At 53.3% G+C, this 60,948-nt stretch overlaps 3 protein-coding genes across 3 annotated transcripts; 2 read left to right on the forward strand and 1 right to left on the reverse strand.

Annotated features, from left to right (window-relative positions):
* Positions 1-44,435: 44,435 nt before the first annotated feature.
* Positions 44,436-45,169, reverse strand: MIND_01113800 (uncharacterized protein; the record flags this gene model as incomplete). The annotated part of the gene is made up of 3 exons (XM_037367701.1): positions 44,436-44,683; positions 44,729-44,817; positions 45,138-45,169. 3 exons carry the CDS (start codon positions 45,167-45,169, stop codon positions 44,436-44,438), a joined length of 369 nt encoding a protein of 122 aa, XP_037215533.1.
* Positions 45,170-45,618: 449 nt separating this feature from the next.
* MIND_01113900 (uncharacterized protein) lies at positions 45,619-46,563 on the forward strand (the record flags this gene model as incomplete). Its single annotated transcript, XM_037367702.1, has 1 exon — positions 45,619-46,563. The coding sequence occupies one exon, from the start codon at positions 45,619-45,621 to the stop codon at positions 46,561-46,563; it is 945 nt and encodes a 314-aa protein (XP_037215534.1).
* An 8,314-nt stretch (positions 46,564-54,877) lies between these two features.
* Positions 54,878-55,936, forward strand: MIND_01114000 (uncharacterized protein; the record flags this gene model as incomplete). Its single annotated transcript, XM_037367703.1, has 5 exons — positions 54,878-55,001; positions 55,046-55,230; positions 55,280-55,551; positions 55,601-55,663; positions 55,711-55,936. The coding sequence occupies 5 exons, from the start codon at positions 54,878-54,880 to the stop codon at positions 55,934-55,936; spliced, it is 870 nt and encodes a 289-aa protein (XP_037215535.1).
* Positions 55,937-60,948: the final 5,012 nt, after the last annotated feature.

A 60,948-nucleotide genomic window follows, 5' to 3' on the forward strand; every position in this document is an offset into this window, starting at 1 on the left:
CTTATCAAGGTCTCCTTACGATCTCTACCTGCTGGACCTCTTGGGTGTCCCCAACCTATGTCAGCGTTCGGGCTTACGTTCGGATGGCTGAGCCTCGCCATGGCTCCGCTCTCCACTCCGCCACCACGGCCCCCGTCATCGGGTCTTCCCCTGGGTGAGGCCTACTGCCGTTAAGGCTCGTGCCTACTGCAGCGCCCCAGGCTGCACACCCTCACACCTCCACCTCTCTGGAGACGTCGGGGGACGTCTCCGAGTGACCCCCTGTTGCTACCCTCCAGTGGTCATGGCTGGCCGCCATTCCCATTGGTCCTCTTCGACACTCCCCGGCCCTTGGGCTAGACCAGACTCCTTCCCTTTCCGCTCCACACCTTCCCTCTCCGTTTCCGGCCGTCACGTCACGGTCACACACCCGGAGTCGATTCCGATTCCGACTCCGATTCCGGTTGTCACGGTCACGGTCACAAGCGGAGACACCCAGAGGCAGCCTGGACCTCCCGAAGCCCTTCTTAGGCCTTCTAAGGATGCCTGGGCTCCTCCCTTGGCATCACGGTCCCAAACCTGCCTCTCCGGAGCTTTGAGGGCTACTCGACACTCACCTAGGGTCCATTAGCGACACCTGACTCCTCCCATGTGTGTCGTCCGTCGCTATGCAGTCACTCTATCATTACTCCGGTCACTAGTATATAGTAGTGCACCTGAGCAGAGGGCTCCTTGGCTTGTTCTCTAAGGATTCCCCCTCTGCTCAGGTGAGTCTGTAGCATCCCTTCCTGTTGTAGTAGTTTCACTAAGGATTCCCCCTCTGCTCAGGACTCTGATTTCGAGCCTCGCGAGGTTGCCCTTACAATCGCTAAAACTACCACACCACCAACGAGCAAGTCGGGTCCACTATGAGGAGGAGAGCGCCGTTGCTTACGACCTTGCCATTTCCAGTGTTGATTTCGTGGTTTTCGAGGGCAGCGGCGGACATGAGAAGCGTTTCGGGACGCCTCGGAAGAGCTTTTCCGACTGCTGCAGGGGAGGTAATTAGCGTCCTCACACACTGCAACTTGATTTGGGGGGCTTGGCGTTGAGTCAGCGGCCGCGGCTGATTAGCGTGTCCACTATGAGGAGGGGAGCGCCGTTGCTTACGACCTTGCCATTTCCAGTGTTGATTTCGTGGTTTTCGAGGGCAGCGGCGACATGAGAAGTGTTTCGGGACGCCTCGGAAGAGCTTTTCCGACTGCTGCAGGGAGGTAATTAGTGTCCTCACACACTGCAACTTGATTTGGGGGGCTTGGCGTTGAGTCAGCGGCCGCGGCTGATTAGCGTGCCGTTCGCGGCAATGCTGTCGCGGTGTCCAGATGCGGGACACGGCCATGTCGTCCGCGCTGTGCTGCGAGTGGGCTTGTCGGTGAAGCGAGCGGGCGGGGATGGCGAAGAGGAGTAAAGCTACGTGTGTGTATGAGACATGGTATCTGCTAGCTAGCATGTAATTATGTAGTGGTACATATATCACCGTTTTATGGAATCCCAATCAGAATCCCAATCAATGATAGTCTGAGAATCTTATTAGAATATTCCAGCCTGGAACATGAGATATATTCCAGGCCGGAATATGGAAAGAAAACATGAGGCATATTGAGAATGTTCCACAGATCTGCCCAACATTTTCCGGGCTGTCATATACATGACAGATGGTGAGAAAATTTAGAATATTCCACAAATATTCTTGTCATATTCCAGCCTAGAAAATGGAATAAATACAGCCTGTAATATTCATAATATTCTCACCATATTCCAGGGCGGAATATGCTCCATTGCCCGCAGTGTGAGCGGAGTCAATGAGAAACCAACCGGGCCGACTTCCATCCGGGGCGACAACGATGCAGCCAGAAAAATTGCACTCGATCAACGCTTCCACAGCCGCGCGAAAGCTATCGACATACGCTACAAATTCATCAACGACATAGTCGAGAAGGGCAAGATCTCCCTCCCCCGCGTATCATCGTACAGCAACGTTGCCGACACTCTGACAAAGTCGCTGGCCAAGCCCGACTTTGACCGCCACCGTACCTCGCTGGGAGTGATGTGTCAGGGGAACCTCCCTTTCGGCCCGGAGACGCGCCCGATTCTGGTCCGACTCCGGTTCCGACTCCGGTCCGGCCCTCCATCTCGCCCGCACAATCACTGATCCGTCAACGCCCTCCCGACGGTCGCCCTGGGACCTCGCCTGCGACGCCGCCCAAGCCTTCTGTGCCCGACAGCGGACAAGCAGTATATAGTCAGCTACCTAGCAGGCGGACCCTTAGAGTTTCTTCTCTTTGGATCCTCCCCTGCTAGGTCAGCTTCATTTGTATTCGCTTACCAATGTTCACGCTTTGGATCCTCCCCTGCTAGGACCTTGATCTCAGGCCTCCGGGGTCGCCCTTACATGATGGAACAACTGGTTGGGGGTGCAAGCATGGGGGGTGGTGTTGGGAAAGCTGCTCATCCTTCGGGGGGGTGTGTCGATCCTGCGATCCGCGGCGATGTCAATCACAGCATAAATAATTATTTGATCCGTTGCACTGTGTCACTTTTCTCGAACCGTGGACGGTACGTGCAACACGACTACGCCTGTACTGTAGATACTGACTGCACTGCAGGATAGCGAGAGCTAACTGCGTGCAGATTCAATACGCTGTCCCTGTCCCTGGCTGTAGAGAAGACGATCGCATGTCCCATGCGGTCCAGATGCTACTGCTAACCTCCTAGCCTTCCATCCCCTGCTCCTGGTGCACAAGTTGGGCTTGGAGATGGCCCAACACATCGTTCTCAGACCGTTCCTTATCATCAGGGGCTGCGTGTTGCGGGCCCATAATGGCCCAACGCCAGCCGCGGAGAGGACGGGCTGATCCTGACCATGACAACATCAGCACTACAAAGACATCATCAGCAGTGCTGGACATTGCTAATTTGCACATATATCAGTAAAAATAGTTATGAACACCCTTCCATATGTTCATGAGGAATAATAGAGGTGCTCAAAGTGGGTAAGCACACACATATGAACAACCTCCCAAACTAACTTTACCTAAAAATTTGCACAATTATCTTGTCTACATATATTTTAATCTAACTCTACTCTCTCTCAAATTTGACAAGGCTTCCCAGAAAAGTTCCACAAAATCTTGCCTAACCCAGATTTGTGGAAGGTTATGATTGAAGTGCCAGAGCTAGTGTATGATTAGTAGATTTCACCTCCATATTGAACCTAGAAACAACTATTTCTTCTTCTTCTTCTCTGCAACTATACTCTTCCAAAAAAGGCAATCACCAATGAATGCCCCAAAAATCTAAGAATATAAATTTTTTTAAGCTAGAAGCATTCTATACTGGTAGCAGGGATAATAATGTATTGTTCTGGTTCATTGCAGCAAAATCCGTCAAGAAATGCAGTCTCAATATCAGTCTATAAATGATATTGTAGAGATGAATTTTATAGCATGTCTTTTACTTGGAATAAATCATCAATGTATGTAACAGTGTTACACTGTTTTGAAACACTGATTATATAATCAATACAAATTCCGGTGCTGGAAACAGCTGTAGTATAGCCATAGATAGTTCAGACATTGGGTTTCTGCAAGGATTGTGTTCTGCGCTTAGCAGAATTGTTGAGAGGGATGAGTAAATGTGCTGTGGGCGCACATTTGGGCGGGAGATGGAGGGCGGAAGAGCAGTTGGTAAGCAACACGTGCCCGCGGGCCGGTCGTTTTTGCTTCCTTTTTCCCTCGCTCCACAGCCTTCTCTCACCCGTTGTTATTAACGCTGCCGCCACACTGCACGCCTACGCGCCGGTGGGGCCTCATCTAGCAGAGCCTGGTGAGTCGCCGCTGCTCACGCTTTGGCTTGCGGCCTCTGGAGATGTGTTGTCGCGGTGGAGGACAAAGGTGAGTCGGCATCTTGATCCTCTCGTTGTCTTGCTAACCAGTTGTGTTGGCCAATTTTGCCGCGGTCAAAGGACGCGGAAGTTGGCCATGGGTTACTGCCCCACGCGAACAACGACGGCGCAACATTCCACGATTCTGTGCCCGCCCACCTCATTACTTCTGCCGAATCGACCGCAAGTCCGCTAAAGCGATTCCGAGGGACGGTCCGGAAGATCGGCGCGGTACAGAATGTCGTGAAGAGGCTGCGGCAGATATGGCAGCGGCAGAAAGCAGGCAACAAGGGGTTGCGCCAGGCATTCAACTGCATCGCCAAATGGGCCGGGACCCGGGGCCTGCAGCCACTCAAATTCGCTCGAGCATCTTGGCACCAACACCTGCCATACTGGAATGTGTCTATTCACGGGCGGGACAGCAAGCTACATGGATGGCAACAGCAACAAGACAGCGCCCCGGCAACGAATGCACGGCTAGCGACAGATATACCCGCGGGTGGTCAGTCGCAACCTTGTTGCTTTCCAGCAAGCAAACTGTTACAAAAGCACTGATCCTGGTTGACAGGCCGGTCACGATAGTGCCCTCCAATATTGACCCCTCGCTTTCGTGGAAACGTGAAGCTTTCGATGGGCTCATCCCGAGGATCATACCCAGCGAAAGAGAGCGTTTACTTGAGCTGGCAAACTGCCATAGTGTTGAGCTCTGGCCTGTCGTCGAGGGCATTGCGCTGACAGATGCATTTGGTGTGGAACTAGGGGTCACGGAGCAGGAGTATGGTGGAATCTTCCCCCATGTTAGCTGTGCAAATCATTGGTAAGTTTCTCTCTGGTCCGATGGTTGACTGAAGATTAAACCCAGTTGCGGACTGAATACTGCTATAAAATGGGACCCTGCGACATTCTCAGTGTCGATGTACTCTCTCTCCGTGATGTCCAAGCCGGAGAGGAAATCCACAACCAGTATATTGATATTTTCGCCCCTCGCGCTAAACGACGGGCCCAGCTCGCCCAATACGACTTTGTTTGTCTTTGCCAACACTGCGATTTGCCCGATGATGAAGCCGTCGCAAAAAGCGATGCCGCCAGGGCCGAGCTGCGTGACTGGCGCAACACATACACAAGATTCGAGCCTTGGGCGGAGGATATGTGTCGTTCGGATGATGTCGTTATCGAGTCGAGTCCGCAGGTGCTGGAGCTCCTCAGACAAGAGGGCTTATGGGGAATGCAGGTTCCGTGTATGGAGGACCTCGCATTGAGTATACGCAGTCCTTGGTGACGAAGAGCGGTTCCGAGTGTGGGCGGAGAAGGTTGTAGAGCTATGCCGTGGTCAGGATCCGAAACGAGCAAACAAGTTTGCACAGTGGCTCGCGGACCCCGCGTTGTATAGGAGATGGGGATGGCAGACGAAACAGAGGAAACGTAGGTCGTCTAATTCATCTCATTCATCCAGAAACTCATTTATGCAGTACTTGACAAACAGAAAAGTTTACCCCCAGACATCGACATTTCAATCCCTTGGTAGCTAACAATGAACCAACTTTTTTTTTACCACGGAAGCCCTGGTGAAATACGGCAAGATGGAGTGAGTGAATTGAGAATAAACGGCAGAGAGAGACTACTTGTCAGCTTGTCAGTGTCTGACGCCCCTTCTCTCGCGCTTCCAAAACCCCACCAACGACGTGTTTCAAGTCAAATGTCCCTCAAGCCTTTGTCGTTGCTGCGAGGATGCCAAATTCAGCCTTTAAATTCTGAAATATCCTAAGTGAGCGCAAGTGTTGGTGATAAAGCGAAAACTGACCTTATAACCTTCAACGTTGTAGCAAATTTGAGATGTCGGACGATGCTTCACGCGCGGAACAGCGCATTCTCCACGTTCGCGAACACCAACAGCCGTGTAAGTAATGGTGTCCTCGCTTCTTCTCATGGTTGTCGTGGTGGTGGAAGAGATGGCCAGCACTAGGTGGTGGAGAGTCCAAAGGCTGTGTATAAAAGCACTAGTATGAGCCTTGTATGCCATGTATTATGCTAGTTGTGGGTCAATGTGGAGTTGATTAAGTATACCAACTGATTGCCTTGATAGCTACTTATACCGGAAAAAATCTTATCGGCCGGATCACAGATCCGAGTACCACATTTTCTGAAAATTTTCTGTGGCAGAAAATTAGAAATCTTCTGACTCGGAAAATTTCCAGAAGATTCTCAGAAGATTGATGGAAGATTCCAAATTTTCCGTGACAGAAAATCCTCGGAAAATCTTCAGAAGATTTTCAGAAAATTTCAAATTTTCTGTGCATTTTCTGGGGCGGAAAATACATCAATGTCCGTAGTGTGAGTTTGAATACCAAGTGTAAACTGGGCAGTAAGGTCTATGAATTGTCTCTACAATCCCAACTTATCTCCCAAGTCAGCCCTAAAGTCAAAGTCAACTCATATCCCAAGGCAGCCCTAAAGTTGGCAGTAGCAGTACAAGTAAACTGGCAGCAGTCAGTCAGACTCAGCAGTAGCGCTCAATGCAGCCAGTAAGGTCCAGTCAGCCTAGTCAACTTATCTACCAAGACAGCCCTAAAGTCAGACTCAGTCAGTCTCAACTCATCTACCAAGTCAGCCCTAAAGTCATCTGGCAGTAAGAGTCAGTAGCGCTCAGTCTCACTCAATATAATTCAAGAATATAATAACAAGAATATAATAACAAGAATATAATAACAAGAATATAATAACAAGAATATAAGAAAAAAAGAGTGGAAGCCCAGGCTGGCCCTAAAGTGGAGTAGGTCCAAAACCCAATCATTCAGCAGGCCCTAAAGTAACCTTTCACACAGAGAAAAAAAATACTATTGTTCTTCTTTCATACCTTTCACTCTATGAATCCATGTCATTCATACAGTCAAAGATGTGAAAGAAGAAAGAAGAAGGTAGGTAGTAAAGGGGGGTTAAAAATGCCAGCAGTTAATTTACCCAAGGGGGGTTCAAGATTCGAAACATGGATATAGGGTCGGAAAGTTTTTTTCCGACCCTCTGGGGACCCCCCCCCCCCTACCCCATGTGCCTGATAAGGATCTTGAACCCCCCTTGAATTTACCGCGGAGTGCCGCAGTGTGGAGAACCGCAGATGATCCCTTGGGTTACTTTGTTACACAGAGGTGTTACACTGTGGATTAACTGCCCGCAGTGCAGACAACCGCAGATGGAAATTAATTTATTAAATTGCCTAGCGCAAGATTTGAACTCGACTCCAGTCACGCATGTGACTCTCTCTCTTCCAAACCACCATCTCTGGCAACAACCGCCTCTCCGCGGCCTCTCCGCTCCCTTAGACGGCCCCCGCGGCTCTGGTCTGCAAACTAGGCAATACTGACTCACTCCTGGGGACTTCTGGGCTGCAATTTGGCGACAACTGCTCACTTCTGGGGACTTCTGGGGCGGAAACACGCTACCGCGCGCGATCGCGACCGCGGATCGACGCGGAAACGCACTCGAGAAGGGCTGCCCACGTCCTGCACTCTGGCGGCGATCCACCGGCTGGATGCGCGCCGAGTCTGCCCGGAAACCGCCCGTTTCGCCCCGAAAACGCCCTCGGCCGCGTCCGGCCACGTCGCCCAGCGTGTTCGGCGCGTCCCAGGCGTCTGCGGCGCGCTTCACCTGCCAGACTCGGCAGTGGCCGCGTCTCGGGGAAGACTCGCGCGCGCAGAGCCCGAGTTTGGCCAATTTGGGCAAAAACACGCCGTTTGGGCCCGGCTTGGCATCGGCCTGCACCGGCCACGTAGGGACATCCTCAGAGGATGTATCCCAACCCTTCAGCTGCGTCTCGGCGCCCTACGTTGCGCTGCATGTGCCGAGCTCGCTGTTGGCGGCGTTCTGGACAAGATCGGTGAGCGCCGCCCCGATTCCTTGGCCGCTCGGGCTGAAGTTTATTCCAGAGGGACCGATGGAGTGGTCCTGTATACGCTGAAGATTTGGAGGGAAACGGGCCAGCGGTTCGCTCTGCGCGCAATGGGCGCTGTTGTGCCACGTGTCAACGAGGACCGGGGCCGCCCGGCGCAATTCTGGCGCGTTCCGCCTGATATTTTCAGGGTCACGAGGGCCAATGAGCCTCTCCGCTTCCTCAAAATCTCAGGCGGAGCGACCCAGCGGTTGGCCCTGCGCGGCCATGCCTCTGATTTCCGGAGTGTGCACGCGAGTCTCGAGAGGCGCTTGACAGCTACAGCTGAGCGGGGTCATCGCCGACCAGAAGCGTGAAGCCACATTGAGCGTGAGAGCTGCCGCCACTCGCAGGTGTAAGTATCTTCGTTGTCCCGCTGCTCACGCCTCTTTGAATCGTCAGATGGGTCCGAGTCTAGCGAGGGCGGGTCCCCAGCTGCTGTCGAGCGTTGCCACGGATTCTGCGCTGGAGGCGAATAAGGGGCCACGCGACGGCCCCTCGGGCACTTGTCGACGTACCGTGCAAGATGCCAGGGTGGTGTTTCTAGACGAGATGCATGACACGCAATACAAATCATTGATCCGATTATGCCGCCTTTTTAAATGTGACCTCTCTTGTAACACTGTCATAAATTTTCTCCTTCTTCCCCTCATGGCGCTCTGCTCCCCCCTCCCGCTCTCTCACTTCTCAGCCCTTCTGTATCCTTCTCCTCTTGGGCTCCTGCCCCTGCCTGCTCGGTGGAGTCCATTACTTCATTTGTGTGACATGGTGCGTGCTCCACCAGAGCGCCGATTCTCTAATGAACTTCCTCTACTTAGACATCTACTGGGTGAGCACTCATAGGTCTAAGGTTTCCTGCTCTCACGGTATGTCATTGTCACTTTCTTTTTGTACAATGGTTAAACTGTTGAACAGGTTTTTCTTAAACTGGATGTTTTCTCGGTGAGTTGTGCCATTTAAAATCATTTTTGCCGTTGAATACTTGAACAGGAGTAAGTAGTTTAATAGATAGATAGTAGTATATCTTCTGTAGTGGTATTTACCATGATCATGCTCCTGGGTTTATTAGACCTAGTAGGGTTACTGAGGATATCAGATTCATAACTGCCTTCATCCGGCAACAAGATTATTCTGATGGTGCATTGGAAGACATCGTTTCAGGCACCGGCGGGAGTCTCTATAACGTCGCCCAACTCATAGTTCTGCACTTGCAAGTCTACACGACACAGAGCTTAAACGCAGACCGCTCGGAGCAGCGTCGAACTTTGCCGACGAACTCCTGACTTGTTTAGGCTCCACTGTTTCCTCCATCGACAATCTTGTTCAACGTTGCAGCGCCACTGGTCGCCGCCACAGTGGACAATTTCTTCAAATCTTCATATCATCTCTTAACCCAATGATGCTCATGCAAATTATTCTCTGCTTACTGTCGACCGACACATCTGGTTATCCGACCGAGCATATCGGGCTCTGGCACCGGGGGGTCTGCGGTGTTTTCCAGCTTCTCAGATTGCTTACCCTCACGCGTCGTTCTGCTCTCAAAATCTCCTTGCGACACGGTCTCATATCGGCCTTGGCACGGGCTAGCACTCGCTTTATTGTTCGGCGGACTGCCAACGCTTGGATTGGAAGCAGGGGAATCATCGCAATACGTGCTCCGCATTCTTATCTGGCAGACAAGGTTTGCATTCTGTTCATTGACATCCACACGCCGCTCATGTCATTTCAGCCACGGTCCGCAACCTTTCGCGCCGTGAGCTGTGGGACCTTCATGCGGCAGTCACTTATCATCGCGAAAAGCACACTTCGGATTACTACTATGCTGTCGCATCGCTCGACGACAAGACGCCGGGACAACCCTACTTTGTTATCGTGGACTTTGCGCCTCATGATCAGACGAACCAGCGTATTGGAGTGAGCCCGCGGGTCGTTGCTCTGGCAGGAGACTCTGCGTCAGAGGTGTTTTCGGGCATTCACGATCGCGAGCCCCTGTCATCAAGAGTACTGGACGCCTGGCTTTCCCGTGCGCAGGAATGCAGCAAGAAGATGGAGCTGCATATGTTGCGGATTATACGGAGCGAAAAAGTGCACTTCGTAGTGATGCCGCTGTGTTTCGATGGCGATCATAAGTTCTTGCTAGACGCTGCGAAGGACATAGTGCACCAGGAGAGAGAGATGGGCCGGGACGTGACACCCGAGTCGTTCAAAAACTGTTGGGAGCACGTGGAGGTGCCAGAGGGCTTTCGGTGGTTCTATCAGATGAGCCTTTAGGTGTATTTCTTGTTAAACACGTCAGCTACTCACGATGAATGTATCTTGACCCATGCCTGACCGGTACCGCGGCTCTGCGCGGTGTTGACCTGCAGTGTTGCGGATGCAAAGTCTCTATAGATCGCCTGCCCGTCTGACACCTGCTGCGAAAACAGTGCGACTCTGCATGAATGAAGTACTGATTTCGTTGGTGAGATATTGAACTTGCCACATGGGCTTGGTGCACCTACTGGTGGCGCTAGAGACGCTAGGCCACGATAGACGCCCGAGCTCCCGAGTAGGGCCAGCGCACCGGCCCGCTCGCCTGCCGGTGGAGTTGCTGACTGGAAAAGGCACGCCATGGGGGGGCCGGCGACGCATTCGAATCGTCCGAGGAGGGGCGAATGTATTTGCTAAGCAATAGTCCGGACAAAGTACCTACTTGGTATGCTATGCTGGTCAGTAGCAGATCGGCGCTGGACTCTAGCCAACCAGTGCGAAGCTTAAGGGGAGTCGTCCGGACGATTAGAAGATGTACATGCAGAGGGGATCATGGAGGTAGGGAACAATTGTTGTCGTCTGAGCTGAGCGGTTAGACGTGGCTTCCGTCGAGAGGTTTGTCTAGCCATAGACACCTAGCAGAGCCGGTCCTTGCGGTCCTCGATGCGCCGCGGAGACAGTGAGCTGCGGTATTGATCACGGTGGACAGGTTTGACGTTCACGGAGGGGAGTCGGCGATTGTCGAGGAAGAAATCGGTATTGCTGTGAAGAGGTGGTGTCCAACTCGCATGGACTGAGCTGAGCGCTTGGACACAGATCCTATCGACTTGTGGCATTCCGAGGCGTGCTTGCTGTCATAGTGCTGCACCGACAGTGGGTTGCGGGTAGAAGTCGACAACGCCCAAGCTGGTGTTGGAGACGTGGGGGACATATCGCGGCTAGAGCAAGGCGTTCTCAAGAACGCCGGCCTTTCGGCAGACCCAGTAGAAATATGGTGAGCGAGGTGGAAAGGTGACAAAGGTTGCGCACCAGAGTTCCCCACTAACCAACAGGCTAACGTTTTTGCTACCCGCTCTTACGAGTTAGCAAGGACATCGTTACTACACCCTTGAAAACGACGGGTGAGGCTGAGGAGGGTGAGCGAGAGCGGTACCTGCCCTGTATGAGCAACGCGCGTGGGCGAGTAGCGGGCGGTGTAGCGGGACAAGGGAGACGGGCGGGGAGGAAAGGCGGGAAAAGGAAGGAAGGAAGTGGGCATTTGCGCATGATTGACGTGGCGCGCGCACGGACCATGCCGTGCCGCACGTGCCACGTCAAGCGCTTCTTTCTTCTTGACCACCACCATCGGCCCGACGTACCTTCCTCTGCTGCACTGCGCGTTCGCGGGCGGAGATTCCTGTGGCGGCTGGTCGCCTTTGCTCATGTTAGCTGTCCGTGGCCACGGCGCTGTCTTCGGACCACAGGCCGACACGCGCTTGTTTTCGCTCCCAGCGGTCGGCCAACGTCTCGATTCACTCTCGACGGACGAGGAGCACGCGGAGTAGCGTTGGAATAGAGCTGATGAAGGGATTGGATGACAAGGTGCGCCTACTCTGTTGTCTTGCTGCGACGTACCATCTAACAGCGTGCTATAGTGAATCATCCTTGTTGGCAGGGCGGCGTTGGGCTTTCGGGGAACGGACGAGGACAAGGAGGATGGATATACAAACGTGGAGTGGCGCGTTTCCTCCACTCTGGCGCTAACGACAATGGGAAGCGGACAAGGACACGCACGATGCGCCGGCAACGCCGCAAAACTGCGCGATGTTCTCCTCCAATTTATAGGTGGGGAAGGTCGACAGTGCCCAGCTCGTCGTCGTGGTCGTCGTGGCGGAAAGGAAAGCAGGGAGAGTCGGCTGTCGGGAGTGACAGTCATCCGCATGACATGACGCCACTTTTTTTCTTCTTGATTCTAGACCACCACCACACCGTCCTTGGCGCATGCTAGCTTCGGGAGGCTTTCAAACCTGTTGGAGCACGAACAGTGACTTCCTCGCAGATGGAACGCGGCAGCACTCCTTACTATCCCTCTGCCAAGATGGTGCTTCTTTCGTGTTCCTGCGGGAAGCGGCTTCCGCCCTTGCACTCACTCGACCAGTGGCGTCACGGTGCCCATGGCACTGTTCTCGTTATCTCCGTCATTTACGCCTCCTCACCTCGGTAGCCTAGCTGTCGTTGGCCCAAGCAGCGCATTCTTCCTGACACTGCCTTATCCTTGAAGATCTCTGGCCAGTTGTCTTGCCGAACCTCAGGTGAGCCCCAAGCTGCCTACACAGCTTCGCTTACTCCACCCCTTTCAGTGTACCTTTCCCGTCTCGCCCCTGCGCGACAAAGCAACACGACAGAAACGCGTGCACTCTCCGCTCATCCATCCAAATTCATACCGCTATCGTCTTTTTCGACAACGATCAGCTTCATTCCTCACGCGTTTTGTCCCGAGACGCTGCTGGTTAGGCCCGTTTTCTGCATTGGGAACGCTCTTTCGTTCTATTGTCAGTACTTCCGATTTAACCTACTTGACATATACTGACGACGATTTACTGATTTTCTAGCCACGCGAATTAGGGTGGCGGCCCCGCGTCCTCTGCTTGTTTCTAAGTTGATCCAGCATGCGGCAGGTCCCGCTGTACTGCGTGGCGCTTTACCAATTTTCATGCTCCAGGTTATAACTACCGTTTGAGTATTGCTCTCCGACGGTTACCTGCACATGAAACAATCGTCTCAGCGCCACCTCCCGGCCTACAACTCCGATATTTCTCGCTCTTCTTCTGCCGGCGCTAGGACGTGCCTCATGGTATCACCGTTGGGCGCTTCAAGACGGAAACATTATTGGGTCAGCGGCCGCGTTCACGGTTGGCTGCTCTGCAACTCGCAATCGCGACGACAATGTCTAGGCCTCGTGCCCGGCTTTGGTAGCTTGTGCCCGGCGTCTTTCGATCTCTACGCTTGAACCAGCCCGCTTCCGCCCTTTATGTTGCATCTAGCTCTCCCATCGGGGCTCAGCTGCATCCGCCCCTCGTATCGACCATCGTCAAACGGCGTTACATATCATATCATCAACTTCGCAACGCGGAGTACTGCCACTCTCTTCGCGCCAACCAATCCTCAGCGACCAATACCGCCTCGCTGGTTTTCCGATCCCCGTGCATCCCCTCTGGTAACCTGTTGCCTTGCCTCACGCTGGCTTGTCTACAATCACACTCATCTCCGCGCCTCGCCGGCCGCGCAATCGCCCCTGCAGCCGCCAATCGCCGCCGCTTCCACGCACCGCCCCGGAAACTCTGCTCCGACTGAACAGCACGCCCAGCGCGGCAATAGCGGTTCATCTCGCCGCATCCGTACACGGCACGCGACCGATATGGGGGATATCGATATGGCTCTCCGCAGCACGCGCGCGCTCCCTTATCGCGCACGATTAGTATGGAAACACGATCGCGGTGGGGCGTGGGCCGTTCTGCTCTGTGCGCGTCAGCGGTGCCGAGCTCCGAGTATAGAGTCGCGTGCGCGGCGGCCGAGCGATTTTCACTCGTTCGCAGGCATCCGGCGGGGACTTCCGCGGAGACGACCTCCAGGAACGTCTACAGCGTGGGCGTCGATTGCCGCCTCGATCGCTCCCCAACGGGCGTCGCGGGCAGGATTGTTGGGCACGGTCCAGAGCGGTCCATGGCCTGCGGTGCGGGGCGCGGGTACTGTGCCTGCGATGGAAGTCAGAGTTGGCGATGGGCCAGCGCGTGCAGTCGGATGGGCGAGTAAGTGTCAATCACGGGGGGACAACTCGACAACACGGCAGATCGCGGGCGGGGTTGACAGAATCCATCGACCGGGGACGGAGTTGCCCGGTGGCGAACGTGCGTGGCGCCGCGCGGTGCTGGCCCGGGTGGCACGTCTACACATCAAATCTGTGGTGTGGCTGATGGAGAGTGGGGTCGCACGCTGATAGCGATGACGGCGATGTGGATGCGCACGCTGATGACGGGCTGCCCACCTCATCCACATCGCATCGCTGATGCATATGCACACGTCACCGGCGTCTTCTAGCGTCTCCCCGGCGGCTTCCAGCCCCGGCCGGTCTGGACGCCGGGGGTAGGACGCCCTTCGCGGCGCCCCTGGGCAGCGACTACCTGCTTCTGTTTCGGCGGCTCGCTTAGATTGAGCTGCGCTGGAGCGGCTGGCAGGTGCTGTCAGATAGCGTTGCGCTTAGCGCGTCCGCCTGCTTCCTCGCCCGATCGCACCTCGCGCCTGCCTTTTCCACCTTGGAAGCGGTTTCTTTTTCTCGATCGAGGAGAGGAGATGCGATGCACGAGGCTTCATGGTGCCTGATGACGTCGCCACAGACGGAAGCTCCCTTGCCTTGCGCTTGCCGTGCTCGGGAGGGCTGGGCTGTGCAGCGGACATGGCGGCGGATCCGGGCACCGGTGGTCCGGAGCGGCCGGCGTTGGCGACGCGCCGGCAGGATATCCCAGGGGATGTGCGCATGGGAGGCCCGTCGTGAGGGAGAAAATGGAGATCGGCCGTAGCCTGTGTACGCGGGCGCGGAACGGCTAGTATTTGCTCCCGCGGCTGGGGTTCTGCGATGCATGGCGACGAGGGTGATGGAGAGAAGTCGGAATGCGGCTCAGGCTGTCGCACGCACACGCACAGGCCGGCGGTTGCCGCGTACGAGAGGGAGTCATATAGAATGGTGAGTATAACAAGAGTATAATTAACTAGGAGGTAAAACCGCCGGCGATCGATCGTGTTTCGTGCGTGTGTGTAAGTTAGCCTCGCAGCCCTGGGTTCTTATTGACTCATTCATTACACACAGATGTTAATGTTACCTTAGAGTTGGTGATTAGGGCAGACGACCTAACTCTGGAGCCTACAGGCCCAGGAGGCCGGCGCGAGGCTGAGTGTCTGGGGGGCAAGAGATGAGATGTGAGATTGGCGATGAGGATACAGGGTACAGCAGCGGGCAGGTATCGATGGAGGGGGGATATGATATCGATGGTGAAGGGCGAATGTACACACGGTGAGAGCTACACTGCATCAGCGCCCCCTCCCCTTCGCAAGAATGGACGACGCACTAAGAATACAAGAATCAAAAAGCAGTCCACTGGCGGCATGGCTACCGCACGACGACGCGGCGCGTATGCTTCCCCGCGCGCCGCCGTTCGTTGTACGGCATCGGCCGGCGCCACGCGTCGTCCCCCTCGCGGTCGTCCCCCGAGGCTCGTTCTCGCGGTCGCGGTCGCGGTCGCGGTCGCGGTCGCGGTCGGGCTCGTCGGTCGGCGTGGGCGGCGTCGTCGTCGCGCTTGACGCCGAGCGGGCCCTCTGCTGCTGTTGCTGCGTCGGGGGCGTCAGCGGGGCTTTCGTGGGTATGTACAGCGGCGCGGGCACGGGTGTGGGCTGTCCGTTCGCAATCCACGGCTTCGGCAGGCTGTTCACCCCGCCATTCCCCGCGCCAGCCCGCCGGCTCTTGTGCTGCGGCATATCAATGTCGAGCCTCACGCGGACGAGCTCGCGGCTAGCGCCGACGCCGGGCTGGGCGAAGAACGCGCGCTCCTGGCGCGCGAAGTAGCCGCTCGTCGGCCCGGCGCGGAGCTCGGGCGCGCCGGCGGGCGGGGGCGCGGGGAAGAGCGCCATGAGCTCGTGGCCGGTGGGCGGGGCGGGGTAGCCGCGTGGCGCGGGCAAGGCGGCGCGTGATGGGGAGGGCGGGTCGACGTCGCGGAGGGAGGAGGGCGAGAGCGGGCGGCGGGGCGAGGTTTGTGCTGGTGTAGAGGTGGAGGCGGATGCGGAGGGGTGGACTGGGAAGGGCGGGGTCGCGGGCACGGGCAGGGACATGGGCACGGACATCATCGACACAGGTGTGACACGCTGAAATTTATGTTATAATTTCTTGCAACCTAGAATTCAGGTGGTTCTTTATTTCCAAAATGACCAATCAACCTAAATAGGTTCATTTCCCACCTATTTAGGTTGAAGAAAATATATATCTAATAAACCTTATTTGTGATAGTCAGACATTATATTATTAGCCTACTAGTTTCTCTTTGTGACTACTGCTAGTCAAGATTTCAAACCTATTTAACTAGGTGTTACTGTAGCATTTTATTCAATTTGGCGGTCACGCGTCACACCGGCCTTAAAATGCCGAAATTTTTTCGGCGGTCACACTCGACAGCCCAGATGCCGAATTCCCTCGGCTGATTTACTATTTTTGGGTGGCGCGGCCCTGCGGGCCGCGCCGTAATCTGCCCAAAATTTTCGGCGGTCACACTTGAAGCCGCCGGACGCCGAAAATTTCATTTCGGCGCCGATGTCACACCAATTTCGAGCGCCGAATTGAATAAAATGCTACAGTATTTCCACCTATACTTGACAGCATGTTGAAATATTTAATAGTACCAGCAGTAGCTCATATACTCTTAACTGTAAGTCTTACTCTAATGCATGGAATATAAATTATGACTTTGTCAGGGGAACCCCGCTGCAGCCTCCTGTAAGGGCAACCCTGGAGACTCCGACGAAAGCCTAGCAGGGGAGGATCCAAAGCGTGAATAAGAGCTACGGGAAATACACGGAGGGACCGACCTAGCAGGGGAAGGGTCCGCCTGCTAGGGCGCCAACTATATACTGGTCGTCCGTAACTGCCGACGTAGAGCGCAGAAGGCCTGTGCGGCGTCGCAGGCCATGTCCCAAGGTGATCATTGGGAGGGTCTTGACGGATCGGTGATTGTGCGGGCGAAGGAGGCCGTGGGACGATGGTCGGGGCAGGTCGGAGCGTCCGAAGGGGCGCCGGTCGGATGCGCCTCGGATGCGTTCAGAGGGTCCGAAGGAGGCCGAAGAGGGGGTTCCCCTGACACCTCCTATAAATTGTACGAGCATTATGCAACTTCAGCAAGTGCAACTTCTCTGACTATTGACAACTTATAATAAGCAGACAACTTTTCCAGCAACAAGAAAAGTTGTTTCCAGAAAAGTTGTGATTCTGAAAGTTGTACATGCTTCCAAGAAAGTTGCATCCCCTAAAGTTGTACATGTTCTTAAAAAAAGTTGTCTCATGTTGGAAAGTTGTACTCAGACAAGTTGTACATGTTATTGCTAAAGTTGTATTTGACAAACATGTAGTTGTAGTCGATATGAAGTTATACCATATTTTTTTGTTGTATTTTACCCAAGTTGTCTCCAATCTTTTTTTTACAGTATGTCTCCCATAACTGTAACATTAATCAACAACATCTTCAGGAAAATGACATGCATAATTTTGAGACAACTTCGATTATTGACAACTTTTTTTTGATACAAGTGGCAGTTATATCAAGACAACTTTATACCATATCAGGACAACTTTCATATGGCACAACTTAGGTTGAGAACAACTTGGCAAAGGTATTAGACAACTTAGAAAGCAACTGATTTAAGGCAAGGGCAACTTTTCTGGCAGGTAGGTACAACTTTCCCTTGACCCAAGACAACTATTTCTAGTTCTAGGACAACAACTCATTTCTCCCAGTCAAGTTGACTCTTGAACCAAAAGACAAGTTAGTAATTGCTTACTGAATAAGTATCAGGCAAAACTAATTTTTTGATAATATATAATGGGGGAGAGATTGCTTATATTTTTGTATTCATACCAAAATAAATTTGAGATGTGTTGTAATTACTTGTTTAACAAAATTCTGAAATTGTCTTAAAATTACCCATGTTTTTCTTTCAAACTTATTGTTTATTAATGTTACAGTATATTGCCCATAGTATGTCTCCCATATATATCGTTTTCACTTTACTCAACTTGAAGTACTACAGCCTGAGCTCATAGCTTCATTTTCTTTACTGATTTAAAAGTCAAGGAGGTCTATGTATATGGCTACCAAAACCTAGCACTTAATTATCAGTCCACCATCCTATATCTCTCATTGACAAGAATGTGATATAAAACTATCACTATCTGAATTTTATAATGATAATAAAGTTGGACTGCTAGTATAAGCATAAGCAGCCTTCAAGATATCAACAAATAGTCACAGTAACACTCAAGTATCTTGTATATAACTTGAAGAGACAGATGGATGTGGTTATGGTAAAGCGAATTAATGGTATTGAACTTAGGCAATGCCTGCTTTGCTAAAGCCTAAAGCTAAACACCAGCCTGTTCCTGATGGTCATATTCTAATGGCATTTGGTGTCATATATTCCGGCCTCAAATCATGTGACATCCCGTCCTCCCGGCGTGACAGGAGGCTTCGGGGTCCTAGATCAAATTCATGTAACACCGGCCGCTCGCTAGAAGCCGCCAGTCAAAAAATGATGATTGGTCTGACCTTGTTGCAGTACAGGAGAACAGGGCAGGGCAGGGAAGCAAGCGCGGTATATATACGTGCCCACCAGCCTTCGCTTCTTCGCGGTGGCACTGGCAGGCGGAGCGAATCGCGCTGCCGGCAGGGCACGTACACGCCCGATCGAGATCCCCGCGATCGCGCTCACACGCGCTGACAGAAAGCGTGCCCGTCGGAGCAGCGGGATCTATCCCCATCGTGCGCTCCCACGCTGTTCAAGTGTCCGGGTTGTCGCCGGGCTATGTCCGCTGCCTCGCCCAACACGACGCCCGACAGGGACAGGCTGCAGTTGTTCGCCCTCGCCGTTGGCGGGCGGGCATACAGTGTGCAGCGTGCGCCCAGGCTTATCGCGCCCCACCTCGGATCTCCAGTCGCCCGGCAGCCAGCCGCTTCGCTGTCGACCCTGCGCTTCCGGATCCGTGCACCCTGTCCACTCTGTTTTTCGCGTCCCCCAATGGCGTCATGCGTATGTGCGACGCAGACTCCAGGCCCGCGGTCCGCCACCGAGGGCTTCCCTTCCCTTCCACGCAGCCCGTCCGAGCGAGGCGCTATTATTGGCCTGCCACCCTACCTCGGGAGTCGGGTGGAGAGGTATTCTGGGAGTGGGGCGAAGGCAGGGTCACCTCCGCTTCGGGCCTTGATCCGCTCATCGCCAGTCCGACGATCGCCTTCACCTGACCAGCCGACTCCGAACCTGACTGCCCGCGCTTTCCTCGCCGCCCGCGCCGGGTCCGGCTCCACCTCGACGCGCTTTCGCGGGGCAGTGTCCGCCAGACGGCTTCTTCTCGACAGGCGGACAGCGTACCTGGTATCGATCGCGCTGATTTCATTATAGCTTCCAAGTTCACGCGGGCCGTGCCCGGCGCCGACGACCGCGCCAGTGTCGGGGCTAACGAGGACGACGAGAGGGCCATCTCCGTCGACGCCGCACGAGGGTGCCTGGCGCAGATGCTGCCGTGGTTGGTGGCGTTGCTGATCGGCGATCAGATAGCCGCGTCGACGCGTTCGCCTAAGACAACGACCCGCGCGATACCGACCAGATTAGGCCCGCACGCCTAATCCGGAAATACGGCACATTCTCAAAGAATACTGCACACAGTAGGAAATACTGCACTTGTCCTGGTAAAATACTGCACTATAACACAAAATATTCACAAGTTCCTGGTTACCAAAGGATAAGAAATCATGCATAGTTAATATCTATCTTCGCACAAATACTACAATAATGTGTTTATGGCTTGAGATGTCTCGCGCACATGCCCTACGGAAACGGGCAAGAAGTCTGGTGAGACAGACACCGACCACGCAGTTGACGCGAAATACAGCAGCACCGGATCCAGCCCGCGGTTGCCCGGTCCCACAGTCCCCCATTGCTAACGTTGGCTGCCTGGACCTCCTCCGCCCCCATTCGGTGCAGCTACGCCTGCAACGCGGGCAACCCGCGGCCCGTTGGCGAAACCGCGGATACACACACGCAACACGCACGCCATCGACGGGAACGGCTGCGGGCCACCCTGGATTTACCCCCAGGGTGGCCCGTGGACGCACACTATCGCTGTATCAGCTTTTTATTCATGTTTGTGAAACCACTCACTGGGTAACCAACTCAGCGCTCTTCGAATTCACTCGTTTCACCTTTTTCCTCCGTCCCACCCTGCATGTCGTCGACCGTGACTGTCCACCAAGTTGCAGATGGCGGGAGATGGCGCTCAAAACTTTGAGGTGCCAGTGAGTGCCTTCGGTGCTGCGGGCGGCGCAATGGGGAGACATGGCGAGAAGCGAGAGGGCAGCGGCGCCGGGCGAAGGTGGTCCCGGTGGTGCGCTCTTGCCTACGCGTCACGTCAACAACACGCTGTTGCTTCTGGCACTAACGTATCGCCTTGGTATCGCCGCTGGCTATCCGCGAGCCAGCCATCTCCGCTGCCAATGGGGCCGAAGTCGATACAAGGATGGGGGCTCGTGTTTTGAGGGAACGGCGCCGCGACAGAGATTGTTCGAGCTGGTTCCGTGAGATGAATCAGACGATATCAGTGGAGAAGGCCACTGAGGACGCACCTGATCATCAGCCCCTCGTCTCGACACTCTCCCCAATGCTTTCCCTCTCAGGCGTTGGCGGCGATGCAGTCGCGGATGGCGAGAATCGAGGGGTTTCGGTGTCTGAAGTGGCTTGAGCAGTGCGGAGGGGAAATGCAGAGGGAGGAGGGCAACGTCAGGATACTTGTGGTGGTGGTTGGCGGAAGAGGAGTGTTGTCACGCTCCCGTGCGGACCGTCACGTCAACAACGCGCGAGATTACACATGATGCGCAATTGCTAAATTTGGGAGTGCCGGATTCTGTTTCAAGAGTGGCCATTTTTGCTGAAAGTGCAGTATTTCGACCACATGTGCAGTATTTCCCGATTAGGCGTGCGGGCCTAATCTGGTATAGACTCCGCGCGATAGTACGAATTGTATGATTCAATCCGAACGCTGTGCGTACAAGCTCCGGCCTATCGCTTCGTGAATCTGGTTCGAGACGGCCATGTTGAAGCCCGGCCTAACGCTGACGACCCTAGAAGAGAAGATCGAGAGAGGGCCTTGACGGAAGCCGTCAGCCAGCGGTATCGATCGTGCTCCGCGGTTCGTGCGTCGGGAGCGCCGCCTCGAGGAGGGCAAGGTCGCCGTCGCAGTCGTGCCGGCATGCGAGGGGCCGGTCTCCGGTCTCGTTAAAACGTGGGCGCTCTGGTATCCTAAGTGCGATGCGGACGAGTAGGAGGGCTAGCTGTACTTGGGCAGGCCCGGGTGGATGCGTGCGTGGCGGGGTAGCGGATTACGAGGACAGGTCGGGGTAGCTTGCGTGGGATATAAGGCCTCCGCGGATGGGGAATAGATGCCGACAGGAAGTCGCGATTGTCGATAGACGCCCGCGTCGAGTCAGCGCCTGCACAGGACGTTGGCTCTGCGTGAGTCAGACGCCGATCCAGACCGTGGCATTAGCAGGCACGCGTCCCGGAAAAGCGCCAACCAGGAAAGGCCCTGGGGGAAACCCAGACGAGAGGGGAATGCGCCGATCGAGGATGGGGCGGGAGAAGCAGGGACTAATAGAGGAATTGCGTCCGGTGTTGTCCGAGGTAGCCCCGCCTCAGCGGCCTTGCCTTGGTCGATCACTGCTTGCGAGACGCATCCGTTCTTAAGTCCCTCTCATAGGATGCGGCAATAACCCCTTCGTTCCTGGTCATCTTCTCGCATGTGTCGAGTCGTGCCTGAGTGCTTCTTCATCAGTAAAAGGTGCATAAAGTCTTTTGAATCTTGAGTCTTTTTGGAGGATCTTTGGTCTTGGGGACCAAGTCTTTTGAGTCTTTAGTCTTTGAGGTGTGATCTTTGGTCTTGGAAAGCTGTCTTAGGTCTTATTCTAATATGATCTTTGGACTAGCAAAATAAAATCCCTTCAGATGTAAGAAAATGATATTGAATACCATCCAGTGAACCAACATTCATATCCGACAATTCATAGTAAAAGGTTTATTTCATTGTTTCTGAGTTCTGAGTTCACAAATATCATGATATGTCAGTGATCAAATACGGCCCTAAAGTTCTCTGATGTGTGTCACATCGATGACACGTCAATGACAGATGGCTGATGAGCGACGGCGATCGGTCGCCGCTTTTCTTTCTTCCTTTCCCCCCATCTCCCGCCACCTCCAAAGTCCATTCCCGCCCATTATCGACTCAATTCCGACAGCAAGCGTCCCAAAGTGCAAGTTCTTCAACTCTCAATGCCTTTTGGCTTCAAAATGAAAGCTTTTCCATCTCAAATGCGCGTCAAAGACCCTCAAGCCGTCAAGCCTCAAGCTGCACTGCAAGCCTAGCCGAAGTCCCTCCGCTCGGCGTCTCGCACCCCTTCTCTGCCCCTGCCATTAACCCCAACACCCGTAGGGAAGCAGGATGCTGACTCAGTGCCGGCGCTTGGTGAGTGTCGTGTTTGCGTTTGATTTTTTCACTGAACCCACCCTTTGCCGATGTCCGCGTGCTCGGCGGGCTCCCGGTGCTGCCAAATGCGGTCTTCGCGGAACCAATGGTGGCCGCCCACAATGCCTCCTGCCTCCCGCCGCCACCGTCCCTTCCCAATTCAACCCGCAGCATCGAAAACATCTCCACTCCCGCGCCGCTCACGTTCACTACATTCTGCACCCAGCGGCCAAGCCAACGTCCTCGCTCGGTGGGATCCAGACGGCGCCCGAGTCGTCAGAGGAGATTCCGGCCAGGCTGGCCAGAGGGCTCGTGTTAGGCGGTCAAAACCTCCTGCCGGCCCGCAGCTGTCTGCTATGGAATGTAGGATAAGCATAGTTGAATAACCAAATTGTATTAGCTATATTGAATTTACTGCTGCTATTTACTCTTTACATTGCATCTTTAGGAGTCTTTGGAGGTCTTAAAGCAGGTCTTTATTGTGGTCTTTCATAATCTTTGAGAAAGACCTTAGGTCTTTTCCAAGACTGGGACGCTGCTGGAATAAGACCCAGTGTCTTTTGGGTCTTTCAGGTCTTTCAGATCTTTTTGGTCTTGCCCAAAGACCAGAAAGACCTGAAAGACTTTTGTGCACTTTTACTGATGTTGGAGGAGAGTAGGCGCTGCGCCGTGATAGACGCCTCTGGTCGAGTGAGCGAAAGAGAGGGCGGACCATGGCCAGACTCGCCTGGAATAAAACTGTTGAAAGAACAGGAGAGAAGTTCAATGTTATTCTGTAAAGTAGTACAGTATTTATACTACTAATGAATATTCTAGTAAGTTCTACTAAAGTCTGACTGGGATCAGTCAGCGTCGGGCTGAGTGATCCGCCCGGAGTTCGCTAGAGTAAGCGATATTACAACAAAAACCGTCGGGTGTGAAGCGCGCGCTGACGACTTGGTGGGTGAAACGACGCCTAGAGACGATCGGAGATGGCGGGGCAGCAAGGGGGTATCAGAAAAAAAATAACGGAACATACGTTGGACTTTTTGTTTAAGCCCTTCCAGGGGACCCACCGACCGTGACTGTGACGTGACATTACCATATTAGGAAGGTAATTCACACAGTCATGTGATCTGATAGCATCAAACTCAGTCAGTCCTCTGAATTTCCAAGAACATTAATAGAAACATAGACTTCTAGCTATATATATATCTTGCAGACAAAGTCCTGATATAGTCATTGGCTTACAAATCTCACTCCAGAGTACAGATATCCATCCCCATATGGTCTGATTTGTCACAATGTTCCATCTGATGATGAGATACTGAAAAATAACCACTTGTGAGATTGTTGATACTTAATTATGGATGTATAGTGCACCAAACAGTACTTGTAACCCATCCTAAGACAATTTTGACTTACCATTTCAGCCAAAAAGTTTCTACCAAAAAATTTTTTTAAGGGTCCGGAGGGGGGACCGACCGACCATCCCGGTTGTCACTTTTTGACACGTGACACCCCCTTGCGGGGCAGTGTAAATGAATGGGCGATCGGCCCATTCATCCAACTGAACGCGAGATTCAGTAGCAGGACTGAACTGGGGAGTGAATGGACATTCAGCCCATTCAGAGATTGACTGAATGCGAATACCAAATGCCAGTGAATGGGAAGTGACTACAAGAGGAGGAGTAAGCAGAAATGGAAACATATATAAGAGGCTCACCTGTGTAGTACAAGAACAAGAAATCCCTGTGCGATTGTCTTCACCGCTTGCGTCCCAAAGGGGAGGAGCTTTGTTTTGTGTATTGTCGAACGGAACGGCCTTCGGGGCACCACGGAACTGTCAAACGTCAACGTCAACGTCAGCTGTCAACGTCAACTCGGTCCGGGACTATATTGACTGACCCTCGTTGTTCACACGCGCCTCTCGAACCGCTGCTCGTCGTCTGGTACTTCGAGTCTGCTATCTACACATCCTAACTATATACTATCGAATATTACTGGGTTGCCACAGACATATACGTTGCCTGGAACCCCCGAACACGCGCGCAGGTCGTCAAACAGCTTGTATTTGGAGGGTACTATACATTGAGTGGGATTTTGGTTGGTTAGAGTGTTGAGTTGAGCTGAGTAGTCTTGAGTGTTCATTCCCCATCCCCTCTTTGTCCCATTCCCCATCTCCCCACCCCTCGTTTGCACCGCGTTTCAGGTGCATAGCACTGTCCCCGTTCATCTTCGTGCCAGTGTCCAGCCAATTCGCGACCGTGACTCGCACTGGCTCGGAGGCGCTTCCCGGAAGCCCACCGAAGGCCGGGCCCAGTACTAGTAGATGCCCGCTCGAGTCCAGCAAGAGAGACGCTAGCGCTGCGGAGATAGATTAGCCGCCGACTCGCCGGGCAGTGGAGTTTCTGACGGGGAAAGGCACACCACGGGCCTGGCCCTGGGCGGGAGAAGTCGGCGACGCTAGTGGCCGTATTCGAATACGGCGTCTATCGTCTGAGGATGAAGGCCGGGGCGCCGCCGGCCGACGCCGACAAGAGGTAACGAGGATGGCGAGGTAGAGAAGTCGGTGTCGATCGAGCTGCTTGTCAGGCTTGACCGGAAGGCGGGCAGCGGCGTATTGATGCGGCGGCCCTAAATACCTCCATGCCGCGCGTCGCGTCGCGTCGCTGCCAGTGTCCGGGGCGTCCGGGGCCCACGATTGTCCATCGTCGTGTCGTGTCGCGGAGTCCAGTCCGACGTTAGCGTCAGGACGCTATCACCGTGGGGCCCCGGCGGACGTGTCCTGTCATTCGAGACGCCAATGCCAACTGCAGCCGCGGCGTGGGTGGGTGAGTCAGGGGCAGAGACGTAGACGTGTCGGCGGTGGGCGGTGGGGGTGGGAAGGCAAAGCGCGAGAGGGAGAACGAGAATGAGAAGCGGGGAGGCTGGGAAGGGCCGTGTGGGGTGGAAGACTGAGCGAGAACAGAGAATACAGCCCGTCTTGCTGGACAGAGAAAGCTGACGTGGCAGCCAGACCTACGCGTCCCCGGTCAGCCAGTCAGTCCCTCTCGTCCAAGCGTATGAGCCACATCACGCACCAGTCGCAGCCTGACGCCGGCGCGGGGCCTTTTCGCGGACTTTCCCCCCGACGACATGACGACCAGAAGCAAGGGACGCGCGTGGGAGCGGTCGCCGGTCACATCAGCGCGTCACGACCTGCGACAGGCGATCACGGGCCTTGCCGTGGAGTTGCTCACCGCCATATGCTGTGGCGCAGAGACGCGCTGCGCCTCGGGCAGAAGGACCGGCGCGGCGCCATCGCGGGTGTGCATTGCAATGCGTGATCGCCACCAGAAGATGCTGCGATGACGCGCTGCTGCTGGGCCCACTGACGACCGGCGAGTTGGCGGCGACGCCGGGGTGCTGCGCCGCGAAGGGCGGCGTGCCTGAGATCTGTTGACTTGAGCAGGCAGAGGAAGGCAAGCTCAGCCGCCGCAGCACACGCATCTTCATCGCATGCCCTTATCGATGGCCGTCCCCAGCCGGGCATCACCCACGTCACACCGCCACGTGGCGTCGCATCGTCCCACGCCACTCTTCCTTTCCTCCTTCCCCCTCTTCCGATGGCAACGACGACGAGCCCGCTGGCGGCAGCGGGGGGCAAGGCGCTCAGCACGAGCACGCTGAGCCTCAAGTTCATGCAGAACGCGGCGGCCCGCAAGGGCGCGATGGTTGGGGTCGGGGGGGGGCTGGCGAGAACGGAGGGGCAGGACGACGTGGACGGCGCGGGGGCGGCGGCGTGCAGCGCGTAGCTCGGCGGGCGCACGGCGGAGAGCGAGGGGAGGGAAGGGGCGGTGAGCTACGAGGCGTCGTATTTGCCGTTCTTGTTTGGCGCGCAGGCTAAGGGAGGAGGGCGTTCAGGAGGGGGCGCGAGGTCGATGAGGTGCGTGGCTGGCGCTCTGTTAGGGGCTGGTACTGACGCTTTTGAGAAGATAGGAGCGATAGCGACTGAGACGGTAGCGCCAGCGCAAGAGCGAAGGTCCGCGCGATATCGTCGCAGGGCGGGCCGCCCGACAAGAGGAAGGCGAAAAAGGAAAGTGGCTCTGCGCGCGACGCCATCTTCGCTGCCCCCGTCACCGAGCTCGCACCGACCCAGCGGCAGAAGACGAAAAAAAGAAAAAGACAAGCCGCCCACCTTCCTCCGTCCCGCGGGCGTCGACGCTCCGCCCAGCCAGCCATCCACTTCGAAAGCGACGATTGCTAACCCTGCGGTCGAGGCGGAGGCTAAGGAGAGGGAGAGCTCGGTGGAGGAAGCAATACCGCCGGAGAAACGACGACGAAGTCGAAGAAGAGCAAACGACGGCGCGAGGACAAGACCGATAGGGCGGCAACGCTGTCAGCAAAGCTGACCAAGACAGCGAGAAGAACAGGCCCGCTCGCGAAGACGATGTGTCTGTCGAGGAGGTCCCGCCGCCCACGAAATCGACGCAGAAGGCGAGGGCGAAGCGGGACGAGGCGGTCGCAGCGCCTCCAAAAGCGATTAAGCTGACCGCCAAACGAGCCGATGTGGGCGACCGAGAGGGCGAGGCGGAGAGTTCGGTCGAGGATGTCGCACCGCCTACGACGAGGAAAGCAAAACGCGGGCGCGAGGAGACCGAGGGCGAGGCAGACGCAGAGGGGGACGCGGCTCCGAAGGCGAAGAAGCGGAAAAAAGAAGACAAAGGCGAAAGAGGATGCGTGGTGCGTGGTCTTGTTCTTTCTTGCCCATTTACACACCATACTGACGGTTGCGGCTACAGATCTCGTCCAGTCGGTAGCCGCTTGCCATGTCCTTCCGTGCCTATTATAATTGAATCTCATCCTCGTCATCTTGCTTGGCGGCTTTCGCTTGCTCTTCGATGTGAAATCTTTGTTTGCTTGTTTCGGCGATACTGACACCTTTGACATCCACCATAGACTCGGGAACGCCGCGTTCCGTGTTATCGGCGCCGTCGTTGCCCCTCTGAAAGCCGGTCCAGTGGTGATCCCATTCTCCCTCGTCCGCGCCAAATGACTACTGGCTTGAGATTTGTCGCGAACGCAACACTGTGCTCGCTGAACTTTCCAGATTTTGACTGACTCTGTGGTGATGGCTCGTCAGCGTGCTGGGGACATTGGTACGCCTGCACATCCTTGCGTCACCGTCGCTGACTTGATTACAGCGCGCTTATTGTTGTGCATTGAAGCCCGTTGCTGACGATTTGGTACTCAATTCATAGCAGGCTTGACGGAGGTGTGTACCTCCGTATGACTGCTCGTCTTCGTGGCTAACACATCAGCTGGGGCTGCAACTTGCGGGAAGCAGGCGACAAAGAAGGAGGACCGACGAAATATCGAGGTCCGTGTGAATTCTCGTTTGACGTTCTTTACAGTCATGAACCGCTGACGCGGCGGGTTTGTCTTGCCGTTGCGCTTGGGGATCAACACGGCCTATACGCGCTGCTGGGGCATGAAAGGTGTGTGTTGATTTCCTTCTCTATGACAACGCGTTCAGTTCTGCGCACATTTACAGGTGCGAGCGCAGGTGTTGCTTGTATGGAATAAAGTTGCCTTCTTGTGAGTCAGTCTTTCGGCGCTCGTTGAACGAAATCATTGACGCATAGCCGGTGGGACAGACTTAGATGGCTGATGATAGCGGGACATTAAGTGAGACCAAGACTACCTCAGGTGTGTTAGCCTGTCGCCTGTTGACTTGCTTATTGAACCCCGCACAGCACATATTCCAAGTACAGCGTCTGCCATGGACATGACGTGCTGGGCGCGAAGCACAAGTAAGTCGACGCGTACTTCGTTGTTCTGCAAGGTCTTATTTGCCAGGTACGCGGACTTATTCTAGATTGGCCTCGAGAATATTGATCGCGTCTCGCAGAACTTGTCCAACAATGCTGCTCAAGATGACACTTGCTTGCTCTTCAACCGTATTTACGTCCACTGTCCGGCTCTGAACCGCGGAGGACGGGTTGTCAACCACTGATAACTCGAACATCGTGGCTGATTCGTGTTTTTTTCCAGGTGAAGGATAGCTCCTGTCGGGCCCATATATCATTCTAATGTCTGCGTATAGATGTCCGTTCTTTCCCACTGCGCCTTCACAATCATTCCAGCCAGTCTGCGGGTAACGTCCCTGGTTCTAAATTTACTTCAGCCATTGATCCAACGACAGCAGTGGCAGTTTGCTCAGTCGTTTGTTGGACGGGCATGCCGGTTTCCTTGTGCTTGATCTCGCCTTCGACGTTGACCTCATTGTAGCCTGTATTCTGACTGACAGAACTTGTCGAACAAGTACTACTTGGGGCTGTTTGGCAACTGTCGAGGCGAGTACTTCTGAAGGCCGCGGAGGAGCATAACGGTATGCTCGTACCTTCTTTCGTGCTCGACGTTAACATTGATTGTAGACTTCCTACGCCGGTGCGGCGTCTCGCGTTGGGACCGAACACGATCCTGACCATGATGCAGACATCCGCTGGGAGATCTAGAAGACTGGCTTCGCCACTGCTTGCGCTCCTTCGTCATCCCGTGGCCAACAGGCATTTGAATGCGTGTAATCTCTAGATCGTGACACGATGTCTCCATTTTAGAGAGCAGCATCGGCGGAGGAATGTATCCTTTCTGTGCCTTGCGCTGACCAGGCCGCGCCGGCCGGGCATACTCGGTCTTGCGTCAGATTGCGATAAGTTTACATGTACTGTACTTGAAAAGCAGGGCCGCGCCGATAGAGCCTATCTCCAGAGTCGCCGTTGCGTCAGCGCCAAACTGTCGTCGGCGTCGATCGGTCAGTCAGCCTATGTTGCTGCTGTCGAACTGCTCACGCAAGATACTGACAAACCGGGCAGATGTTGGATGGCCTGCGTAGCTCCGTCGGACACCCTGATTGTGTTCGTGTCCGTCGCGGCTGACGTTTTCTAGACTCAGTAGACTGGATCTGACTTTATTTTAGTCGACGCTTTTTCGCATTCACGAGGGACACGACGCTCCACATACGTGACGTATGCCTCTGAACGTTGACATTATCGCCAAATCAAGGTGATGGCGCCTATTCTTGTCCGCTAGGTCCGTGTTCTGTTCCTCGAGAACGATGCAAGGGCTGATACCAATAGAGCAGGGGATTGATCAACAGACGCACAAGGCTTCAGGGCCGGCATGCCAACGCGTTGACGTCGACAACGACACGACATATCCCTTCATCGGACATTTGTGTTCCTGCCAGCTATAATTATCTTCGCACCGTCCTTCGGCGCGCTACTCCGACAATCTGTCCATGACGCGCTTCTCAGCAAGTCACAGAACAGCGGACATCGCTATCAGGGACGCCGCCGTCGCATCGTCTTGGAGATACCCTGGCGCCGGCCAGAGGGGCCGGCGTCGCTGGCTTCCCCTGTGCGCGATCGAACTCATGCCCAGGTCAAGCCCTGCGTGGGGCCGGCGGCGAAGGGGAGAATGGAAGCGGGAAACGCCGAGAATGCGGCGAGCGGCGCGCAGATCTTCCCCCTCCACTGCGAGTGTCCGGGAATATATTCGAAATCCCAGGTGGTCCGACGACGTCGCGCGGGGCTTCCCGAATTCTTGGAGGATGGGCCCGTCAATAACAAGCGGCTCTCAGCGGATTGGGCTGCGAGGGCCCACGGAGGGCGACAGGTTTACTGGTGCCGGCGCCTGAGCCATGGGCAGCCAGTGGGCAGGTGGGGCCTGGGAGGGTAGTGTCAGCGCTGTGGGAGTTGGGCACGGGCACGAAAGCCGACCAGTGCTTTCCCCGCGACCACATCGGTCTGACGTCGGTTTGCCTCGGCCGCACATTTCGGCTTCTCACGCCCATCTTCTCTCTTCTGCACCACCACCACCCCACCGACGACCGCGCGGGCGTACACAGCCGGAAAGCGAAGGTCCAAGGGAGGGGAGGGTGTGGGGGAAGCCTAGAGAGCGGGCCTGGGTGCTGGAAATGAAAGGTGAGTGGCCTAATCCGGCAGGTTGGGCGCCAGCTTACCAAAACTTGTCCCTGACCCCCAGCCCTCAATTTTGGGCCGTTCCGCTCCATCTTCCTAGGAGCGTTCGGGATGACCCCCCCCCCTCCAATTCGCGTCCATCACCCAGCGCCGTTCCCGCTCGTCGCCCGCCGCAATGCCCACCAAAGGCATATATTTGTTCCAGCTCCCCCGCGCTCGTTTCGAGGCCCAATCTCGCCAGAGTACAGCCGTCGAGCCGCCCCCCTCAACGTTCCGAATAGCGCGAAAACCGCGTGCAACGGCCGACGCGTTGCCGCTTGGCGCCCCTTGCTTCTCCCGCCTTCCCACCTTTCCCCCGTCCCCAATGCTTGCTCGTTGTGCGCCAAAACGCAGCGTTTGGATTGCACATGCTGTGCCACCAATCGCCGAAAGTTCCAGCCCGCACAGGGTACGCGTTGGCTCCCGCCACCCCGTCCGCGACACCCCCCAGCCGTCTCCTGGTCGGTCTTGGCCAATCCTGGCCCGTTCGCCTTCATATCCGGCAGGTGATGCCGGCCAGACCTGCCCCAACTCGCCCGGGCTCCCGCTCGTCGTTGCCCGCCCTGCCGCCAGTCGCGTCTGCCAACGGGTGACGGGCGTTACCCGCCCGGGCCGACAACGGAGCGCGGGATTCGGTCATACTATCACCCGCTCACGCGCTCGCGGCCCGCCTTCGGTCCCCGGCCCGCCATCCCTGGTCTCACCCCCCCGCCTTCTCCTACCGCCACTTCCCGCCCGTTTCTTGCTAAATTGGGAATCTGGGCTTGTCTATAGCGTGCATCCGCGCCGCTGTTGCGCCCCCGATCCTGCCCTCCTGCCAGTCGAAGGATGCATAGACGAAGTAGAAGCAATAGGCCGCTCTCAGGTCATAGTATGCACAATGAAGTGAGACGACCAGCAGGATGGCACAGAATTGGTGCAACGTAGGCGCCTGCTTAAGATCGTTGTATTCGATGGTGCCAATGGTCTTCTCATATGAAGCTGCATCCTCGGAGATGAGGTTCGTGATCTGGTCAGTGTGGGCCATCTGTGGAGAAATACCCCGCGGGACAGTCGAGGGTGAGCGATGATGTGTGGCCATCTGGTAGAGTGACACGCTCTGCCCGGATGATGCTCTGCTCAGACCGGCTGGGGATATGGAAGATGGTGACAATCACTAGTCCACCACATGAATTGATCATTGCCATCTTCCATGTTTTCGGACTGTCTGAGCATTGTGTCATCTAAGCTGAGTGTGTCACTCTAGCAGATGGTAATGCCTCATTCTTTACCCTTGACTCTGTCCCGTGGGGTATTTCTCCGCAGATCGCCCGCTCTGACCAGATTACCAATCTCCTCTTCAAGGATGTGCTTTGTATGAGAAGACCACCGGGGCGATGGAGTACGACAACTTCAACAAGGCGCCTATGTGGGGAGGGGCTTGTTTGATCCGAACCACCACCAGTCACAGAAGCAACTACCCACACCAGATTTGGTAAAATATCCCTTGAAGTAGAAACTGTGCTAGATTCTGGTAGAATCTAGAACCAAATCAACCTATGGAGATTTGCCCAAAATATACATTTTTGAAACTGAGAATGATTTTAGTCAAATATATACTAGTTTTAGGCAGTCTGAGATGAAAACTGAAGAGCGGGCAACGCGCTGGGTGGGTGAAACGTGCACTGAAACGCGTAGTGAAACGCGCACAGCACAGTCGTGAGGAGTGTTGGGCGATGAAGGAGGAGACAGGACAACCGCCATGGGGACGGCGGCTGTGGTAGAAACAGGTGGCGGCTGTGGTCGCAACGGCCCGGGCTGTGGTAGCGACGGGCAAGGCAATGCGGGAGACAGAGGCTATAGCAGCGCCACGGTAGCGCGGGGCTGAGACGGTTGTGAGGGAACGAAAAACCTATATAATTAGCCCAGATGTACTAGTTAGCCAGTGAATTCCCCTCGGGTTTCCTCACCTCTTGCGCTGCTTTTGATCTGACTCAGCGAGATTACGAATCACGATCGCGGCTGCGGGGTATTCTATTGAGGAACATCTGTCAACGTCAACGTCAGCTGTCAAACGTCAACGCCGTCGGTCCGAGACGACCTATGATATAGGAGTTGGTTGAGCCCCGGAAGACTGTGACTATGCTCAGACGCGTCTTGCCTAATATGGAACGTCGCCCTCACCTGATGGAGCGACCCATATCTGGAACATTATTGCTATATGTGGCATATTGTTTGATGCTCTTGATGCTGGCTTCAGTGCTATCCTCCACAATAATAAAAACAACAAATAATATATCAACAACAACAAACATATTCAACATCACTATGGCTGTGACTATTGCCATGTTGGGAGGTTGTTTTGGTTTTGGGGTTTAGTTGCATATTGGGTTGGTGGTTAGAGGGAGCTGGTCTTTCCTCTTATCATCTAGTGAGCAGGTCTCATCTACCTACATCCACATCCACATCCACACCCACACCCACACCCACACCCACACCCACACCCACACCCACACCCACATCTGCACCCACACCTATATCCACATCTTCACCCATATCACCTACATCATCACTACCACCCCTCTACCTATGGTTCCCACTCAGCTTTGTCATCACCCTCTTCTTCTTATGGGTTGCAGCATGCATATACTTTGCATGGAGCCCCGACCTCACTTGTTTTGATCTAGTTGTGTTGGGTGTTAGTTGGGTTTCCACTTTCACCAGTGCCACTATTTCATGTGTTTCATCTGGAGCCCACCGCGAGGGGCTCATCCACAAGAAGGAAGACAGTGACAAGCTAGAGTTGGGACCACCACACCTTCTACCATGTGACTCTGCTGGCAGGATCACCCACAGTAACAACATTGCTGTCATCAATGCTGGCCATGATCAGCAACCCTTACCTATAGTCAACTTTCCATTGATGGGCAATCAGATGGAAGATAATATGCAGGACAACATGCAGGACAGTGTGGTCTCTGTGTTTATGGCTGGAAACTCACAGATACCTCGTCTGAAACAAGGACAACCCTACTCTGGATCTAGTGCAGCAGTTCCAGTACCGGCGTCTTCAGCTGTAGCTCCATTCCGGATTCCAAGGCTATGGGAGGACCAACGCCCAAAGTTTACCACTGATTTGATTGATGATCTGGTGGATTTCCTTGACAATGTGGTTAGCATTTTCGAACTTCGGCAGCATCAAGGATAAGCAGAAGAAGAAGGAGCTTCTGACAAGTTATCTGCCTACTAGGAAAAGGTTATTCTGGAGAGGACTCAGGACATATGGGGCTGCCTATTCATATGCTGCATTTGTGGCAGAAATTCATTCACTCTATCCAGAGTTGAAAGCAAGAGAAATTGGAACATTACATGGACTGGAGGAGCTATGTGCAGAACATGAAGGGCTTAGACTTGAGGAAGAAGGACGTCTAGTCAGGTTTGGAAGACAGTTCATGGTGCTGGTAGACAAACTGCAACAGGAACCATCTATCTTGACAAATAGGGAAGCATGCAAGCATTACTTGGCAACACTGGATACTAGATTAGCCAGACAACTGCGCCAGGCAGTGCTTGACAGGCAAATAGGACAATTTGTTCTGGAAGAACAGGGTCTACAACCTCCACCAAGCCAGAGACGTCATGAAGATAATATTGCATTATCTGAACTAGTAAAGACAGCTGAAAAGATTGCTGCAATGGGCACATTATCTATGCAGGACGATGATGATTCAGAAAAGCTCAAGGCAGAAACCAGGAAGGATGTTGATGAAGCTCCATCAAGACATGATAACATCAGGCCCCAGATCATGAAACAAGTAACAAGACTAGACCAAGACAGGAATCCAGAGAAGTTCCCAGATCAGTCTCGAGTGAAATGGAGTTCAGGCACTGGCAAACCACCATTACTAGTCCCAGAGTTAAAAATGCCACAAGTGGACCATGTGGTAGATCATCCAGGGCTACCACCAGCTAAATATAAACTGCCTAGAGCTATTTGGAGGCCAATACCATCAGCACCACAACATATAAAGCCTGAACAGGGGTTGAAGGAGATGACTGTTTTTGCACAAGGAAAAGAAGACTTGAACCAGCACTGGCAATTGGGAAGCCCAGAAGATGGACTCTATTTTGTGCTACCAGACATGAACTCCAGCAAAATTCCAAAGATGGAAATGGAGAATATACCAATCCAAATGGAGGACAATATTAATCAGGCACTAGGACATCTTGAGGACTCTCACTCTCACCTCAGAGATAAAGTTGACGATATAAAGGAGGCCATGGATAGAATTAAAGAAGTCCAGAAATATGATGGCACCACACTTCAAAGTCTACAAGATCAGGTGGAGCAACAAATGGTGCACTCAGATAAAATCAAATATGGTCTTGAAGGGCTGGTAAAAGAACTGGAGTACTCAACTAGAGATGACATCAGTGATGCATTTGGGAAACTCCAGAGTGACTTAAACTCATTTCACACCCAATCTGCAGAACTGTTCAGCAGAATACAGGAGAAGATTAGCTGGATTGAAGACAAGATAGGACAGCTTGAACAACCCGGGAGATGGCCCACAAGTATGGCGGGCAGGTTCAAATCGAACTAAAAGGGCCCATTAAAGTGGGTGTTAGTGTCAGGGTCAGGTCAGGTTGACAAGGCCCAATGAGTCGGTGTTAACTCAGTGATGTCTCCTTGCATAGGGTGAGGTAGTATAATAGGTGATCTAAGTGATAAAGTACAGTGTATACTATTATACCTTATATATGCCCTGCTGAGGGGTGATCAGACACCCTTGGCCTCTCCTGCTCCTTCCTATATCCCTGTCTCTGGCTGCAGAGAAGATGATTGCACATCCCTTGCAGGCCAGGCACTACTCCTAACATCCTAGCACTCCTTCCTGTTCCTTCATGCTGCAAGTTGGGCTCAGCGCAGGCCCAACACATCTTTCCTGGTCATCTTCCCACATATACATTTCCCTCTACTGTGGTGTCTGTTCCTGTCATCACATCCTGTGTGTTATGGGCCCTTGGTGGCCTGATACCAGTGCCAGAGAGGACAGGCCAGGTCTTATCTGTGACACTGATCCTATCTAACCCTGACCCTACTGGGTAAGGTTGACTTGATCTAGGTTAACCCTCATGTCATATTTGATACAATTCAAAAAGCTCAAACAATCATCATTATATACTACAATTAGTATTTATGAGCCTTCTTGTGTTCCATCCTGGTCCTCTTCATTGTCCACATTTTACTCTTTTCTAGAAAGCATGAGTGGGGGGGTTGAAGTGGCAGGGTTTCATGTTAGAATGCACAAAGGAACTGAGAGAGGTATATACTAACCTCATTCATCATATGCATATCTATATGTACAAGATGAGGGTAGAGTACAAGTCAGGTAGGGTTTGTTATAATCAGAGTCAGGGTCAGGGTATACTGACTCTGACCCTGAGACCCTGACCCATGCTCTACCCCACCAACTTCTGAACCTGGCTGTTCAACCCCAGATTTGACCCGCAGGTCCAGACGGACCCTAGGGCTGAGCTGGTGGCAAGAGTAGCTATCATTGATGTTTGGTAGAGAGGTGTTACACAAGGGTTACAGGCATATTCATTGAGTCATTTGCCAGTGGTGCTCCACTTAGCTCCACATTACCTTTTTTGGGTAACAGCAGAAATAAGGAAAGTCAAGACTGCCCTGACCCTGACCCTGATCCTACTTAAACCTGACTCCATTAGGGAAGGTTGACTTGATTTCTCTCTATACAAGAAGGCATCAATGACTCACTAGGCTCTAACAACTCAACTTGACTCAGCATCTGTTCTGTTCCAGGTCCATGTTTCATAGAAAAAACTTGCATGGCCTGATTGATCTAAAGCCTGATGTATCCTTTGCTTTCCCACCACCTACCCTCTGTTTCATATTGATTATGATAGCTTCAATAACATTACTGTTGGCACTAGGGCTGCCGAGTCTGGGTCTTGAGAGAAAGGCAGACCCTGACCTTAACAAACCCTGCCCCTTCTGTGTATAGATCCAACCAGGTCTGGGTCTCTGGGTCAGGGTCAGGGTTGGTGTACCCTGACCCTGAACCTGACAAACCCTACCTGACTTGTACTCTACTCTCATCTTACACATATAGATATGCATATAATGAATGAGGTATATACCTCTCTCTCAGTTCGTTTGTACATTCCAACATGAAACCCTCTATCACTTCAACCCTCCACTCGTGCTTTCCAGGGAAGAGTAAAATGTGGACAATGAAGCCCTTTTAGTTCGATTTGAACCTGCCCGCCATACTTGTGGGCCTGACAATTCATCTATTCTGTTCCGGGCACTTGTTCCTCAAGAGGAGTCTTGCATAGCCCAACCTGAACCCTGACAGTCAGGGTCAAGGTCAGGGTCAGGGTCAGGGTCAGGGTCTGAGTCAAGTTAAACAGACCCAGACCTGTACCTGTGCTCTATCATACAAGTGGTAAGCAGTGAACAGGAAGGGGAAATTCACAATAATATAGTGTTAATACTATTTGAGCCAGGCTAGCCCTAAACTAACAAAGCTAATATTTTGGGAGTATTTCACCTTTTGTGAGTCAACTATTATAAATGTGGACAATGAAGCCCTTTTAGTTCGATTTGAACCTGCCCGCCATACTTGTGGGCCTGACAATTCATCTATTCTGTTCCGGGCACTTGTTCCTCAAGAGGAGTCTTGCATAGCCCAGCCTGAACCCTGACAGTCAGGGTCAAGGTCAGGGTCAGGGTCAGGGTCTGAGTCAAGTTAAACAGACCCAGACCTGTACCTGTGCTCTATCATACAAGTGGTAAGCAGTGAACAGGAAGGGGAAATTCACAACAATATAGTGTTAATACTATTTGAGCCAGGCTAGCCCTAAACTAACAAAGCTAATATTTTGGGAGTATTTCACCTTTTGTGAGTCAACTATTATAAATTTTGAATAGGTTTGAACTGAACACTTACTCAATCAATGAAGCTCTACTACTATGTGCAATATGGAGTCATTTGGTTGACTTTGGATTTTGAAGTCAATTCAATAAACCTTGACTTGTAGTGAAAGTCTGTGGTTTTGTAATCAACCATATCAGGGTTGAAATCAAATTTGTAGAATTTGGAAATACCTTTCTGACCATATCCAACTTTTGATGAACAGCCTAGAAACCATCAAGTAATTGGGTTAACAATCTAATAGTCAAAATGTATTTTGTAATAAAGTCTGTGGTTTTGTATACAATGAACTTTATGTTGAATACCAGTTTATAGGCCAATTGAACACCTTCCTGCTCATATATAACATGTTAGGAACGGATAAGAACTCATTAAGATATGACCCTACCACTGTTTTGAAAACTCAGGGTTGGGTCAGTAATTTGCATTTTCTGACTCAACCATTGACCTTGAAGCATAGGTCTAAACTGAATAGTAACATGTATTAAGGGTCCCTACAATCTGGTAACATTTATTAGAAAGTTTGTGTAAAGTCATTACAAAGTTGTTATCCCATTCATGCTAATTATGTATTTAAATATGTAGCTGGAGACTGAACTTGTAGGGTCTACCCGGAGATCAGACCCTTGGGGTTGACTTGAGGGTTAACTTGAGGGTTGACCCTCAAGTCACTGATATACATACAATATCTCTTACAATTTCTCCAATGTATATACTGACAGTTTTAATCACAATTTCTGGCATGAATAAATTTGAGATTTCAACAATGATTTCATTGTACTGTAAATCTACAGTTTCAGCAGTGGAGAAATGTAAATAGAAACAAAGAGAATCTATGTGCATTTCTCCACTGCTGATTTCCTTTGTATCATCTGTGCTGAAACTGTCAGTGAAATCCTTTGTTTCACTGTCAGTTTCGCCATATTTGATGTGCGTGATATCATGACCAAATATATGTGCACAGATATCAACCATTTCAGGCATAGTTTCAGTCCCATAGATAGTTTTCATCTCAGACTGCCTAAAACTAGTATATATTTGACTAAAATCATTCTCAGTTTCAAAAATGTATATTTTGGGCAAATCTCCATAGGTTGATTTGGTTCTAGATTCTACCAGAATCTAGCACAGTTTCTACTTCAAGGGATATTTTACCAAATCCGGTGTGACCGCGATTGGATGTGGCCACGGCGCATAGGATCCAGCATGTTCGACTCTCAAATCACAAACTGCTGCAGGCGACCACGATCCACGCTCACTGCATAGAATACAGATACAAACAAGCCATACAAGAACGAAATTCCTGCAACCTTCGCAGCAGCACCCGTCCCTAACGGGCGGTATTGAAAACCGTGACCGAGCTGAGCCTGCAGGTGCAGATTCATCGCAGATCTCCAAGTGTATAATACCAATTGAGCAATCTGCATGGTGTCCGCCGCGCCAGGTAAATACGTAAGTCGGAGGACAAAAATAAAGAACGTCTCGTTTTCGCCAGGAGCAGTCGAATCGCAGCACCCGCTTCGAACGGACGATGCCAGCGCCCCCGCGGACACCAGAATCCATGACCATGTTGTTGGGGCGGGCGAGTCGGAGCGGGAGAGGGGCACGCCGATGAACGAGGAAGCGCGGGGCGCGTCATCGTCCTCCGCCGCGGCGAGCGCCTGCGCGCGTCAGCTACGCCTTCGCATTCTCATCCGTCATCGCGTTGACGACTTCCCGGTGCGGTTCGTAGCTTACGCGTGCTTTCTTCTTCTGCCGCTCTCTGTGTGGCAGGCACTGGCGTGATTCCACGCTTATCGCGGGCGACTAAACTGCGTTGGCAGGCACCCCCGGGCACCACTATATATACGATACATCGTGGACGAAGTGGAAGCTCGGAATGCGGATCGTCGTTTGCAATGTGGCGGGGAAGAGGAGCGGCGAACAGTGCTGCTATCGTCTCTCCAGACCATGCCGATCTCGATTCAACCCGCGTTGGATTGTAGAATCCGAAAAGCAGCGAGCAATTGATCTTGACATGGTGAAGGTGACGGGAAGGGAGGGCGAGCCGTAGAGGGATAGGAAAAGATGCTGTGGAATTGTAGTTGGAGCGAAAAGAGGTGGTGAGGGGTGCGAAAACCGCATCGGACAAAGCAGCGGTGATAGGGTTTCGTGGACCCCGGATCGTTCCGGTCGAAGCGAAGATATCCAATATACGAGTATCATTCGACGCTGAGAAGATGGCCGCGGACAGCGTTGGCATTGGCGATGTCGAGAATAGGGCAAGAGAATCGTTCTGTGGCAGCGGCAGTGACAGGCCATCACCAGGAGAGTTAGGTGCGAGAAGCCGTTTGGGGCGGTATGAAGGGCCAAGGAGGCAAGTTCTTCGTATTTGAGGGAATCGGCGCTATATTCGGCCACAAACTTGAACGTCGACAACGGCGGAGAGCCTGTGTTTAATCGTGGATGAGGACGGATATCGATTTTGGGGAGGGGAAAGAGCTGGTGTGGTACCGGGGAAGGGGAAGCGTGAGGTGGGATCACGAGGTCTGCATGGATTAAGCAAGGTTATTCAGAAAATGGGACGAACAACGCACTTTGGACCCATAGAGTCGGACCAAAACCTGAAGGTGTAAGGACCACTTTCACCGAATGCGCTAATCTGTCCAGTAAGATCGTAGGCCCGACTGTATTGGACGCATAAACCAAGTGAAGAGAGGGATGAGGAGCACGGACCAGTGAAACGTGTGATGAATCGTTTTCGAGGGCTTTCTTGGGGGCGTAGATGATGGCGCTCAAACCGAGCATGAAACTCTAGTCATTGGAAGAGCGGATATATGGACTCGCTGACCGAAAAGGCACAGCGGGGTAGTGATAGTGCGGGGAATGACAAAGATTGCAGCTGAGTGGATGTTCAACTGGCCACGCACACGGCCCCGACGTGCCCGTCTAGATCCAGCTCCTTCATCGCGTTCTGTACATTTCAAAGTGCGGCGCTCGCACAACGTCACGCAGCAGTGCTGACGCCGGGTATGCCCTGCTTGTCATTGGCAGACATACGCGCTCGTTGCAGCTGACGCGGACAGAGCCAGCTTGAGTGCATCTCGTTGTCACGGGAATGCTCTCGTCACCTTGCCAGTCTGAAACGAGCGCAGTTAGCAAACAGACTACTGAAGGGTGGTGTCCCGCACCGTCTACCGGAGCCATAGCGCGGACGACCAAAGCGGGGAGAAAGGGGGAAAGGAAGGAAGGAACGGGGCGATCTGCGTGATTGACAGGGCGCGCACGGACCATGCCGTCCCGCACGTGCCACGTCAATCGCTTCTTCGTCCTGACGTCCATGTGGCTCACCGCTCCGCTGCACGCTTTGTCGACGGCGGCTACAAGGGCGCTTCTATGTGGCTCAGGAACGGCGTTCAACACCTGGGGACCCGCCTGCTTGTGCCCTCCGGCAGCTTTACTGCGCTCCACACTCTCGGTATTTGGGCAGCCGCTTTGCTGAGGCGGCGTGGCGCGTCTTGAAAGCAAGACATAGAGCAATGGCCGTTGCAGCTGGATTATGCTCCGAGGTGCGTTATCGATATACTTCTTCGACAATGTTGGCTGACTACTATGTGTTGGTAGCAGTATAAGCAGTATAAGCAGTATCTAACTGGTAATGGCAGTGACGCGACGTCTTCGTCGGCTCCTTGAAGGACGGCACGCCACTCATATCAAGCATCTGGCACCTGCTGGAGCACTTGGAGCTTCTCATATATAGCCAGCGCGAAAGAACGACTGTATTCGGCAGCCGCCCGCAGGCTTGCTCCCATGCTTCTCTTCTGCCCCCGCCTCGTCGCAGCAGCAATGGTGTGCCCTGGCGCTCTCGCGCGAGTCATTCCCGTCACTGCCACATCTCCGCATCCCGACGTCGCCAGCAGTATCCTCGTATGTCGCCGTACCTCTCCGTCCATTTCTGTTGATGCATTGGCAGACTATGGAGCAAGCCGCGCTCAGCAGCGCTAGCGTGTCCCTCTTTAAATATCGACCCTCTGCGACGGGCGCGTCGAGGACAACGTATGTCGCGCTCCGTTGCCTGTGATGCTGTCCTTACTTAACATAGACTATGCGCCCGCGCTGCGCAGGGTCGTTGATGGGGAGAACTGGTGGGGAAAGACAGAGGTTGACACAGCAGCGCTCGTGTGTGTGGATACGACGCAGATAGAGGCGCATATGACCCTCGGAAGTATGGGACTGGGACGAGTGGGCGGGACACTTTGTTGCTTTGTTGGTGCGTTCCTCGTTATCCTACACGTTAGTCCCCTGATACGTGCCTCAGCTCCCTTCCGCTTCCGAGTCAGCGCTATCCCTCTTTCCCTCCATCCTTCCGAATTCAGGGCGTGTACGCCCACCTTCGACTTCGTTCTATCCGACAGCGATTGCCGTCTTGTACCTCCTCCCTCGCAGGAAGCGCGCGTCTCTCGTCGCCAAACGTGGTGGCTACCTGACAAAGAGGCTGACAGCACGTCATCGCAACAGATCAGTGCTCTTCGTGTTGTGCACGGCTTCGTATGCTCTGGCCGTGGTCGCCCATGGGATCGTTGGGGAATGCTTTGCGCGTGGGTTTCAAAATCACTCGATGCAGTGGTGCATCGGCAAGATAGGGGAATCTTTGGCTTTGTCACGGTGTGCTTTTGGACTATCACTCGAGTAATCGTTGACAATGGTTCAACAGTATCTTTCCTATGTTTTTCCACCTTCTTACCGCCTTAGTCGTCAACGACGAGACCCTTTTGGTGTACGATGAGCCTTTGCTATTCAAGCTCGCGCAGCTCTATGCCTATCACTACTCGGGCATCACCACTTGCCTCGTTTTCACCAAGCTCGCGACGGCATCCCACCGCTCAGCAAACCGCTCTGCCTCATCAAACGCGATGTGGAAGAGCAGGCCATCACAGTCCTCCATCCACTGGTGTTTGATGTGTCTCACCGCCGGAAAAAGCACGGCGAGCAAGTGGGCCATCGGGGTCGGGTGCGTGTAGGCAATAACTGTATGCCCCACACCCAATGTCGCGAGCACGCTGTTTGACGGGACGACTGGCCCCAACGGCGGCCCGGCATTGACGTCCATCGTCAATTCCAGATGCCGCAGGCACTTGTGGCGCGCGGCAACAGCCAAAAATTGGAGCGTCAGCTGATTTCCGGCCTTTAAGTTCGGCTGGATGAGGCAGAGCTGCTCGATGCGCGGGAGCTGTTGCAGGAGCGTGGCCATGGCCGCGTCGTCGAGGGCACCGAGCCCGCATTGCGCAATTAACGTCACATTGGTAAGACCGGGGAAGTTACCTAGGTGGGAGATCGCCGCCGCGCTGACTTGCCACTGGCAGACCCCCTCCCATCGCGTCAGCAGATCATACTTGAAGTTTCTGATGGCGAAGCTGCGCAGTGAGATGCGCGCTGTGTCGAGTGCATCGAGCGCGTAAAAGAGCTGCGAGATGAGCGTGGTGGTGGCAGCACGGAGTCCAGGTTCAAATGAGATCAGCTCCAGCGGAGATGTTTGTATGGCGTGCAGGAATTGAGGGGCATCGATGAGATTTGTCTCAGACCAGACACAGCGCTGTAGTGCCGGGAAGGCCGTGTCGCATGGAGGTGTGTCAATGCCGCCTGAAATGTTCAAATCTGTCAGATTCGCAAGTGACCTGGGATTGCTGAAAGCTTGGCGATGAAGGCCTGGTGTAATATCCAACTTTTCAAGGCCGTCTATGGTGCACAAGAACATCGCCAGCGATTCCGCGGGAAAGGGGCCTTCATGTCTCATTGTGTGAAGAGTCAAGTGTCGAAGGGGCAATTTGCGGGCGGCTATAAGAGGGAGCAGGGAGAGGGTGTCCTTTTCGATGCCAATCAGGGACAGGGATCTGAGTTTCGGCGACAGCAGGACGCGAAGAAGAAGTGCATTATACCCGTGAAACGGATGGGTCCACCCAAATTGTTCGAGTGCAGGAAACACACAATCCCACGGTGGCCATGTTGCAAACAGCGTCAAGATGCTCGTTTCCAGCCGTCTAGAGTTGGTCGGCATATGGAAAAACTTCTTGATGAGATGGAAGTACCGCGCTGGGCGGTCCAAGTCGGATAAGGCAAAGGGCCGCAGCTGACGCTACAGGTGATCGTCGTGAATTAGTCACTGGACATATGTGTATGGAACGCACCACTTCCGGCATTCCTTCGTCTGTTTGGGCAATTGTCACCAGGTCAGGTGGGAAACAGTGGAGGAGGTTAATCAGCACTTGGTCCCTTCGTACCAGGAAGCGCTCGTCTGCCCAGAGCTGCTCCAGCGCAAAGTGCGAGAAAAGCCACGAAGTCCTCGCTAGCCGCGCGAGATCTGCACTGCTTGTAGTGGGATGGGTTGTGTCGCTGGCTACATGCTGCAATACCTGGAGCGTAAGATGCCGAGGCTGGGATGCATGTGGCGAGGGATGTCAGTGATAGTGCAGAGCAACCCCTGAAAAAAAATCACACCGATAATCGATTGATTGATTTCACTCTCACACGGCCTCAATAGCCTCCCAACCTGTTAGGCCGCTGCCCGCCGTTGGGGAGGCCGTCGACCAGTGCGTGAGTGGTGAGTCTTTTATAAACGGCGCGTTTTCTTCTGCATAGACCCACCGTTTATCTGTCGTTGTCGTATTTCATCGTATCTGCATTGCACTGTACTGTATTCACTTACTTGCTACTTATATCGCTGTGCGGGGACTGGACATCATATATAAGTATTCGTCGATGTGTGTAGAAAAATGCGATAGCAAATGTATTTGGTAAGTAATAGTCAAGACAAAAAAAGTATGGGTATACCTGGTATGTAAGTAGCCGGTCGACACCAGCTACTCTAGCCCAGAGGTTGGAAATGCGGGCGTGAGGTGGACAAGGACGGGAGCAGCACCGCCGCGTTGACATCTCGCGCTGCGTGGCCGGCTTGTTTGCGAAGAGTCGGTCGTGTCGTCGAGTAGAAGAGGTACGTGCGGAGGGGATCATGGAGGCAGGGTCGATGGCCGTGTGGAAGGCGATTGGGCGTTGTCTGAGCTAAGCGTTCGACGCAGCTGCCGTTGAGCACGAAGGTTCGGCTGCCGAATGCGCCGCGGAGACAGCGCGCTGCGGTATTGAGCACGCGAGGCGAATTTGACGGTTACGAGGGGAGTCGGCGATTGTAGAGGAGGAAAGTAAAGTGATATGGCGGTAGAGAGGGTGGTGGCGCATGGGCTGAGCGTTTGGACAGGTTCTGTCGACTTGTAGAATCGGTCTTTGCTGTTATGGATTTGCGCGGACAGTAATTTGCTGGTAGTGAGTCGACAACGCGCAAGCTGGTGCTGGAGAGGTGGGGCAACGACAGAGCGGCTAGAGCAACGTGTTCTTCAGAAGGGCAATCTTCGGAGCCTGTCCGTGGTAAGCGAGAGGAACATGGTATCAAAGGTCGCGCACCAGATTTCCCCACTAACCAACCAGCGAGCGTTTTTGCCACCGGCTCCTTCCCGCAGACGAATTGGCACGGACATCCTCCAGCTTCCGCGCTTGAACGCAACGCGTGAGTCGAAGGCTTGCGGAGGGCCCACGGAAGCATTACCTACCATATATAAGCAGAGCGCGTGGACGCGTAGCGGGCGGACAAGGGCGACGGGCGGGGACGGGAGGCGGGGGGAAAGGAAGGAAGAGAAGTGGGCATTTGCGCGTGATTGGCGGGGCGCGCACGGACCATGCGGTGCCGCACGTGCCACGTCAAGCGCTTCTTTCTTCCCGACCACCATCATCGGCCCTAAGTACCTTCCTGGCGTCAACCGCCCGCGCACCGACGCCGACGCAGCGGCGGGAGCGGACAAGCCGTGGTGCGTACGTTACGCCGGCAACGCGCCGCAGCCGTGACATCAATCTCGGGCGCCAGCACGGCTTCTTGCGTCCTCACCACCTGCGGGTGGGCGGCGCATACTCTTCGCTTGTGCTTGTGTACGCTCGGCCGCGATGACTAGGACGTTCGACAGCGTATGAAGCTTCTGAATTTGGGCCGGCGCACAGAGCAAGCGTGGACTTGGTAGGGAACGCGCGAAAGTTTTGGAAGGAGACGGTGGATGGTAGACTGAGGTGTCTCGGTGCGTGCTACATTTGGTTGCTTCAGCTTATACTGATATCTGTTCTCGTAGCTCGGCCCGCCTCATCTATGTCTCCCCTCCGACAACCTCCTACCCTTCTACTGTATCCCCAGTTACCAATGCCCTTTATCGATCTATCGTCGTCTTATCCCGCTGGACACCTCTCGCGCAGCTCGCTCACTGGCCAGTATCAGTCATCTCGATAATGCGCTACCCATCGAGCTTGACATGGATGTGGACATGGACAGGGACCTCTGGCAGCGGCACATCCCGAGTCGTGCTGCACAGAACCGTTTGCGTGCCGCTGAGACATGGCTGGCGAGGTCTGGCGCGCTCCCCGTCTCCATCATGTTCCGGTGCCGAACTCACGAGCCAGCCACCATCATATCCGCTGCGCTCGAGACGCTCCTGTCCCACCGCGCCCGCTGGCAGTACGCCGACATCACGTTGCCCGCTGCGTCGCCTGTCTCAGAGCTGGAGACGGGCGCGCGCCTTGTCATGCCCTTGCTCCGCAAGCTCCACGTCACCGGCGCCAGCTTCGACACAGACCAATGTCTCGCCCTGCTCAGTGCCCCGAACCTGCACACCCTCGTCGGGCAGCTCGCGGACGACACGTACTACTCAAAGATGCGCACCCTCCGGCTCGCCGACGCGGACATCTGGCAGACTCGCAGCCTCACCACGCTCAAATTGTGCGAAATCGCGCTCACCTATGTCGCGCCGATCCTCGCTCGCACGCCCGCGCTGGCCCACTGTTGGCTGGACATTTGGGGCTGGCCGCCTGCGGGTGCAGGTGCCGCGCTCCCCGTAATACACCTGCCCAAGCTAGAGACACTCGTCCTCACGGGCGAAGCGCAGGCGAGCGAGGTCAACTCTCTGCTGAACGCAATCGCCACGCCCGTCCTCCAGCGGCTCGGCATCGCCGGCGGCTTTGTCCTTGGCTTTGCACCCACGCAGGCAGAAGCTGACGTGAACAACCTGTTGCGTCTCGCAGAGAAGGTCGGATGTCACCAGGCGCTCACGACGCTCGCGATTGCGGGCAAGGGCGACGCTTGGAGCCGGCTTGTGGACCACATGTTCGCTGTTTTCTCCGCGCTGCAACAGGTTTACGCGAAACCGGACGAATGGCCAGCGGCGGTGGAGGATTTTTGGGGCACCAAAACGGTGGTGTAGGATGTGATCCACTGCTAACTCGTCTTTAGATCGTCGTACGCGTATTGCTATCCTATCTGCATTGCACTTTACTTACTTACTCGCTGCTACCGGCGCGGACTGAATATCATATTAGTTGGTGTGTGTAGAATATGAATAGGAGTCGTGCAATTGACTAGAAGAGGGGCGGGCGACGGGGGAGCATGCAGGCAGGGGACAACTCGGATTGTTGGTCGTCGTCTGAGCTGAGCGTTTAGACATGGCTTCCGTCGAGTTCGAGGGTTTGTCTGGCGACAACAGAGGTTCTCGATGCGCCGCGGAGACGGTGTGCTACGGTATTGACCACACTGGACAGGTTAGACGTTTAATAGGTGAGTCGGCAATTGGCAAGGAGGAACGTGATATTTGCTGGGAAGAGGGTCGCATGGCTCAGCCGTGCGCCGTTGACTTGTGGAATCTGGCCTTGCGGTCATGGTCCGCGCCAAGAGTGAGTTGCTGGTAACGCGTAAGCTGGGGTTGGTGGGGCACCGACTGCGCGATAGCGGCTTGAAACGCGTTGAGATTCTTCTTCTTAAGAAGGGCAAACGACTGAGCCAAAAGAAATACTACTTGTCTGTGGTGAGCGAGGGGGGGGAGGGATCAAAGGTCGCGCACCAGAGTTCCCCACTAACTAACCCGCGAGCATTTTTGCCACCCGGCTCCCCACGCAGAGGATGGCAAGGATATCCTCCAGCTTCCGCGCTTGAACGCAACGCGTGAGTCCAAGGCTTGCGGAGGGCCCACGGAACCGTTGCCTGCCATATAGGAGCAGCGCGCATGGGCGAGTAGCGGGCAGTGTAGCGAGACAAGGGCGACAGGCGGGGACGGGAGGCGGGGGAAAGCAAGGAAGAGAAGTGGGCATCTGCGCATGATTGACGTGGCGCGCACGGACCATGCGGTGCCGCACGTGCCACGTCAAGCGCTTCTTTCTTCTTGACCACCACCATTAGCACCTTCCTCTGCACCTTCCTCTGCTGCGCTGCGCGTTCGCGTGCGGGAATACATGTGCCGGCCGGTCTTGTTTTGGCTGTCCGCGGCAACGTCGCTGGATTCGGACGACCGACCGGCTATCGACGCGACACGCGCTTGCTCGCGCTCCCACCGCCAGTCACCCCGAGGATTCGGAAGATTCGGAACAAAAGTGGGGCATTTTTAAAAATTTTAATGAGGGAAATAAAGTTGCCAATAATGCCTACCATTTTTGTTGCCTAGATATCCATCCAAAAATGGTCCATATTTCTGACCAGATTTATGAACAATAAAAGTAAAAAAAAGGACCCAGATCTGATCACAATCTAGGTCTCAATAAGCTGGCATTTTTGAAAACAAAAAGAGTTTAAAAAATGCTATCTTTTTTCAACCCAGATTGTTCTGATATCTTTCCCCACTTTTTTCATCTATTTTTTGTCCAAAAAATTGTTATAAAAATAAAACCAGTTTATTCAATAAAAAAGGAGAACAAAAAAGGCAGGTCAGATAATAGTGAAAAAAGGGTGCATTATTCTTAGTGGCCGATGATCGGCCGATGCGCAGCCACACATCAGCCAAGAGTAATATTTAAACAAGATATATTTACTAGCTTCTACTTAAATTCAAAATTACACAACGCTCTAGATCTGGGAAATTATAACGAGCACAATGACAAAGCACATCATCTACAACTACAGTCTCAGTAAAGTTCTCCATCTGAGATGAGTATGTACGGGCAGGGAACTGCCAGTGGCGATAACGTGCAAACGGATCATGCATATGCGCTGCCAATGCTGCTTGACGCCGAATAACAAACTTGATTTCTTGACCATTGTCTGAAGACAGAATCTGCTCAATGCTACCTGGGACTGGAGTATTAGAGCCAGGTGGATAGTAGAGCACTAGGCTGTTGCCAAGGGGTGTACTAGCCCGAGAGAAGTTGATACCATCTCTGGTATAATGCGCCCGAGGACCCTCGCGTGCCGCTGGCAATGAGTCGGATTTAATATTGTAGGAAGGGAAGGTCTTATCAAATAGAGCCTTCAACTCCTTGATAACAGGAGGACAATCAGGACGGCAGAGCCAACGACGCAGTGCAGCACCGCAAAAGAATGACTGAGTGAGTGTTGCCTCCAGTTCGCCACCAGTGTGATCGTTGGTGTTCATTTTCTGAAGGAATCCAATAACACGTTCAAATGGGAAGCACCACCAGGATGAGATAGGGCCAAATGAGATAAGGAAATCGTAGATATGGAATGCAATGTGGACATTGGGTCGCATGTGGTGAGATCGAGTATGTGGATGAACCGTACGTAGGCCATCAACCCAATGCTTGATGAGTGAGCGGTACTGTTCAGCCCGCTGTTTTGTCATTGTATGACGACAGACAATGGTTACAGCAGAGAAGAGGGCCATGGTATGATCTAACATCTCCAGCATTTGGCTGTCTGATTTATCACCCCACAGCATGACTAGAGCAATAGGCAAGTATACAGTGGCAAGAATACGCCACTCAGCGGCTTTGATTGTCCCTGCGTTGCTTTCACCATAGTTACTAGGAACAGAGTCAATCCATGAGGGTGTTGAGGTGTTTGCGATGACGCTTTGAACATATTTGAGTTGCTTCAAGTCGATCGCACGTGGCATGAAGTTGGGGTCAATCAAGGGTTTTGTATACCGCTGCAAAACAAATTAGAAAGGATTGTAAAAGAATAAGAAAAGCAAACCCACCCATGCAATAAGACGCTCAATAAAGTCATTTTTTGTGGTGGCACTGCTGATATTCAAGCCTAGAGAGTGTGCGACAAATCGCAATGCAGGACGGTTTGCTTGGGTTAATGTTGCCCTAAGCTGTTCGGGTGTGATTGCAGCAGCCGCTTGAGCTGAAGGCATGTTGGTATCACCATCAGCATCAATGTTGGGTTCAGCTTGCAAAGGCTCAACAAGTCTGAGTTGGATCTTCCGAATCTGACCAATTTCCTTCTCTGTATTTTTTCCAAGAAGGAAGTCGGGATGGCATGTAGCAGGGTCAAACTCAACCCACTCATGAGCAAATGCCACGCCAGCGTCAATTTTGCGCTTTGCAATCTTAGCGTCAAGGCGGAGAACTCGGCGACAATGATAGTGGACAAGACGTTCAAACAGACAGTGCATAGAATCGACAACAGCCATCTTGGTCGGGTCCCAATATGGAAGCCTCCAGAATTCTGACCATCGCACCCCATACTCGGAAAAGATTTGGTTGCGGACAGCTTGAGAGGGAGCCTCACGCCATTCATAGGCCTTCGCACGCAAGACTTTTTACATCACGGGCTTTCCAATTATTGAAGTCGGTACGGTACATGTTTTGGACACCTATGAGATCGCAAACAGAGCAGACATGGTCCAATGTAGCAGCTGCCAGGCCATTGGCCTTACGACTTGCAGGAAGATCATTCACACTAATCACAATCATTACATGGACTAGACGGCCCTCGGGATACAATGCTGTTCGTGAGAGTCGAATGCCACGCGTCCAGGCATCAACACAATCGTCGATAAGAGGGCGGAAGTAGTAGCTAACCTGGTCGTGGTTGGGCTCGTGTGGGCCAACAATAATGCTAATCCACATCAGTTCGGGGCGATAGCGAATGAGATTGACGACAGCAAGGAGACCAATGGAGTCGTGGTTTCCCCGCTTGCGAGTTCCGTTAGGATTGAAGAAGTCTAGCATGACTTCAAGAGCGAGCCGTAGGTTCCCATCACGTTCAATGAACAGCTTGTCAGGAACGGGACCCTCGAAGTTCCGCAAGAACGCGGCTTCAAACACACTGTTGACCTCTTCCTTCGAGGGTGGAGCATCTGGGTTTTGGAATGCTTCATTGACAGATTTGAAGGCTTTGTCGCAAGCAGCCTCACATAACTTCTCGATTTCGGCATCTGCAAGCATGCTGGCCAGGAAATCAAGGAATGACGCATAAACATAAGGCTTGATCGGTCTCCACTTGCCGTTGCGCAACTCTAGTAATGCCTCGTTGCACCCAACAAATGGACCATCTTTGGGATAAAGGAAGCCTTGACACGTGCGAGGATACACAGCGTCACCCGTGAGTCTGTCGGTTGTCGGTTTATGGATGAAATGGCAGGATGGGCAAGTGGCATAGACAACAGTTGTTGGGTCAAGCTTAAAGCGTCGCAATGCCATATTTAGACTTGTTGGAAGCTGTTTTAAGATGTCTTCTTGTTTGGGTGTCGGATTGGCGTTCGAAGATGCAGTTGACATCGTCAGTTGAATGATGACATTCACGAAACGAAGGATGAGATTCACAGGGTTTTCGCTGACCCTCATGACTACATGGCATATAACCGCTAGTAGGGTCACAACCTGTACTACAGTATCGTAAATGCCCACTGGGTTGATGAAGTGGTGGCCTAGAGTCGCGGTCAGAACTCATTTTATAGTCAAAGAGAAACCATGTACCTGATTCATACTTGACTTCATCAGTCGCAGCCACCTTCGGGACAATGGCACCAATGACATCGATGTCAGCGTCAAGAAGGCGAGCTTCAGATCGGACACTCTCCACAAGTTCTGGAACGCGACTTCCTGCAACTCTTGGGCGCAACCGTTTCACTTGTCGCGAGGGTTCCGACACAATCTTGATGCTTGACAGAAGTTGGCTAGCTTGAGTGACGAAGGTTGCCGCATGTTCAAGGTCGGCTTCCAGGATTTCGGGGGCGGCATCCAAGGAATGTGACATAGTGAGCTTTTCGCGAGCATCGCGGATGCATTGCAACATATCTCGCAGCAGGGTTTCATCTTGCTCTCGAGACCGCACCCGGGATGGCTGCGCGGCAGATGCTAGAGCCGCGGCTTCCATCGCAAGTGTTGGCTGTTCTGCAGGTACTTGCTGCGATAAGACGGAGGTGAGGTGCTGCATCGCATCGTCCGCGGAAAGGGTTGCAAAGGCCATTGGAACATCAGGCGCGTCGGCTTGAGAAGCATCGCGTGAGCTGAATAGCCTGGAATGCTCTTGTGCTGGATTGCGAATATCGTCGTCCGTAACAACCATAGCAGTCAGGAGATTTCCGAGCTCGTCAATGGCTTGCCCAGCTGCCGCTTCCCGGTCCAGATGAGCCTGAATATCAAGCATGTGTTGGATTTTGTCCACCTTGAGAACCATGTGGTCCACACGGTCGTTCAAGGGACAGCGTTTACAGCGATAATGCTCCGGCGCCATCTGGCAACGTGTAACGTATGACAAGGAGGCAGGAGTAGATTAACTCTCGCAAATCGGCCAGGCCTCTTTATACAGCAGCCGCCCTTATTCTGCTTATGGATGTCGTTGTTCCACATCAATCGTTTCGCGTTGGGCATAAGCCATGTGTTTAGGACAAGCAAAAGAGTACAAAGATAGCCGTATAGGGTAAAATCAAATAAGTCCACCCGCCATCAAGCTGAACCTGGATAAGGGCCAAAGTGACGAGCATATGGGGCGGAATACGAGGGGCAACATATGCTGTGAATGTGGTCAGCCGTAGAATAGGAAGGATTGAAGAAACATACCTTGATCACCATTTGGCAAATGAGCACCAGGAAAAGTATAGCTGGTGGGGTACAGTGGGGAAGGCGGCGAAATGACCGTTTCGGACTGAGGCGGGGTTCCGCAGGTGGGGCAGATATCGCATTTGGAGCAAAATTCTGCAACTAAACGGCATCAGCGACGGCGAAAATGACGCGGATTCGACGAACCGGAAAAAGAGTCTGCGACAGTTGGGCAGCAGGTGTGGTGGTGTCCGCACATTGGAAAGAATGTCTTGATATGATTGCGTCTTCAACGAGCTGTTTTAAACCCTACAGACAATTAGGAAGACGAAAATGGGCAACAAAAAGACAATGTACAGGCATCATGCGGCGCACGAACCGACGCCAATGGTGCCAAGGCTAAGGCCAAGGCCAAGGCCGACAAGAGCGGCAGCGACAGCGGCCAACCCGAAGGCGCTCCAACAGAAGGAAAGCTGACTGGGGACGTCCGGCGGGAGGTACTGCCAATGTGTAACATATGGCAAGTACGAGCTGGACGAGGTCAGAACGAGGAGCTGTGGGAGTGTGACATAACGCGTATGGTGAGTCAGACGGCCGATGATCGGTCTAGATCTGATCCGCGTAGATCGACCGATGTGAATCAGTCACGCTCCCGTCGTCTCCCTCTCATCTCCCTCCCATGCTATTGTCGCATTTGCCATACGTTACACGTTGGCAGTGCCTCTAGCCCGACTCAGCCGCTCCCACACCGACACTCCGCCTCTCACGACTATTGTTCCCTTCGCCCAGGTCCGGTCTGCAGCGGCCGCTAAGCAACTCTGGGCGAAAATCTCCATTCCTCTACCCCCATTGATTTTCCTCAATTGTCAATCTCCCCCCGCCTTCAACTGCTCAAAATGCTTTTGATTAGTCCCGCAAATCAATGACTTTTCGTTGCCCTGCGAGCCCATCCCTGCTAAAATCTCCCTTCGCCCTGAATGGGCGGCAATCGCCCTCGAAACTCATTACGGACCCATACAAGCACGACTATGCACAGAGACGTGCTGCGCGTGCCCGCGAGCGGTCCCTTCTTCTGATGAGGGAGTCCACTCGGTCTCTCGCTGAGCAGAACTCAGAGGTCCTCGTGCCTGTATGTCTTCCTTTTTCAGTGTTTTCTGGACTTCGCTAATAGAGATCGCAGGAGGATCACTTCTACACTAATCGGCTGGACTCTCTGTCGAGTTTAGGCTCGCTGGACAACCTGAAGTCATTTGGGAGTCCATTGGCCGAGTTTGAGCGCGTCAACAAACATAAGTTAGAGATATATCCTCTGTCCTCATCGCCAACACCAGTTCCAACAGCATATCCATCGATAAAACGACAGATGCAGCCGCCCGCGCCAATAGTCTCCCGTCCTCCGCCGCCAAATCGGCCACCACGAACTTCCAACCGCAAACTCAAGCGTCATGTCCATTCCCATCCCGTTCAGCCGTGCCAGGCCACCATCGGACATGACAGGCTCTGCCCACATGGAATCAAGCGCGGTGCTCCCACATGTCCGCATGGAGTTCGCCGGCATGTGGTTTGCCCCCATGGCCATCGGCGGGCTCGTTGGCAAGAAACACAAGCCCTACGCAATCAGGTTTGCTGCTTCACTTTCACTTCTATATTCTGCTGACCCATTATTCAGGCTCCTCCCCTCAAAGCAACGCAACCGGCGGCGGATCTCCCTGAGAGGCAATTCCCAGGAGCATGGGTAGATTAGATTACATGTAGACAGTCACATCCAATGAAATTCCCTTATCTATACCACTTCGGCCTTGTCGGCCAAGCCGAATGACGTCGGCCGATCGGAAATCGCGGCACCCGGTCGGCAATCTGAGTCGGCCGATCACATGCTGGCAGTTCCTGTTGGCCGACCGCCATCGGCCGCTCAAAAATATGCCGCGGCCGTGGCGGCCGAGCTTGATTTGGCAGCGTGATCGAGTTCGGCCCTTGTCTCCAGACCGGCTGATTAAAATAATCACCGAAAAAATCATTTTGTACATGTCTGAATTCGGCGCAAACTACTGTACAAGTACCGTAACTACGATTTTTTTGAGCTTCGAAGCTTTGCCAGGGCCTGTTCGAACGCTTTCCCACCCGCCTTCTTTTCAGCCGCCTTGGAATTCTTGCAAAAGTTGATGAGTACCGTCTCGATTGGCCAACGCTTCTTGAAGGCATTGACCTCGGGGAACTGTTGTGCCACCTGTTCCGAGATGGTCTTAATCTTTTGGGGGTCCTGTTCGGTAAACACCACTCCCGCCGGGAGAGATTTCTCCGCAAGCTGGGTGACAAAAGCCTTGAAGTTTGATGAGTGAATAAACCATAAGTAGTACAAGGACGCACCGTGAATCGTGCGATGAACTCTTCAGTCTAACCAGCGATAACGGGAAACTCTCCAGCTGTGACTCGAGAAGCTCCTCCCTTTGGTGCTCCCTTCGCCGGCTGGGTGTCCTGGGGTTCGGCAATGACAACGCGCGCGACACGCGCCATTGGTTTGGAGAAAGCGGGAAGATCTTGATGCATGAGCACAGGTGGCAAGCTGGGTGGAGCGAGCTCGGTATGGGCCAGAAGAACCATAACGGGGGAGGAGGAGGAGGGGCGACACGAGCGATGAAAGATTCGGTATCCATAAGTGCTTGTTCTCGTTCCGAAGAAGCCCTTTTAAGGTCAAGAGCTTGGCGCTCTCAGGCTTATTGTCTCGTTGATTGATACCTCCATCTGATTGTGGATCAGTAAACAATTGGGTTCAAGCCCTTATAATAAAAAGACGACTGTACCATGGTCCTGAGACACGAAATGGACTCAGACATCACCTATTCGTTGCAGTTCCAGCTCAGCGGCCATTTTGGCGCGGTTCTCTGCCTTGGATGCCGCCACGATGGAAAATATCTGGGAAGTGGAGGTACTTTATTGTGTTTCGTGTAACACCCGCGCTCAAGCTGACAGGAACGGACGGTACAAAAATCTGGGATTTAAAATCCCGCCGCGAAATGCAAGTTCCCGCCTCCTCCACCATCCGTGGTGCTATGACGTGTTTAGTGTGGCTGAAGAGGGATGACGACACCGCCGAGGCGCTCATATTCGGAACTCAATCGGGCTATTTGGTTTGCTGGATTGATGAGATGGACAAGGTGCGCCACCTTTCGCATTCGACACGACCTTAACTGAGTTGGACTCCAGGACACGGGGAAGGCCGTGTTTAAGGAGGTTTGGTGTTGCCAATTAACCGAGCCCGCCGAGATAACAGGTTTGGCCTTCGACCTGATGACGAATCGGCTCGCCGCATGCCATCGAGGCGGCATCCTCCAGATTTACACACTCCGCGGAGCCACGATTCGCCACGAAGTTTGTTCCTTCAAAATTCCTAACTGTACTCCCCAAGCAGTGATGTTCGGCTCGATGTTTGGCAACGAGCGCGAACTCATGCTGTTTGGGCTTCACTGCGGGCTTGTGTGAGTGTCTCCTGCCTCTACGATAACAGTCACTGACTCAGTTGGAAAGATATACTGTGCGCGGAAACTTGCCGCCTTCTGTCGAGAATGCATGGAATCTTGGTTGTCATATGTGAGACGTTCTCAAGTATTCGTGAATGTAGACTTACTTCTCTCCAGAGGTGGTGTTGCGCTCGATGTGGCGAATAGTGTTCTCTGCATCAATGATCCATCCACCAGCGTTGATTCATACGGCTTCAGGGATAGAGAACGACTCAAAAGTTTTCGCAGTACCAACAACGAAGTCGCAACGTGTTCGCCAGGTGTGTTTGGGCGACAATTCCACCACGGTCGTGAGCGGAAGCGACCATGGGACCGTCTACATCTCGGAGCGGCAAGTTGGTGACGAAGGTGGTTGTTGATGCAAGCGAATGGGTTCAAACCGTGTCGGTTCGTGTGGTTTCAACCGTGTCATCTACATCTGACAGTCGATAGATGGGCGATATCGACCAAGTCCCCATATCTTCACTGCGAAGTCGCGCGAGATAACGCCACGCAATGTGATCTTTGTATATCGGAGGAGATCCAACGAGCGTCGCCTGCTCGCCTCGGGTTGCAGGTGCGCTGTGGTATATCATGGCGCTGGTCGTTGTCCTCTTTGCGCTAGGATTTGCATATCAGAACTTTTTGTTGCTAGTACCGATTCCCATACCTCGTTTGTAGTAGCACTATGTACTCGTCGAGTCCGTGAAATTGATGACGAGTTTGATTGAGCCTTGCAAGCTTCGAAGTGGCTCCCAATGTGTAACATATGGGACGTCACGTCGGAACGCCTGGTGGTGGTTGCGAAAGGGGTGGGACATGGAAGGAGGAAAGAAGGGCCACGAGTCACTGCCAAGATCATGACGAGTCAGCAATGAGTCATCGCCGCGGCCAAGCCCGGCCAAGCGCGGCCGATCAGGATCGGCAATCAAATATGGACGATTTGGGTCATTGCCAGACAATTAGAGTGCCCTTGCGCTCAACGGCAAGACCAGGGCGGTAAAATCAGTGCATTGATTCATTTTTGTCAAGGCAGATGCCCCGCGACGCGGCCGTATCTCGCTCATTGTTCCACATTTGAAATCTCCATGCAGTCAATTGTTCCAAGCTGCTGAGACGGCATATACGCGTAAAATCACCGCTAGATATAAAAGGACCTTGAATCCTTCGTGAACACCAGAGCTCGAACGCGTTACACACTTCGAGACCACTCTACTCCATTGCATCTTCCCAACATGGACGACGACATGGGCATTCACGATCGCTCGCCAACCAGCGTCAAACGTCCTATCAAGCGAGCCCTCGTCTCGGGTCCCCAGCGCCAGAGGTTCGACGAGGCACGCGAAGAGGCCGCGTACCACAAGGAGACAGCAACAAACGCGAAGGCAGACCGTCGTCAGCTTGCTGACCACAACACGCTTCTGACCAAGGCCCTTGATGAGGCTCATCGCATTCGTCTCGAGCAGGATCAGCAGATCCTCGCAATGCAAGTCCACATCGCAAAAACCACCGAGCAGATGGCGGCGCTCGAGCACAGCGACTCTGCCATGCGCGAAAAACTTCAAGAGGAGCAGAAGAAAGTGGTTAACATGGTATGTGTATTGAATCTTCAGTCGCTTTGCGACCACTAACAGATACAATAGTTGAGCGAGATGCAAGGCCTGGCGGCGACCACGGTAAATCTTCATCGTGCAATGGTCAGTGATGGAGATGGCATCGGTTTTCGTTGTTACTCACAGGGCAGTCAGAACGAGCGCAACGACGAGGTCCTTGAGCTTCGTTCCCAGATCAAGAGGGTGCGCACTAAACTCAAGTCTTCAGCACCAGCTATCCCAAAGCGGCGGGGGTCGATTTAGTGGAGAGCTAAACTCGAGCCAGTCGTTATTGGTGTGACAACCAATAACGACTGGAACAGAATAACCGTTGGCTAGGGAGATCGGCGTTTCGGGCGTCGAATTTCTGGCCCGCCGAAATCGACCTTGTCAGATCAGTGAAAAGTTTGTACCAGTCGATAGCCAGCAGAATTCTAAGACTTGCTATGTTTTTATTTTCATGAAAAACTTAAAACTGCGTGTGCTATAAAGTAATCTTTAGCCCACCGACACCGTCACCCTGTGACACTGCTGTCGGGCGCGGAGCATTGTTTCCATATTAGGATCGGCGCCGGTCGGCCGGGTATCATAGATTACTTCGTAGCACACGTAGTTTTGAGTTTCTCGCGAAAATGAAAACATAGCGACTCTTAGAATTTCACTGGCTATCGACTGATACAAAAATCTCGCGATTCGGGGAAGGTCGATTCTGGCGGACCAGAAATTCGACGACCGAAACGCCGATCTCCCTAAGCCAACGGTTATTCTGTTCCAGCCCCTCTGGCGGTGATCGTGCTTGCCCTTTTCATCCGCCGTTGGGGTGCTGGCATAAGCGAGCCTAGTGGAGAGCTGCTGCAGAATATGAGCAATGCAACACCGCAGCTTCCGCTGAATCCAGCACCAATTGTTGGTTCAAGCTCTAATCCTCCCGAGGACGAGGACGACGTGGATGTGGATGATCTAGTCGCGAAGTTGCGGAATCTGGGGAAACTGGGGGAGGATACTCGCATCACCATTGTCGTTGACGGCCCGAAGCGTTCTCCGAGGTTGGCCAGCGCAAAGGACAGCTTGAAACCAGCGACGAGAGAACTCAAAGCTATCGCATTTGTGAGAACATATATGACTTTGTGAAGTAAACTAACCAGGATCATATTAGGCTATGCTTCGCACTTCTATGTGCGATCTATTTGGCGTCGACCAAGTCCTCGATTTCAGCACTCACCAATCAGCTACGCCTCAGGAGGTGAAGAAGTTTTGCGATGGAAATGGAGGATATCAAGGAAGGGGAGATAATCGCGTTGCCTAAAGCAATCCCCCAATGGGATTTTAACACAGGCTACTTGCATTCGCTTTGGAACTAAGTCCACATGCAAGCCGTGATCGAGCACGTGATTGCAAAAGATGCGGAGGAAGCGAACTTGGTTGGAAAAGGCGAGATCCGATGCGAGTACTTGGAAACCATATTGCCGGAGCAGCTGGAAAGGATTCGCGGGGATTGGAACAAGTTTCAGCCTCGTTTCATCCAGAAAGCGAATCGTTTTGAGACCAAGGCAGAGGCGACAGCGCGCGGCAACTTCATGCTGAATCGACGTCGGGAATCATCAAGAACGGTCAACGGGCAACACTCGGTATGAACATCAGTCATAGTAGACGCGTTGCTGATTCGATGTAGAAATTTGAACGTCGTGTTCGAACAGTAGAAGCGGTGATCTATTTCAAGTCCATTGACGGCGCGGAAGATTTAGCCGCCTGGAAGTGTATGCTCGAGCTCCTCCACCTCCTCGGCCCCAGCGGCATGTCTGAAGAAGAAGAGTCCGACACATTTGTGAAGGGGAAGAAGGTTAAGACATTCACGATCAGGCTGTGCGTCTGGCGGGAGCCCGTAATCGTGGACTACATGCGAATGGTCGACGATCAAACCGACCGCATGGCTGAAATCCACTTTGGAGGCATCCAAACGGCCCCCAGATCTCGCGGGGGTGCGAATGGAGCTAGGAGCCCGCCCACAGGTCTCCCGCGTTGTCTTTACAATGCAAAGTGGCTTGCGTCCCAGCCAAAATTGGTCGAGAAGTCCCTCAAGATCTCGCAGAAGAACTTCGCGTTGTTTGTCGCAGCCACTGATCGCATGTAATCGTGAGGAGCATGGAAGCCTGAGGTAGTCGTAGTAGTAGTTGTAGTCGTAGTAGTAGTTTTAGTCCCACTTGATGAATATGAGCCGTCTTCACGATAACACGATCGAGTTTGAGGCCGCCAGCAACGTTGAAGATGAGTCAAAACAAGCAGCCAACGTGTAACGTATGGCTCGCATGTTGGACTTGACGTGGAATGGTAGTGGTTGGCGGGAATAAAGCTCTAAGTGCGTCAGTTTTTCCAGTGAGGGTCGAAGAGGAAAACTCACATGGATGTCGAAACCAAGGAAGGACGCCGATCACATCACTGCCACGCCGATCACATGCCACGTCACGTCACATCACGTTAAGATTCTTCTCCTTCCTTCTCCCACCGCCAACTCGACAGACCCTCTATCCCGCTGGTTTTGTGCCGACGCCCAAAGCACACTCGCCACCAAACTACCCATACGTTACACGTTGGGTGTTTTTATCGGCCCTGCCGCACGCAATGTCTGTCGGATCGCAGCACATTTTGCTCCCAGTCAGCTCACTCGAGGATCGTGAACGGCCTCATGTGCGTTATTTCTCAGAAAATAACAAAATTATTCTGTACTCACTGCCACTTTAGCCCACTGCTGCGCTCACTGGCCTTACTCGAGCAGGCAATGCTTCATTTTTCGTCTTCAATGCGGATCGGCAACTTCTAAGGCGAATTCCCACCGCAAAACGAGCGCCCCCTCCTTTTTCCTCCACTAGTAACCCTTACCAAACTTCCTGGGTTGACAGCGAGCTCCCACACTCCACTATGATCCCGCCCACAAAACCTTGGGTAGGCCCGCTTCTCGGATGTCTCAACATTTCCCGACGAGCAATCGAGCGGGAAACAGTGGAGGTGCCAGCCCAAATGCGACCGCCGCTGGACTCCAATTTCATCACTCGTGAATCACGCTGGAAGCTGAGTCCGAATATCACCAACCGTTGGCTGCGGCTTGAAGGTTTCTTACTCGCCGTCTTGCGGTGGCAATGCATTGAAACCACTGCGAGATTCCCCAATCGCTTCCTTGGGTTCTTTACTCACTCACCCTCCCACTTCCGCTACCAAGACTCATTCTTAACCAAAGATGCACTGCTCAAAGCCACGGTGGACGCGCAAGAAGCATTTCTCCCTGTGCTTGCAGCGATTGCAATGCACGCAACACTTTTGGATCTCGCCTTCACTGATGCTGACTGGCGCCAGAAAATCCCTTCATCGACGAAAACACACCCTCAACTCTGGGATTCACTCGAACAAACAATAGAGAACATGACCAGCAACCCCGTTGGCGGCATCGTCAATTTCGTCAGCGCGGATGATATCCGCAAATTCTGTCGAGTCGAATGGATCTTCGCATTAATGCTCAAGCATAACCGCCCACTCCCCTTGTATATCAGATTCAATTCCACCACTCTCCCGCAGCTTCTTCGGTTGGAGCTCTGCCAAAACTTCAAACTTGAAGTTAAGCTTGAGAATTTGACGGCAATTTATGACTCCCCCCGATGCGTACCCCTCGATTGAGTGGGTCTATGTTGATCCCAACATTCGGCGACATGGCGTATTCACCAATTACGACTACAAGCCTCCGCGTAAGCATCCCCGAGTCGAGCCACGGAGCGGACAAAAGCAGGATGAGTCA

Source organism: Mycena indigotica, assembly GCF_014461135.1.
Source record: "Mycena indigotica strain 171206Taipei chromosome Unknown Mind.scaff0010, whole genome shotgun sequence".
NCBI lineage: Eukaryota > Fungi > Basidiomycota > Agaricomycetes > Agaricales > Mycenaceae > Mycena > Mycena indigotica.